Source organism: Jatropha curcas, chromosome 10, assembly GCF_041381405.1.
Source record: "Jatropha curcas cultivar XTBG-Jc1 chromosome 10, XTBG_Jcur_1.0, whole genome shotgun sequence".
NCBI classification, from domain to species: domain Eukaryota; kingdom Viridiplantae; phylum Streptophyta; class Magnoliopsida; order Malpighiales; family Euphorbiaceae; genus Jatropha; species Jatropha curcas.
In genome coordinates, this window is record NC_143160.1 from 11,286,029 (window position 1) to 11,350,983 (window position 64,955).

The 64,955-nt window shown below is 33.3% G+C and overlaps 3 protein-coding genes across 18 annotated transcripts; 1 reads left to right on the forward strand and 2 right to left on the reverse strand.

Annotated features, from left to right (window-relative positions):
- Positions 1-31,735: 31,735 nt before the first annotated feature.
- Positions 31,736-39,176, reverse strand: LOC149493083 (Tetratricopeptide repeat (TPR)-like superfamily protein). Of its 8 annotated transcripts, XM_089715499.1 has the most exons (6): positions 38,910-39,175; positions 35,364-38,386; positions 34,804-35,014; positions 33,473-33,673; positions 32,381-32,488; positions 31,736-31,988 (listed from the first exon to the last, which is right to left on the reverse strand). In XM_089715499.1, exon 2 carries the CDS (start codon positions 38,371-38,373, stop codon positions 35,443-35,445), a length of 2,931 nt encoding a protein of 976 aa, XP_089571625.1. In that variant the 5' UTR covers positions 38,374-38,386; positions 38,910-39,175; the 3' UTR covers positions 31,736-31,988; positions 32,381-32,488; positions 33,473-33,673; positions 34,804-35,014; positions 35,364-35,442. The 8 variants fall into 8 exon arrangements, with proteins under 8 accessions (XP_089571625.1, XP_089571623.1, XP_089571628.1 ...); XM_089715497.1 differs by lacking the exon at positions 31,736-31,988 and having other exon boundaries at positions 32,105-32,488; positions 34,804-35,017; positions 38,910-39,176; XM_089715502.1 differs by lacking the exon at positions 31,736-31,988 and having other exon boundaries at positions 32,105-32,488; positions 34,855-35,014.
- A 371-nt stretch (positions 39,177-39,547) lies between these two features.
- On the forward strand, positions 39,548-44,194 carry LOC149493084 (uncharacterized). Its single transcript, XM_089726865.1, has 11 exons — positions 39,548-39,551; positions 40,095-40,261; positions 40,358-40,653; positions 41,044-41,158; positions 41,288-41,548; positions 41,636-41,776; positions 41,867-41,927; positions 42,458-42,684; positions 43,085-43,525; positions 43,592-43,805; positions 43,911-44,194. The coding sequence occupies exons 1-11, from the start codon at positions 39,548-39,550 to the stop codon at positions 44,192-44,194; spliced, it is 2,211 nt and encodes a 736-aa protein (XP_089582991.1).
- Positions 44,195-46,587: 2,393 nt separating this feature from the next.
- On the reverse strand, positions 46,588-60,181 carry LOC105636790 (Pentatricopeptide repeat (PPR) superfamily protein). Of its 9 annotated transcripts, XM_089726951.1 has the most exons (9): positions 59,911-60,181; positions 59,667-59,736; positions 57,054-57,213; positions 56,317-56,519; positions 49,475-52,137; positions 48,740-48,846; positions 47,790-47,857; positions 47,570-47,690; positions 46,588-47,343 (listed from the first exon to the last, which is right to left on the reverse strand). In XM_089726951.1, the coding sequence occupies exon 5, from the start codon at positions 52,110-52,112 to the stop codon at positions 49,965-49,967; it is 2,148 nt and encodes a 715-aa protein (XP_089583077.1). In that variant the 5' UTR covers positions 52,113-52,137; positions 56,317-56,519; positions 57,054-57,213; positions 59,667-59,736; positions 59,911-60,181; the 3' UTR covers positions 46,588-47,343; positions 47,570-47,690; positions 47,790-47,857; positions 48,740-48,846; positions 49,475-49,964. The 9 variants fall into 9 exon arrangements, with proteins under 9 accessions (XP_089583077.1, XP_089583078.1, XP_089583076.1 ...); XM_089726952.1 differs by lacking the exon at positions 47,570-47,690; XM_089726950.1 differs by lacking the exons at positions 47,570-47,690; positions 47,790-47,857 and having other exon boundaries at positions 56,317-56,451.
- Between the last annotated feature and the right edge of the window lie 4,774 nt (positions 60,182-64,955).

Genomic DNA, 64,955 nt, shown 5'->3' on the forward strand with positions numbered 1-64,955 from the left:
ATTAATTTCGGTTAGAAAATATAAATATTCAATTTTGAGTAATGTTTTATATCAATGAAATTGACAGTGCAGCATATTCCTGTTAACATTTGGCATTCTTTACACTCTTTCGTGAATTTCCCGTGTTGTCAATCTCCGAAAGTACAAAGCTGGAAACAATATTATAAAGATTTCTTTTGTCAAAGTTATTATTGAAAAACGACAATTAATATTTTCTGTTAATATATTTCTAAACAAATAATTTCAATTTTCTATATATCAATTTCTTATTCCAATGGGAATTATATTATTATATTCTTTGTTAATGAATTTAAAAAAAAAAAAAAAGAAGGAAGCGTGGAGCTCGTGAATTTAACTTCCTTTTCTGTCCTAATTTTGTAGAGAGAGGGACGAAAAGGAAAGTAAACACCCTAGACAATGAAAAATTAGAAATTTTGTTTTTTTTTTTTTTAAATTCATCAGAGGTTATTATGCACCAAAATAAGCTACACAATCAAATCGGTAAAAACAATTGTGGTTGAAAGAACTTGAGACCTCTCAATCCTCATATAATGAGAAGACTAAATAGACCACCGCCTGATTAACAAAATTAGAAAAATTGTTAAGAATCCATTTTTCTCTTTTCTTATTTTCTTTTTAAATTGTCTTATTTTTTATCATTTTCATTTTTTATTTTTATGTTAACTCCGTGGACTGCCCTTTCAGGTCAGCAGTGGTTTTTTCTAATTATCTTTTAAGGTTTTTTTTAATAAGTTTATATTTCGCTGAATCTATAATTCAAATTCTTTCTAATTTAATTTTCTCAGATTATTTTACGTTAATTTGTAACTTTTTTTTTTTGGTGGTTTGAGCATGTTTTTGTATTTGGGTATAAAATTCTTTATTGTAGTCCATTTCTACCTAAGCTTTCTATTGAGTTGTAATTTAGTGACAGGATTAAATTGAAAGAATAATCCTAAATTTCTTTCTTTTTATTAATTTACGATTGTTAGAACCCGTGTGATGCGCAGAACAATATTAAAAGATATACTTAAATATCCATTTAATTACATTTATCTGAATTCGTTTAAAATTTTATTACTCGTATCCATCTCAAACTCATTTAAAGTACCCCTAAAACGAGTAGGGTATCCGCACATTTTAAACTATTTAAACTCGAACTTATTTAAAATGAATTTTTTACTAATAAATGAGTAGAGTACCTGCGGGTACCCACAACTAAAACCGTGTATTATAGCGGGTACCCAGAGTCTAATATCCATACCCTACCTGTATCCGTTGTAGGTACTAATTTCACTATCTATATCCATTTAAAATGCATTTATAACTATCTGTACCTTTATTAAACAGATCGGAGCGGAATGGGTACTCTAAAATACCCGTCTTATTTCCATCCCCAGATGAAATAATCTTGTAACAAAATTATAAAATAAAATAAAATGATTGTGAAATGTATCACAAAATTGTATCTCATTGAGATATACTGAAAAAGTTGCAATGCTGAGATGTGCCTTTTTAAAAATCCTGCAAACCAAAGTATGCAATAACAAAAATCATGTATGGTATGATCTCCATAAAAAAAAATGTACAAACACTGTTCTTGCAAATGACAGTAAGACTTATAACAGTGTCATCTCTCAATCTCATTTTTATCTCATCTTAATAGAAAATTTTCGTAACAATTTGAGAATATACTTTTATAAAAAGAAAAGTCCTATTTTTAATAATATATAATCCCTCCAATCTCTTTATTTAGACAAAACAGAAAAATTTCTTGGATTAAGAAAGTTAGTTAAATGAATTTTTCTCCTTAAAATATCCTTAAGAAGAGTTCATTTCTTCGTTAATTATGGAAATAATAGCTAACATAAAAGGTCGTCCTAAGAAGTACATTTATTGTCTACTTGCATCCTTTGGAGCGTCACTTCAAACCTTCTTATTAACTCTATCACACTTTATTACAACGGGGACATTTTACATAATATGTGCCCATAAACGAAAAAATGCCTTACTTAATTTGGCCTCTTAACAAGTTTTAATTTGAAAGTGAGGAAACTTTTGTGACTTAACTAAATTGTACCTAAATTCGAGTTTTAGTACGAGTTTGAAACCATAATTTTTTCAAAAAAGTGCACAATCTAGCAAAATGTGTAATAGCTTCACATTTTGAAATGTACATGAGTAATAATAATAAGTTGACAAAGTGGCTTACGAAACAGTACAACCATTATAAGGATTTGAAAATGTGCATAATTAATAATAACAAAGCCACAAAATGACTTACAGAAGTTCACAACTATTATCTAATACAAAAAACAATAACTATTGAAAAAGTGCATAACTAATAGTAACAACGCGACAAAATGACTTAAAAAGTTCACAATTACTATTAACAAAACACAACAAATGGCTTACAAAAGAGTACAACCATTATAAAGATTCGAAAAAAAAAAAAGTATTCTATTTTAAAAGTGCACAATTAATAATAACAAAAGGCCACGAAGTGACTTGCCAAAGTTCACAACTATCAAAAAAGTGCACAATTAATAATAACAAGGCCATAAAATGACTTATAAAAAGTTCACAACTACTATTAACAAAAGGTAACAAAGTAGCTTACCAAAGTTCACAATTCTTACCTAACACAAAAAACAAAAACTATTGAAAAAGTACACAATTAGTAATAACAATGCCACAAAATGACTTGTAAAAGTTCATAACTGCTATTAACAAAAGGTCACAAAGTGGCTTATAAAAGAGTATAACTATTACAAGGATTTCAAAAGAAGAAAATATAATACTGTATTTTTAAAAGTTCACGATTAATAATAACAAAAAGCTATGAAAGTGGCTTACAGAAGTTCACTATTGTTACCTAACACAGAAAATAATAACTATTAAAAAAAGTGCACAACTAATAATAATAAAGTTATAAAATAGCTTACAGAAATGCACGACTAATAATAAAAAGCCCACAAAGTGGCTTATAGAAGTTCACAGCTGTTAATTAACACACTAGCACTTTCAAAAACAAAACGTGGCCGTTTTCAAAACTTAACTAAGTCTAACATATATTCATGCCTGACGTCAACAGTTATGGCCAAATTTACAATGATAAAAGTAAACATATATATTCATCAAACATACAAATAGGGGCTAATTCTATATTTATATGGCAATTATTTTGACTTTTAATATAAGAACTTTAATTTTGTGGCTAGGTTTATATAAACGGCCACTGTTACTATAAGAAGAAATGAAAAATGAGCTGATAAACTTATCTGTTGAAACACCCGTAAATTAAATGCTAAGAATATTTGTACTGTCACTTTTCTTGATTGTTAAGCTTCAATCTTAAAACAAACACATACACTCTAAGGGCATTCTGGTCTTTTTAACTTCATCCCAACTTTGCTATTTAAAGTAAAATATTTTTCCTTTTTTGGGTGTATTTTTTATATAGAGAATATATATATATATATATATATAATTTTTTTTAATATCTAACTTTTAATATCCATATTGAGGAATAAAAAGCCACATTAATATGTAATTAATATATATTTCACTCTCCTTTTATATATTATATAAATATAAAAATTATTAAGTAAAATATTATGCAATTGATATGAAGTATTTTATTTTATTTTTTTATATCATGAAAAAATCACGTCTTCCATGTCAACAAATTTCCGTTTACTTTCTCCTTATCAAACATCTATATATATATATATATATATGATTATCATTATATATAATAAAGGAGAAGGAGAATCATGGGTTTTTGTTGGATATTGACATGACACTTCCTTTGGAGAGAGAGAGAATCTCTAATATTTTAGTATTTGTATTTAACTAATTGGAGGAAAAAATTGTAAATTTTTGAAGAAAAAATATGTTTTTCCGTTAAAAATTCTCTCTCTAATTTATGAGAGAATTTTAAATACAGTGACTTCTAATATCCTTTGTTATTAATTCGTTATGAGTTTGTTAAGCAATATCTCCTTTCAAGTATTTTATGATCTATGTTTTGAATTTGACAAGATGGTCTTTTAATAACATATATAGATTAGCTGAAAAAGTGTTAAATATCATTGATCAGTTCATTGGAGTCTCTAAATTAGAAATCTAGGTACTTTAAATATAGCAAATGAGTTTTTGATATTTTCTTTAACTATTTGATTGTTCTCTACTTCTCACACATTGATCAATCCTATAAATAGAAACACTCATTATATATTTTTATACTTATTACATTAATTTTTTTATTTAAAATAATCACATTGGTCATAAAATAAAAAATGTGACTTCAGAAAAATTAAAACCGGTTCCACTTCTGAATGATGATTTGTTCATAAATTAGTCTAAAATAATATTTTATAAAACAAAAAAATCAAAATAAATAAATAAATATAAATATGGCCAAAAAATTTATTGGAAAAAAATATATATCAAATATGAATTGCAATATTTTTTTCTAAATTTATTTACTCATGTTTCTTACTTATTATTCATTATTTTTCAAATTTATTTATATATGCATTTCTATGTTTCAAGTTATTACTCCAAGGGGATATAAGTTCTCAATAATTTTCCATAAGTATTTCATGTTTATATAGTACTATGTTTTCTTTATTTCAATTGGGCCACATATAATTATTAAACTAGCATTCTTTTTTCTTTGCATGAATAACCCATTCATTAGTTAGAATAAAATTTTTTTATTTTGCATAATACATTTGAATCATACTCCCTGTGCATCGTATGCATTCTAATTTAACAATTTATTCAATATGCATATTTTATAACTCAAAATTAAATATATTATACAGTCGCGCAAAACATAGAAAACCGCCTAGTATATATATAATTTTAAACCAAATAATATTTCAAAAATGTTGATGTGACACTCTATTCTTTGAGCATTCCTATTTTCTTTTTTAAAAAATTTTTGAGTTGTTTTCTTTTTTATTATCATTTTTACAATTTGATTGACCATTCAAATGGTTTTAAAATTGAAAAATTAATATTTTATGATATTAGTTAATAGTTTTGAAATTTAATCTTATCTATTTAAAACTATTTTTCTTTTTTTTATATTACTTTTATAATTTGATTGACCACTAAAATATTTTTTAAGTCTAAAATTAAAATATTTTTAAAATTTTAAAAGTTAATATTTTTTTGATATTAATCAATACATTTCAAATTTAATCTTATTTATCTAAAACTATATAGCTATATATGTTCTCCTTGGTTGAGTCTCAATTTTCTGTATGTTTTTTTTTTCTTTCACAATAGTTTCTTTTTATTGTTTTGTTATTTCTTTCAATTCACCGGATCATTATACGTATTCAATAGTTCATTGACTTTTTTTTTTTTTTTTTCATATTTGCAGATAGTAGCTATAACATCTAAATGCTCCAAGGCTAGGTATGATGAAATCGTGAAGAATGGTGATATTGGATTCATGAAAATGATTCCAACCAAGTCCATGTAGATGGTTTTATTCGATTACATAATTTTGAATTGTCATTAATTGGAATACTCATTTATCAATGTGATCAATTCATTTTAGTTTTGAGTAGTCATAACTTAGTTTGTACGTTTTTATTTTAACTTTGAATTGGATTGTCAAACAATGCCCGTGCAATGCGCGAGCCTTTATCTAGTATATATATAATCCTGAATCAAAAATATATGAACTGGCACTCTATTCTTTGAGTATTCTATTTTGTCTTTCTCTTTTTGGATTTTTTTTCTTTATTTTTCTATATTTTGATTGGATGGTTATATTTTTTTTAATTTTAAAATTAATATTTAGATAATAGCAATAGATTTTGAAATTTAATCTAATTTAACAACTATTCTATTTTATTATTTAGTATTTGATATTCATTTTCTCGAAATTTAAAATTTAAATTTTTTAAAGATAATTTGACTTTTGAAAATTTTTAATTTTATGCATATATTTATATCTATATGTAATCATAATCACTATCTTAAATAAACAAAATGATTGTGCGTAAAATACATAGTTATTGGCTTTGCTTTCTTTCTTTTGTTAGTTTGTTACATATTGAATTTTTTTTTTTTTCCCTTTCTTTTGCATAGGGTGTCATTTAGTGTATTACACACATTTTTGCTCACATTCACACTTTAATCCAATTATCATTCTCGAATGTAAGAATCAATCATCACACTCCAAAGTATATCATCACACTCAATATCCTTGCAATCATGCATTTTTAGGAAGATCTTTTTGCTTCCATCATCATTTCTATCTGGTAATAATATTCAATCAAGATTGTGTAAGTCATATAATTTAGAGTTATATGCATAAAATTGTTTCATCTGACCTTGAAGCTGCAATTTTTCTCTTTTTAAAATTTCAATTTGCATCGTTGTTTCAGCATCAATTTGTTTAGAATCACATGCACCTCTCATTTTTTTTTTTTTTTTTTTTTTTTTTGTGTTCTTTGTTGCCTTTATTAATTATTAGTACTCAAAAATTTATGTTGGTATGAACTCGTTTTATTTTTTAGTATAGCTTCAAACACGAAATAAAGGTTCTATATTAGTATAACTTCAAACACGAAAGAAAGGTTCCAGATGTACTAGGTTGATATTAATATAAACTTTCGCCTTTACAACACTATTTCTTTTGATTGTGGTGATATTAAACACTATTTCTTTCAAAAAAAATAATAAAGCAATCAGCGCAATGTGCCGGTGTTGATCTAGTTATTAAAGGTATTGCACGAAATTATCAAAACTAAAAGTTCGTAATCAAGGAGCCAGTGAGATTAAAAAAAGAAAGTAAAAAATATGTTAAGTAAGAAACTCTGTTGTTGATTAAAAAGAAAAATACATTATGGGTATTGCTTGAATTAGAAAGTAAGTTTAGTTATAATATAAATAAAAATTAATTATCAAAAAGATTTATTAATGACTATTTTACAAATATAAATTATATTAATATCTTTTTAGTCAATTCATATGTATTCGTTATTTATATATATATATTATTAGATAATAATTAATATGCATTATTTTTTAAAAATATTCAAACTTTGATATAAAATGTGTCTATTTGCAAGTATGATAAACAATTTTTACCTCTATCATTATATATAATCAATATATATATATATAATTTCGGAATAAAATAATTAATTTATAATTTTTTTCTAATTTCTCTCTTTTTGGCTTGGCGACATCACCACCTTCCGGTTAGGCACCAATCAATAAACTGAGTTGTGCGCTTGGTTTTGATGTTGATAGTGGCAACTCCAACAGACGTAACATAACAGAGGATAATTTTTGTTATTAGAGCTGTGTTGGGAAATAATTTTTTAAGTAATTTTTAAAAATAATAATTATTATTTTTTATAGTGTTTAGTAATATATTATTTGAATTAGTTTTTAAAAATTAAGGTAGCGTTTTATGAAAAATTAATTGCGTTTTATAAAACATTAACTCATGTAATATTTAGCTTTAAGCTTTATAAGAAACTACTCAAACAATTAACAATTAAACGCTACTAAAACAGCTAACAGCTATCAAAACAAATAGATCCAAAGTCTTTATATCCTCAAAATTAAAACTTTGACACTTAAATAATTTTAAATCTTTTCATAATACTTATTTGGATGTCACTTAAAAATATCAATTAAGCTAAAATTTACTTGAAATGATAAGTAACAAAATTTAGAATAAAATTTACACTGACTACAACAAATCAATATACTTTTAAATAATTTTTAGATTTTTGATTTTCATCATTTAAATTATTCAAAGATATCTCAAAATTTCAGAAATTAATTTTCAATTTTACCAAACATCACCATCTAAGATTTAATGTTGACCAAGTTCCATTTTGTTGGCAAGGCAGTGGTGGATGAGAAAAGGGTCTTTGCCTTATTTCTCACAATTTTACCTTTAATTCAATCTAAGCTTTCATCATTACTTATTAGTGGTTTATATATATATATATATATATATATATATATATATATATATATATATATAGAAAGTAATAATGGGAATTGGAATTGAAAACTTGAAATGGAAATGATTTGGAATTAAATATATATAATTCATACCTAAATGTATATTATTTTAATCACCAAACCCCACCATTTCTACTCAATCCCCACTATTGCAATCCTCATATCCGTTAATGGCAGCTCAAGGTTCGAGGGACATAATTTTTTTTTTAGGAAGAAGAAGGTCTAAAGGTAGAGAGGTATTAGGGATATTTCTACCTTTTAGAGGCACTTAATAGCAAAATATAAATTTTTTTTTGACAGAAAGGCCATAATATATAACAGAGAGAAAAAAAATAGGATAAAGTAGTCTATTTTTCAAATGACAAACTAACAGAAACAAGTTTTTATATATTTTTTAAATTATATGATTAGTGGCCTAATATATTAGGATAAAGTAGTCTATTTTTCAAATGACAAACTAAAATTTTTTTTCTAAATTTTGTAGGTTTTTTCATTTTCATTTTTTTTATTTCTTTGTCAATTTATCCAAATTTTAACCTTTTTGTAGCAATAATATTCTCAATTGTAATTAAGCATAAAGTTATAAATAGTATTTCCATCTTTTTTGGTAAATATATTTCTATCATTTTTAAAACATCTTGTCACACTTATAAAAATATTAAAAAAAAAATTATTATCCTATCCAATTAATGTTGCATAGATGGAATTTTAATTTTTGACATAAATATGCTAATTAATCATTTAATAACATAAATTTTTGTATTTACCAAAAAGTCTCGAAACATGGCATAATTACATATTTTGTTTTCAAATTATCTATATTTAAGGATGAAAAAAAATCCTAATTATTATAATTTTTTTGATTGATAATATAGTCCATATTTTTTTTGGTAAACATAATTTAGTCAATATTTAATATAAAAAAATAACTTCTTAATTATTTTAATTACACGTCTCAAATATCATTTTTTTTTTAAACATAGCAGCCACTAGATGAGAATACAATTTGATATTAAAAAGGCATTTAAAATTTTATTTTTAACATTAATTTTTTTTAAAAAAATGATAGAAATATTTTTTTTTTATTTACAAATTTATCCTTAGCTGCTCTTGAGGATGTTGCTATAAAAAGTCAAAGTTAGGATAAAAAAAATAAAAAAAGGGAGAAACTATAAAAGCCCACAAACTTCAATTTTGATATTTTCTGAAATGTCTATTTTCGGTGTACTTGAAATTCTTGAAGGAGAAAGTGTGTTAGGTTTTCAATTATGATATTTATGCATTATAAGACCTACATTTGATCATTGTATTAATAATTACAAATTATTTTATAGAAATAAATGAAGCCTGAGAGCATTGTAATTTTTTTTGGTACAATAAAAGGGAAAAAGAGATATTAAACAGCAGCAAGACGGGAAGACCCGCCTCTTACGATATCATGAGAAAACTAATTAGTGATTCCTGACGGAGGATCATGGAGAACGTACAAACCAGGAGAGATAGCCAAAGCAGCCTTATAGAGTCAATCCGCAGGACGGTTTGCCTCCTTAGGAACATGGGAGATTTGACTCTGAGGAGGGAAACTCACAAGTAAGCGGATACGATTGACAAGAGTACTGAGCACAGCCAGAGGGTCTACAACACCCTGAACCATTTGAACATTTGCGAGATTATCACATTCAACCTAAAGATTATGAAAGGATTGAGAAATTATCAGGAAAATACCATGCAGGGGCGCCTAGAACTCAATACCTAAGACCGACGTTTTGCTAATGTTAGCTATAAAACCTACTGCTAGTTACCAGCTGAATCTTGAACAAGGCCTTCCCTGTTGGATATCAGTGCAGTGATAAACTCCAAGATTGATTAATTATTTATAACACCAAAAATAATAACGGGAAAGGCAACCAAAATAATACTAACACAAAACACCAAATAAAATTGTATTAATAAGAAGCAAACTTTCACAAAGCTTAAGGAAAGAATTACTTACTTGCTTCTTTTGGACTTGGTTTTAGCTTGGTTCTTACAAATGAGGTGAGGGGTGGTATTTATAAGCATTTCCACCTCCTCAATGTACAACTATGATTTCCTTATAAAATGTACGGTGGAGATTACATGGAGCATTCTAGAGTATGTGAGATATTTTATTAAAATATCTTGTGGGTGGGAGTATTCTATAATGTCCTAGTATTTACACACCATGTGGGCTTGGGGCATCCATCTTTGGGCTTGGGGTTTCCACCTTTGGGCTTGAAGCTTGCCAAGTATTTAACTTATTGTGTTAGCACATTTTGATGGTTGTCTTTTCTAAATTAATCGGTGATATTTTAATACTCTCCCTCAATGATTAATTTATCTTTCTTCATCATTCCCAACTGTTGGCGAAAATCTTCATATTTATTTGCGTTTAAACTCTTTGTAAAGATATCGGCTGGTTGATCCTCCGTCTTGATATATTTCATTTTAATCTCTCCTTGTAGAACCTTCTCTTTGATAAAATGATAGTGAACCTCCAAGTATTTTGTTCTCGCATGAAACAACGGATTCTCAACCATTTGTATAGCCGAATGACTACCACAATTCAACGGAATCGGATAGTCGAAAGGTTGATGCAGATCATTTATAAGCTGTGACAACCAAGCACTTTCCTGAGCTGCTGTTGCTGCAGCCCGATACTTAGCTTCTATTGTGGAAAGTGACACTGTAGGTTGTCTCTTGCTGCACCAAGAGATTACTCCTGAACCAAGACTAAATGTATAGCCTGTTGTCGAGCGCCGAGTGTCATGATCTCCTGCATAATTAGCAACGCAATATCCTTCCAACTTGATACTTTCACTTCTCTTGTATAAGATCCCATAATCGATTGTACTTTTAACATATCTCAATATTCTTCGAACTGCTTCCAAGTGAAGTTTCTTAGGCTCCTGCATAAATCGGCTGACTACTCCAACTGCAAAGGAAATGTCCAGCTGTGTCATAGTGAGATAGATTAGGCTTCCCACTAGTTGTCTATACATAGTAGCATATCTGAGATCATTCCCTTCATGAGCACACAGCTTGACATTAGCATCCATTGGAGTAGGTATCGGCTTGCATTCCATCATTCCAAACCTCTTCAACAGATCTTTTGCATACTTCTGTTGTCCGAGGTACAAACCTTCCTTGGCTTCTTCTATCTCCAATCCAAGGAAATGCCTGAGCTTTCCTAGCTCTTTCATCTTGAAACGAGTAGCCAAATTCTCTCGGATGAGTTGAATCTCTTCGAGGTTGTCACTAGTGATTATTAAATCATCAACGTATACCAGCACTATAGCTAGTCTTCCTTCCTGATCTTTAACAAACAAATTGGAGTCTGCTAATGCCATAACATATCCATTCTTGACAAGGAATTCTGCAATCTTGCCATACCAAGCCCTCGATGCTTGTTTTAGACCACAGAGAGCTGTCCTTAGCTTGCACACATAGTTAGGATTCTCACGACTTCTGAACCCTGGTGGTTGCTCCATGTAGATTTCACGATCAACTTCACCATGTAAGAATGCGTTCTTCACATCCATCTACCACAAAGGCCATCACTTACTAGTTGCTAAAGCTAGTAATACATGCACAGTAATGATCTTGGCAACTGGACTAAATGTCTCATCATAGTCCAAGCCATATTGCTAAGAAAATCCACGAGCAACCAGTCTTGCTTTGTATCGCTCAACTGATACATCCGAGCGAGTTTTGATTTTGTAGACCCATTTGCAAGAGATGGGTTTCATATCTCTTGGTTTTGGCATTAATTCCCATGTTTGATTTTGCTCCAAAGCAGTAATTTCTTCTTCCATCGTAGTAGTCCACTCCATTTTCTTTGATGCTTCTTCATAAGTTGTTGGCTCCTTTATCTCTGTTATAGCATCATTTGCATATTTTGGATTAGGCCTTATTTCTCGACCCGATCGCCGAAGTAGAGGATAATCTGGATCTTATTCTTCTTGACTTGGCTGCTGTTGTTCGTATGCACCTATCTTCCATGGGCTCTTCGATTTCTCTTGAACTCTGGATGGCTCTGCTTGACCTTTCTCTGGGATAAACTCTCCCTCTCCTATCTTCTTTTCTACTTTTCCTTGAATTTCTTTTGAGTCTAGTAGCAAGGTTGCTTGAGATGACCACCAAGATGATGCCTCATCAAAGACCATGTTTCGTGAAATGTGGCACTTGTTAGTTATAGGATCACAACATCTCCAGCCTTTTCTTTGCTCATCATAACCAATGAATATGCAACGAAGTGCCTTTTTGTCAAACTTGCTTTGAAGTTCATACGGAACGAAGACATAACACACGCATCTAAAAATGCGAAAATGACTTAGAGTTGGTTTAATGTTCCACAGTTTCTGGAATGGGAATGTAAACTCCAGTCTTGCTTGAGGTAGTCTGTTGGTGACATATACAACTTTCTTCATGCACTCTGCCCAAAATCTAGCTGGCACATTCTTTGCATGGAGCAAACTCCTGCAAATCTCCACCAAGTGTCAATTCTTTGTCTCAACAACTCCATTCTAATGCGGTGTTCTTGGACATGTGAATTGCCTTCGAATTCCTTGCTCTTAGAAATATTTAGTGAATTCGTCAGACGTGTACTCTCCACCATTGTCGGTGCGTAGGCATCTAATTTTATTTCTGACTTCTTTTTCAACTTTCTTCTTGAAAGCTTTGAATTTTTCAAAAACTTTCGACTTCTCTACCATGAAATCTACCCAAACATATCTTGAGTAGTCAACGATGAAAGTAATCATGTACCTCATATTACTGTTTGTAGGTTGCTTAATCCGTCCAAGAACATCTGAATGTATTAACTCCAATGGCACATTGGCTCTATGTTTTGACTCTTCAAATGGAAGTTGGTGAGCCTTTCCATACTGGCATCTAGCACATATAGTGTCTTCTCGGCATTCCAACTGAGGAAGACCTTTAAGCATGGACTTCGTCATCATCACCTTAAGCTTGTGATAACTGACATGTCCCAGACGAGTGTGGCACAAGTCAGTTGTCTCACTCTTCCTTGTTCTGTCGATATAGGCTTGTTGTGCTTACATGACATAGGTTGATTCTACTCGCCATCCTTCCATGACTGGATGTCCGATTAATCTAAGGTTAAGATAAACCTTCACATTATCAGGACCGAACACCACATAATTACCTGCACTTACTATTTGTGATACAGAGAGCAAGTTTTTCTTCATCCTTGGCACATGGTAAACCATATGTAACTCCATTTTCTCCTTACTGGAGGGAGAAACAATGGTTGTCTTTCCAATATGAGCTATTGGCAATCTCATTTCATTTGATGTGACTACAACACGACCTTCATCATAATCGGATACATCCGATAATTTCTCCTTGTTTCCTGTCATGTGATTAGAACTTCCAGAATCAACTATCCAATCATCATCATAGTTGATTCTATCACTTACAGATATTAATGATGACTCCTGCTCGAGTCCTTTCATCATCATCTCTACTGGCTTCTGTAGCGAATATTCTTCCCCCTGAACAAAGAAACTGTGAATATCCCATTTCTCTTCACTTTGTTGCTCGTTCTGGGTTGATGTTGTATTTCCTTCTACTCGTCTGCTTCGACTTTCTCAGGCGAAATGTCCTCTTTTGTTGCACTTATAGCAACGATCACTTTCTCACCAGTCATCTTTCCTTTGTGTGGCCTTGCTCCCCCTTGCTGTGATGGTCTCCACGTTTGCTTTCTCCATCCTTGTTGTTTGCTCCTTTCTTTTCCACCATCTACTCTTGCAACATTTCAAAATCCCCTCCTTTTAGCAAAGAAAGCTTTCTCATCATCCTTCAAAGCTACTTTAGACATTTTTTCGTCTAAAGCCTCTTCATTGGACAAGATATTCTTTAACTCGTCTAAGGTTGGTTGCGTAGCCCAACCACGAGTACCAGTCTCAAGACCCTTAAATTCAGGTCATAGACCATGGATGATGATCCTCCTTATCCTTGTCTCGTTGATCTCGTTGTCTGGCTCTAATTTTGAAATCTCCTCACATAAAGATTTTACTTTAGAAAAGTATTAACTTACAATGAGGTTCTGTTGCGAGATTGAGAACAACTCATTTTGGAGTCGTTGCAATTTTTCTTCGTTCTTCTTGGCGAAAGCAGACTTGAGGATGTCCCACGCTTCCTTTGGTGTTTTAGCCGACTTGATCCGTTGCATATGCTCATCTTCTACTGCAACCGTCAGCACATACATTGTCTTCCCGCATTTTGTCTCCCACTCTTTCAAAGCTTTTGCATCCTTAACTAGTGGTGTAGTATTATCTCCTCCGACGATATCCCATAAGTTTTGACCTATGAGATAATATCTCATATGGGTACTCCAGTTCCCGTAACTGTTGCTATTTAGCTTTTCGATGCTATTAGCAACTCCAGAAAAATTCGCCATAAGGTACTGGTGTTCCTGACACTAACCAATGCATGACGGTCCCTGACCAATTACGATCACAATCCTTGTTTGTGAATCATGCTTTAACAACAGTCCCTGATTGTTAATTCCAGCAGAGTAATGATACCCTACACTTGTAAATGAATACCACAAAATACTACGACTACAACAACTACCACCACAACCATGCTCTGATACCACTTGTTGGATATCAGTGTAGTGATAAATTCCAAGATTGATTAATAATTTATAACACCAAAAATAATAACAGGAAAGGCAACCAAAATAATACTAACATAAAACACCAAATAAAATTGTATTAATAAGAAGCAAACTTTCACAAAGCTTAAGGAAAGAATTACTTACTTGCTTCTTTTGGACTTGGTTTTTGCTTGGTTCTTACAAATGAGGTGAGGGGTGGTATTTATAGGCATTTCCACCTCCTCAATGTACGACTATGATTTACTTACAAAAATGTATGATGGAGATTACATGAAGCATTCTAGAGTAGGTGAGATATTTTATTAAAATATCTTGTGGGTGGAAGTATTCTAGAATGTCCTAGGTATTTACACACCATGTGGGCTTGGGATATCCATCTTTGGGCTTGGGGTTTCCACCTTTAGGCTTGAAGCTTGCCATGTATTTAACTTATTGTGATAGCCAATTTTGATGGTTGTCTTTTCTAAATTAATCAGTGATATTTTACTATCCCCCAAACCCAGAACCATCAAAAGTTGGCACCGATCCATTTGTATTGAGTTTTTAAGTCCCAGGATCAGGAGGTTGCCAAGCCACCCACTGATCAACTCTCACACTAGGCAAATGATTTTGAATATTAATTCTATTGGATGTTGCAATATATTGCTTAGCAAAGGAGTAATCTTATTGGCAAAACACCTAAGTTGAAAAATCTTGATTGTTAAAAACGTAGTTGTTGCAGCTTGTAACGCCCCTTCCCGGTCCACCCGTTAACCCGAATGAACCGAGCCGAGACGCTACAATCTGATTGCACTTATATCTTGTCATGCTAATAGCATACTGTATGCAAAATATGAATATAAACACTCCCAATTACACTCTAAACTTCCAACATCTCCAAGAATCATCATAACACAATAACCCTTTATCTATATATCTTTACATAATTATATAAATCCTCAAAAGCATTTAATATCTAGCAATTAATTTCATTCAGAATCTATATCAAGTTTTCATGACCTAATCATATCAACTATAGTAAACTATTTCATCTTCAATCATTTCATAAATATTATTCTTATCATCAACTACTTACACCAAAATAATTACATGTTTCACTTATTTTTACAATCACATAAGCTCTAACAATAAAAGAATTATACATGCCATAACTCTTAATACATGCCATAAATCTTAATTCTACATCTCTCAATCTATTATGACCAAATTAAGCACTTCTGCTTTGATAGGACTCCTCAAGTCTTCAAGTAGCAACCAAGATCTTCAACCTGCGCGTGATGAAAATCGAGGCGCTGAGTATAAAACTCAGTGGTTCTTATACGTCACATACTAAACAAAGTGCGATGGCAACTAACTTCAAATACCAATTTCATAAAGCATTGATACTCATAGAATCAGTAAATTTTAACACGAATGTCTCTTTGTAGCAACGAATAAACTTCTAACTCATAAACATAATTAATCTACTTCTCTCATAACTCCTTTACATGAACCGTATATTACACATTATGATGCTATCATGGTCTTACCTGCTGTTCATTGTGTTGTCTGCATGAAATCAATAAATATGTAAGAATACATAACATTATATTTCCATTTTCTTACTTGCTGTTCATTCTGTTGTATGACTGATGCACTTTAGTCACAGCATATAAGGTATGATTAACAACATTGCATAACTGTATGGCTCATTAAGAATTAAATAAATAAATTTGTAAGCATATATAACATGATACTTTCATAATCTTACCTGATGTTCTTTATGTTGTATGAACTCTGCAACTTTGATTAAACTCAGTGAATATCACAATGAATGAAGAAACATATAAGCACATACATATGTAGAACTAAACATTTACTTACATATGGAATGTAAGCACACATATCATGATACTTTCATTTTCCCTTAATGATCTTTCTTGCTGTTTAGTATACTGTATGATTATGCAATTTGCAGTCGATATAACTGTATAGCTCCATAAGGTTATAGTGAAACCTACGTGATAAGATAAACTGTATGAATACTGTAGGCTATAGGCCCCGAACCGGATTCGCCTATGCCACTGTATGATCTAGTGAGATACTGTCCGCTTTGGTGCCCCTAACCGGATTTGCACCGCACGGTTTAATCATATTCACTCAGCGGCCTGTAGCCGGAGTTCCAAACTGTATGGGGCGCAGATCTGCTATTCCATGTCGCGACATAGCCTTATCTACATGGTTTCTCCCTAACCTCAATGGAGCTTATTATGTACATGTCAATAATATAACACCATAATACATAAATGGTTGCATAACTTCATAGTTCATCATATTGATTTGATTTCATATCATATGAATGCTTGTATGTTGTTTTAATCCATGTTCTTATGTTGTATTTTTGTTGTAAAATGATTGGATGCATGCATGTTGAGCAAAGGAATATAATTACATAGCAAATGAAAGGCAAAAGAGTGTCACAGCATCAGTCGCGAGCGCGACATTCCAAGTCGCGAGCGCGAGATGCTTCCCAGAGAGAAGTCGCGAGCGCGTCTTCAAACCTCGCGAGCGCCAGAAATGCATTTGAGAGTCAGAGGGTTTTCTGGCTCAAGTCGCGACCGCGTATGTGGAAGTCGCGAGCGCGACTTGTGCATCCTGAGAGTCAGTGTGTTTCTGGCTGAAGTCGCGACCGCGCAGCACAAGTCGCGAGCGCGCTTGTGTGATTCGCGAGCGCGAGATGCGCACTTTGAGAGTCAGAGAGCTTCTGGCCAAAGTCGCGACCGCGCATATGAAAGTCGCGAGCGCGACTTGCTTTCCAGACCGCGCGAGCGCGCGACGTGATTCTGTGCAATCTGTATTCTTTTGGCCATAACTCTCAATATACAACTCCAAATTGAATGATTCAAAAGCCCACGTAAAGATAACACATAGAGGAACAAATAACTCTTCTATGACAATTCCTAGTTCCATCATTAAATGAGGTCAAAATCAAGATAAAGTTGCTGGTAAAATTTCCAGCAAACTCTGTTTCCACTTCATATATTTATCCCCTGTTTTCACCTCCTTCCCACTTCTTTCATTCAACAATACTCAACAAGAATTCTCATGAACAACACTCCATACAAGTTTTCATGCAAAGAACATGGGAAATAACAAGAGATATCAAACCTTGGTTTCAAAAAGCTGGGACTCTGTTTTAGCTTCTCTTTTCTGCAACTTTTGAACTTTCTTCTCCTATACACAAGAATTCTCATAACTCATCTCCAATATAACTCAATGAAATAGGAAATAACATCACACTTCAAGGAATTTTACTTACTTGCAGTTGACTTGATGCTTAACTATGTTGACAATGGAAAGAAAATGGGCGGGACAAGTAAGAAGAGAATGATAAGCATGAAAATAGGAAAGTGAACTGATAAGAACGGGTAGTCTCTAGAAGAAGTGAGTTGGCTGTGTAACATATCTAATTGGTACCTCAAGTGTACAAAGGCTACAACTCAATACCTCAACTTTACACTTTAGTGAAATCAAGTCCTAATCCTTATACTTTGATCTTTTTGTTTCCTTCAAGTAGGTCCACTTCTTTTCCTTATTTCAATTTCATCCCATTCTAGCCCACTCTAGAATCTAATGGATCGAACCGGATTTTGGATCAGCCCGACTCGACTCTAAACAATGACCCGATTCAATAGAAAAATGGGACGTTACAGTTCTATCCCCCTTAAAGAATTTCGTCCTCGAAGTTCACTTACATTAAACACTTATAACTCTCCTAATAGTTTCCAACTCAATTTGATTCTTCATTCATCGGCTGGCACTCACTAGCCTTATGTTCTCCACATGATTCTCTCAAATGAACATCCAGACTAGCTAATCTATCCATTCCATATTAGTACTCAATCCAAAGACCTATATCTCGCCCATACCAAACATATCAGCATATCATAAACATATCATATCATATATATATATCATATCATCATCTCATATACATATCAAGGCATTTCATTGCAGTAGCCTATTCAAAGATTTGCATGAAGTACATTCTCAGAAGCATGATGAGATTATAGAAACATATCCTGATATCAGATAATTTATGTTCATAACTGTATGAATAACTTCATGTCGTCATGGTACTTAATTTCATCATGGTACTTCTTCTCATCCACTGTCATGTATATATATACATATAGTCATACATGCATCCTTGCTAAGTCCCACTCAAGAACAAAACAAAAATGAAACCAAAGTTCCAAATGTCAATACATGAGAGTAATTGTACACAATTACAAAGTTATGCAAATCATGCAATGTGCCATATAGATCATCTCAACTTGATCATTTATCCACAATGATTTGGTAGCTGCATCCAATTAGCAATTCCACCTTTCTCTCTCTCTTTTTTTTTTTTTGACTCATAGATAGCTCACATAAATCCATAAATCATCCATGACTTATAAATACTTCTGTAAATAATTAACCAATCATTTCTGTCTGAGGAATGATCACTTATAAAATCTTGATCATTTTGGCTTGGAATTTATTCTCATATGCACATAGGGAGATCAACACGAACCACAATTTGTACATATTCATGAACTCTCAAAGGATAGTAAGTCTGATCTTCTATATACTCTGATGCATCTTTACTTCTATTTCCATCAAATCTTAATAACCATGATTCCTAACTTATCACAAAAACTCTGAATGATTATCATCTCATTTGAATCATCCTACTCTATATTCCTTTATCTTTGTAAGTGATACTCTTCTAAATCTTAACTTACTCACATGACTAGATCCATTCTTATTTACCTAATTTCTTAGTATAACATCAATTCAATGGTTGGCCAACTATCTCTCCATGGCCAATATCATTCATCATTTCACTTAATCCTCATGGTCCAATATTTATATAACATCATTATCTTCATTTGGGGTTTAGGAGTCGTTTACCTTTTTCCTCGGATCAGAGACTCTCTCAATAAACACAAATCCTTATGTATAGCTTACATAACATCTAGCAGTCAACAGATATTTTAAACCTCAAAATTTAAATCTTGTTCAATATAATTCACACTTATACCATATTAACCCTCAAGGTGCTACAATTCATATAATTTCACTACTAGGCTCATCAAGAGTTAAATAATTGATTTCATCCTAGAAATCACCATACTTTTCTTATCACCATAGTACGTTATATGATTCCTGATAGTCATACATTTGCAAAATAGCTGATGAACACCACAATATACTTAATTCCACCAAATCGTAAGTAGTTCTCATAAATATAAATCACTTCTTATAAATGACTTGAAATAATGACAGTAGTTCCTATGAAAAATACTCATCACCCATTCTTAGAACGATTCACATCAAATCATTCATCATTAAGATCATTTATGTAAATACACCAATGACTATATGTCTATATGTATTCTATCCAGCAAAATACTTATCTCAATAATCATAATAAGTTCCATTAACCACAATCATGTAAACATCAATACTCTTCGTAAATAGATTTTCATGTCCTTAAATCTGAATCAATTTGTTTGCTTATTAGCTAATACTAGCAACTCATCCTCAACATATTCCGTCCAAAGGCACATGTACACACATTCATGCATTTTTTGCAAGCAGTTCACATTCACATCATTTCACCTTTATACTCGTAATCATGCATAACTTAATATAGCTTTGTGCATACACAACCATACAAGTGTACACTTCATCTAACATACTTAAATATATACATATATGTTACTTCCATGTTCACGTCATAAACTATTATACTTTCATAGCTCATGAATTTATACAAGTAACTTTATTGTCATGTATAAAACAATCCTTCATTTATCAAAACTTTAGAAAACCACACTTGAAAATATATATATATTTATTTATTTATGTTCCTTTTTTTTTTTTTTTTGTTTTTCAAAGTATTCTGAGAAGAAGAATTTTCATAGCAAAATCATTTGTTCAGAAGCAACATAAACTGTGCTTCTTCTGGAGGCAACATGAACAAACATGTTTACAAGTCATTCATGCCATCACCATCATAGATAAAAATCAGTTTCAAAATATAATCTCATAATACTGACAACATGTTGAACTCATATCAACTCACGAAAGTACACAAATCCTTAATACCTCAATAATCTTTCATCTCCAATAACCATTACATCGACTTCCCTATCCACTATTCTCTAAGCATATCCTCCATGAACAATGATCTCAATGATCTAAAGGATATAACAAGTAATCATCAATAGGAACCTCAATTTATACTCCGCTTACCACGACACTATTCTCCAATGGCTGGTTGTTTCCAATCAAACCAATATGGCATGTCTTTAACTTAAATTACTCATACTCTCATGTAAAACAAATAACTTCCTACATATATGCACATATAGTCCGAGAACCGCCTAAACCTAGGCTCTGATACCAAAAATTGTAACGCCCCTTCCCGGTCCACCCGTTAACCCGAATGAACCGAGCCGAGACGCTACAATCTGGTTGCACTTATATCTTGTCATGCTAATAGCATACTGTATGCAAAATATGAATATAAACACTCCCAATTACACTCTAAACTTCCAACATCTCCAAGAATCATCATAACACAATAACCCTTTATCTATATATCTTTACATAATTATATAAATCCTCAAAAGCATTTAATATCTAGCAATTAATTTCATTCAGAATCTATATCAAGTTTTCATGACCTAATCATATCAACTATAGTAAACTATTTCATCTTCAATCATTTCATAAATATTATTCTTATCATCAACTACTTACACCAAAATAATTACATGTTTCACTTATTTTTACAATCACATAAGCTCTAACAATAAAAGAATTATACATGCCATAACTCTTAATACATGCCATAAATCTTAATTCTACATCTCTCAATCTATTATGACCAAATTAAGCACTTCTGCTTTGATAGGACTCCTTAAGTCTTCAAGTAGCAACCACGATCTTCAACCTGCGCGTGATGAAAATCGACGCGCTGAGTATAAAACTCAGTGGTTCTTATACGTCACATACTAAACAAAGTGCGATGGCAACTAACTTCAAATACCAATTTCATAAAGCATTGATACTCATAGAATCAGTAAATTTTAACACGAATGTCTCTTTGTAGCAACGAATAAACTTCTAACTCATAAACATAATTAATCTACTTCTCTCATAACTCCTTTACATGAACCGTATATTACACATTATGATGCTATCATGGTCTTACCTGCTGTTCATGTGTTGTCTGCATGAAATCAATAAATATGTAAGAATACATAACATTATATTTCCATTTTCTTACTTGCTGTTCATTCTGTTGTATGACTGATGCACTTTAGTCACAGCATATAAGGTATGATTAACAACATTGCATAACTGTATGGCTCATTAAGAATTAAATAAATAAATTTGTAAGCATATATAACATGATACTTTCATAATCTTACCTGATGTTCTTTATGTTGTATGAACTCTGCAACTTTGATTAAACTCAGTGAATATCACAATGAATGAAGAAACATATAAGCACATACATATGTAGAACTAAACATTTACTTACATATGGAATGTAAGCACACATATCATGATACTTTCATTTTCCCTTAATGATCTTTCTTGCTGTTTAGTATACTGTATGATTATGCAATTTGCAGTCGATATAACTGTATAGCTCCATAAGGTTATAGTGAAACCTACGTGATAAGATAAACTGTATGAATACTGTAGGCTATAGGCCCCGAACCGGATTCGCCTATGCCACTGTATGATCTAGTGAGATACTGTCCGCTTTGGTGCCCCTAACCGGATTTGCACCGCACGGTTTAATCATATTCACTCAACGGCCTGTAGCCGGAGTTCCAAACTGTATGGGGCGCAGATCTGCTATTCCATGTCGCGACATAGCCTTATCTACATGGTTTCTCCCTAACCTCAATGGAGCTTATTATGTACATGTCAATAATATAACACCATAATACATAAATGGTTGCATAACTTCATAGTTCATCATATTGATTTGATTTCATATCATATGAATGCTTGTATGTTGTTTTAATCCATGTTCTTATGTTGTATTTTTGTTGTAAAATGATTGGATGCATGCATGTTGAGCAAAGGAATATAATTACATAGCAAATGAAAGGCAAAAGAGTGTCACAGCATCAGTCGCGAGCGCGACATTCCAAGTCGCGAGCGCGAGATGCTTCCCAGAGAGAAGTCGCGAGCGCGTCTTCAAACCTCGCGAGCGCCAGAAATGCATTTGAGAGTCAGAGGGTTTTCTGGCTCAAGTCGCGACCGCGTATGTGGAAGTCGCGAGCGCGACTTGTGCATCCTGAGAGTCAGTGTGTTTCTGGCTGAAGTCGCGACCGCGCAGCACAAGTCGCGAGCGCGCTTGTGTGATTCGCGAGCGCGAGATGCGCACTTTGAGAGTCAGAGAGCTTCTGGCCAAAGTCGCGACCGCGCATATGAAAGTCGCGAGCGCGACTTGCTTTCCAGACCGCGCGAGCGCGCGACGTGATTCTGTGCAATCTGTATTCTTTTGGCCATAACTCTCAATATACAACTCCAAATTGAATGATTCAAAAGCCCACGTAAAGATAACACATAGAGGAACAAATAACTCTTCTATGACGATTCCTAGTTCCATCATTAAATGAGGTCAAAATCAAGATAAACTTGCTGGTAAAATTTCCAGCAAACTCTGTTTCCACTTCATATATTTATCCCCTGTTTTCTCCTCCTTCCCACTTCTTTCATTCAACAATACTCAACAAGAATTCTCATGAACAACACTCCATACAAGTTTTCATGCAAAGAACATGGGAAATAACAAGAGATATCAAACCTTGGTTTCAAAAAGCTGGGACTCTGTTTTAGCTTCTCTTTTCTGCAACTTTTGAACTTTCTTCTCCTATACACAAGAATTCTCATAACTCATCTCCAATATAACTCAATGAAATAGGAAATAACATCACACTTCAAGGAATTTTACTTACTTGCAGTTGACTTGATGCTTAACTATGTTGACAATGGAAAGAAAATGGGCGGGACAAGTAAGAAGAGAATGATAAGCATGAAAATAGGAAAGTGAACTGATAAGAACGGGTAGTCTCTAGAAGAAGTGAGTTGGCTGTGTAACATATCTAATTGGTACCTCAAGTGTACAAAGGCTACAACGCAATACCTCAACTTTACACTTTAGTGAAATCAAGTCCTAATCCTTATACTTTGATCTTTTTGTTTCCTTCAAGTAGGTCCACTTCTTTTCCTTATTTCAATTTCATCCCATTCTAGCCCACTCTAGAATCTAATGGATCGAACCGGGTTTTGGATCAGCCCGACTCGACTCTAAACAACGACCCGATTCAATAGAAAATGGGACGTTACACAGCTGCTTCCAAATCATCTAGCAAATAATTCCAAAATACAACGTCCACAGAATATCTTTAAATTGGAATTTTTTAGGAGACAAGATCAAAGAAACCTAATCAGTCATAGACATTGTGGGATAAAAGAAGGAACCTCACATATCTTTTTGAAACACCTGAAGCCAAATTCCAATCATGAGATGGCAATCTCGTATAGTATGCAGAATAGTTTATGCGGCAGTGTTACATAACGGACAACTAATCCACTAAGATAAGTGGCGACACCATCGTTCAACATTGGTCAGCAACTTATTGTGATGTAGCAACCATAGAAAACTTCAAATGGGCTGACACCCGTGCCATTTCCAAATATTCCCCCTTGGAGGATTCTCAACATACACATCCTACTTATCAAAAAAACTATATGTTGAACTGATAGAAAATTTTTCGGACACAAAATGCCCCCAATACACTGTAGCTTTCCCAAGCTCAAGTGAGGGAGCTAGAATGGCTAAGATCATCTGCAATATATCCAGCGGTAGATAGTTTCGAAGAAGCTCACTATCCTATTGACCCGCTAAGTTCACATAAACGGAAACCATGTGATTTTCCATATAGTTTGGAATATCAATCATAGTAACATCTATCGACTTTAACCCGACTTTGATCCATGGATCGATCTAAAAACGATCCGAGAGGCCATCGCCAATAGACCAAGTCAATTGCGAACACATCTGATCATAAGTTTGCTTCATTCCCTTAACTACAACCGATAGATTATGACCATGAAAAGAAGTAGGGATAAGAGAGGTACCAAGGTTATACTTCAAGCACATTACCTGGACCTAGAGAGCCTGACTATCATGCATTAAACCCCACCATAGTTTCATAAGTCAGCCATTCTTTGGAATCCAAGCCCACCCATTAACTTAGGCACTTGAACTTGTTCCCAAGGAACTAAAGCCACCTTATGCTACATATTTAAAAACCCCAGACAAAATTGTCTACAAGCCTTTTCGACCTCAGAGAAAATTTTAAAAGGAAGTTTAGTGGTTTGCATGGAATATATTGGCATTGCTACTAAAACAAATTGAGATAAGGTAGTTCGACCAGCTAGAGAGAGTTGAGTCGAATTCCAATTCACAAGTCAATTCACCACAACATCAAGAATATGCTGATATGTGTGCTTCGTGACTCTTCCATACACCATCGACATGCCCAAGTATTTTCCGATATTCTTAATCTCCTTAAAACCCAATGTAGCTGTTAAAGTTCTTTGCATAGTCGTAGCCACATTCATGGAGTAAAACACTGAAGTCTTCGAGGCATTAATTCTTTGACTTGAACAAGCGTAAAAATCCACTAGAATACCTTTGACTACGTTTGCCTAGCTAATGAGGCTTCTGCAAAAAGAAACAAATCATCCGCAAAAAATAAATGAATTAAAGGGGGACCTCTTCTTTTTAAAAATAATGGTTTCCAGACGCCTTAAGCTAAAGCCAAATTGATAGCATGAGCAAGCCTCTCCATGTAAATCACAAATAAATACAGATATAAAGGATCGCATTGCCAAACCCCACGAGAAGGGATAAATTGATCTGTTAATTCCCCATTCCATAAAATTTTCATAAAAGCCGAAGAAACACAGGACATAATAAGCTGAATCAAATCATTAGGGAAACCAATCTTCATAAGGGAATTTGCCAGAAACTCCTAACGGATTCTATCATAATCTTTTCCAAGTCCACCTTTATTTCCATAAATCCCTTCCTACCCTTTTTTTGTCTCATGGAATGAATAATTTCCTGAGCAATAATAATACTATCAGTGATTTTTCGCCCTGGAACAAAGCTTGATCCTATTAATGTTATCCGTGATTATAATATTTGGTAATAAGGGTTTGATCCTATTCACAATAATTTTAGTAATTAATTTATACATCACTAAACACAAACTTATAGACTAAAACTGTGATATGGAAATAGGATTACTAATATTTGGAATAAGGACTAAAATTGTGGCATTAAGATTCGAATCAATGGACTTGAGGGCAAAAATACCACGAATCTCAGAACAAAATGTAAGGGGCTATTACTGTCTAGTTTTTTTTGGAAAAGCCTACATGAAGGAAACCAATAGCTAGAGCTTTCCAAGGTTTCATATCAAACAAAGTTGTGTGCACCTCCTCATTAGAGACCGTGTTCATCAAGGGCTGCAGTAAACAAGTATCAGTTAAAAGAAACATAAGAGTTATGGGAAAAATGGAAGCAATCGGCTGTTCTTCGAAGTAAAGAGTAGTAAAAAAATCAACTGCCATCGCTTTAAGTTGTGTGCCATCATATATCCAGTCACCATTATTATCCCAAAGCATTTTAATACAATTTTGTTTCCTATGTTTGATTGTTTTCAAGTGGAAATAAGAAAAGTGTTCCTATCTCCCCATTGCATCCATTCAACACATGACTTTTGAAACCATATTAAGTCTTCTGATAGAGTACTTGATCAAGTTCAGTTCGAAGGAAAGCCTCAACATCACATAAACTTTGAGAGGGTTGGGGTTTCATAACACGTTGAACACCAGCTATACTAGCTAATAACTTCTTTTTAAACATTGCCAAAAACAGAGGCATTCTGATTCCTCAATTTATTGGTGAACGATTCCAGAGTAGAGCTAATAGAATGTTGTGGGATCCAAGATTCTTTGACAAAATTAGGGAAGCCACTGTGCATCAACCACGCTACTTGAAAATGGAAAGGGCGGCTCGTCATCGGCGAAGCCAACATGCTATAAAACTTCAGTAATAAAGACCGATGGTCCGAACTAATCTTAAGCAAGTGGAACACAGCAGCTTCAGGATATTTCATTTGCCAAGCAGCATGGCAGAGCGTACGATCAAGATGTTCAAATAAAATACCTCTCTTCCATATAAACTTGGGCCCTTTCAATCCTAGGTTGATCAAATTAGAATCTAGGAACCAGGACACAAATCCTCTATAGATACCAATATGATTGCGTGATCCACCCTGTCTTTCCTCCAAAGAGAGAATAGAATTGAAGTCGCTTGCTAAAACCCATGGCTTAGTAACCATTTCATTAATTCTTTGCAGCTATAACCATAAATTCCTGTGAGTACTTTCCATAGAGCGCCCATAAACTGCTAAAAAATGTGTGCGAAAGATCCCTTTTTCATAACCTGGCAATGGATAAATTGACGATGGCTCTCTGAAACCTGCACAGTCCAACATCCCTCCATAGAATCTGAATCCCCCCTACAAAACTAACTGCTTCTGTGACATCTCGACCCGGCAAAGCGATCCTATGAGGGCGGGTAGAGCGAAGCTCCTGGCTAGCTTCTAAGATGGCAGGCTAGCTAGGGTAGTGGAACGCGAGACACAGGAATGAATCGACTCATATATCGAAAAGGGGGAAACTAATCATTAGAGGCGCCTTTTGGTGGAATGGCTTGAGAGTTGGAAGAACTCCAGGATTAAGCGTGCTCGCTTAACAGAAATCTCAAGATGGGTGACCTCCTGGGAAGTTTCCCATTTCACCTGCGGGATAAAATCGTGTGGGTCTTGCCAATCTTGTATGGGGGATTTGGCTTGATCCAAAGCGGACAATTCCTCTAGTGATTAGAGTCGGGGCATGACAGCTTCCACCTGATGTGAAAAAGAAAAATTGAGACTTTTAATAACTTTATCCGCTTTAGACTCACTTATCTGAATTTCCAGTAAGACCAAAATAAAAGGATAGTAAACCTGCAGCTTCAACTTCAAGTGACGCAAAAAAATTGGTGCTAGCAGGACCTTGGGCATTCCATATGAAAATCAACATAATAAAAAAATATGAAGATTAATCAATCAAATAGGGATCCCTATTTTCCTCAGAGTCAGACACCTCATCTAAAATTTCATTAACCAATTGGTTCAAAATATCCAGCCTTTCAGATGACTTCTCTAAATTGGTAATGTTAATAATGTCCATGTGCTGTAAGTTGGGTGGCCTATGATGACTACTCAATTTTCCATGCACAAGATGGGCATCATAATCTAGCTCCCCAATGTCCATGTCAATGCCATTATGAATAACAACATGATCCATTGGAGGATTAACTATCGAGTGAGCTAAGGGATCTAGAATATGAGTGAGCATAGTATCATGTGTCCTTTTAAAAGCAACGAAGTCTCCAAAAGTTCCCCATTTATTATGAGTCCTGCCCATTGGGATAGATGGAGTTGTCTCACTACTAATGATTTCATGTCCAATCTTGCAAGAATCAACGATTGGTGATTTGTTAGTGCTCTTTTGTAATGCCTTTTGCTTACGAGTAATAAATTCATGCACAGGAACATTAACTGTCGCTACACTTTATTTTAGACCTTGATTTATGCGAGGTTCTATTTCCTCATCATGCAACACTTCAAATCGGTTTTCCGTACCACCTATTACTAGATCTCGTCTTGAAGCAGGCCTTCTCCCTTTCCGCATAACAACCATCCATGGTCCAAACTTAGCACCTATGTTATCTGTCACTACAGTATAATACAGTTGACAAAGGGTTTTCCTTGTTTCCTATTATTGTATCCTGCTTCAAAGGATAATAAGAAACCCAATGTCCAACTCTACGACAATCATAACACAAATCTGGTAAACTTTCATACTCCACTTTTTGCACCTTCCCATTAAGCAAGAACTTCCCTATAAGAGGCTGCTGTGGTTAATCGATACTGCGATCCGAGCAAATTTTCCTCGCACTAGGTCACTAATCTTGTAATCAATCTTTACTACTCTTCCTATTGTTGCCCCTATCGCCCGAAGAACTGCCTTGTGTTAAAAGTGAAGAGAAAGGCCCGGTATTATTTCCTATATAGTTAAAGATTGTAGTGATGTATCTGTGATATCAAAACCAGAGTCTCATGGTTCCACCATGAGCTAACTGCCAATGCTGTCCAAGGTCCATCAAGCAATGTATGTTGATAATCGATTTCGTTAGAAAAATGAACCATGAAATATTCATTCCCAAGCTCCCATACTTGAGGGTTGTCAGGATTCCATAGCACTTGGATTTAAGTGCAAAAGGCTTTGTAATCAATATATAGCCCCATCACCCTACACACCACTCTGCACTTCCAACATTTAGACAATTGGTCCATAAACCTCTTGGAGATCATAACCTGCGGCATGCTTGCAGTTTGCAACTCTTGAATATAATCCTCCAATATCTCAACCTCATCTTCCTCCTTCTCCATGTCAAAATCCTTTAAGTTATCTTCCTTGACCTTCTCATAAAAACTAACCTTCGATTTCACAAGGGATTCCTCTAAGTTATCTCAGTGACATACCTTTTTTGTAGCACAATCGGACTCCAAAGGCGGAGGAGGGGCCTTTCCGGCCAACGCCGACTCGTTCATGAAAACGCTAGCTGATTACGAGAGAAAACCATAAAAATTTGAGAGCATTGTAGTTTTAATTACCCTAATTGCAAATTTTTTTTATAAGTTCAAAATTAAGATTTTTTTAATAAAAAATCGCAATTATTAATACAATAATCAAATTATTGAAATTCCATAAGGAAAAGCGATGTATTCAAGGCTTCATTTGTTTTTATAAAATAACTTGCAGAAAAATATTTTTAATAATTTTCTTTTATTTGGGGCGTTCAAAAAAATAAATCAACGGAAATATTTTTCTGATCAAAGGAAAACTAAGTCGTTTTCAAGGAAAATGACTTTACATTTTCAAGAGAGAAAAATATTTTCTTGATATTGACAAATTTATTATAACCTTATAAATGCTTATATTTTGATTTTTTAATCACTTGTAGTTACTACCACCAATCACCGTTTATCATCACCTAACACCATTGGCCATCGATCACTGTCGACCACCACCAATGATCTTTGGTGACTTTCATAATTTCTCTTTTTTTTTTCATTTTTTTCTCATATTCTACAATAAATTTTTTAAAATATAAAATTTCTATTATTATAAATACTTTTATGGTCTTATAAGTTAAAATTTTTAATATGTTTTAAGTATTTTCTATATTGCAACAAACAATGAAGAATATAGTATTTGAAAAAGATTTTTCAAGGAAAGAAAAATATTTTCTAAGAATCATTTTTCAGAAAGAAACAAAGCGAACATTTCTACTTGATATAGTAAGATTTTATTCGAAAAACGAAAGTCGAGGATCTCGAAAGAATAATATTAAAGTTTGCATGATTACTATAAAATTTAAAAGGTAGGTATGATAAATTTGCTTTTTTTTTTTTTTAACCATTCATCACTGTACATAACGACTACTGTACATTCTGCACTATTAATGCATGCAATTATAACAATTTCAAAGCCTAATAAAGGGCAGTGGATAAAAATTCATATTACAATAAAACCTTAAGGTATCAGGGCATCACCCCTTCTAATAGGCTAGGGAATCATTCGAGATAAATTTGCATATTTGAACATATGGTGGATTGATTTAATGAATTAATTAACATTAATTTATGTGTCTTATACAATTACAGCTGTTTAATTAAAATATATTCCCAATCAAAATCGGATTAAGACAGAGAAATTTATATATTCTGGTAAGATATGGAGATTATGTCTGCCAAATTCAAATATTTGAAAATTGAAAAATGGCTATTGGCCCTCCTTCTTAAGCCAATGACAATGATGGGTTCTGGTCCTCACTTTAACCAGCAATACATGGTGGGTTTACTATACCAGTAATTTATTAATATTTGCTCTTCATTGCAATGCCTCTTCATGAATTTTTCTTTATTTATTTTTTGCACCACTCTTTTTCTATTCTCTATATGTTTATTGGTGTATATTTGGCTAACAGAATGTCCTTAGGTCCTATCAATGGAGGACAAGACAATATATAAAATTTATAACTTTATAGCATTTATGGTTCACAGTTCAGTTCGGTTCGATTTAAAATTTTTATTCCCTTGTTCGCAACTCAGAGGGAGGTGAATTGGGTTAATCCAGAATTTGACACAGTTTTTTATTTTGCTCAAAAAAAGACAAAATAAACATGTAAAAGGGAGAGAAAAAGAGCACATGATGAAATATTGGGGCTAACAAATCTGTGCAAACTAATGACATGTTCGGCAAATTAACTATTTTGAAAGCATTTAACTATTTAAATAGCCATTAATACTTATTTGAGTAGCCGAACGCTATAAAAAATATATTTTAATATTTTAACAGTCAAACCGCTAAAATGGAAATTAATAATGAGTTATAAAAAATTTAAATCGAATTAAACCATAAAGGATACTCAAACTAATCAACCTTATACATATAGTTTTATTCAATTTGAGTTTGGAATAGTTTAAAAAATACACATTGTCATGAAAATAAAATAATAAAAAATAGCTTCTTCAATAAATTCTTTATGAATATAAAAACACATACTGACTTAACATATATATATATATATATATATATATATATATATATGAAAAGATGACACATTATACTAAATACATTAAACTGAATTTTACCCCTAATAGATTGAACTGAACACCGAATTGAATAAACCGAATTTCATCCACAATCAACCAAACTGAACTGTAAATTAAAGGGAACCAAATTGATCGAAATAACCCAAGAAAATTGAGGGGGAAAAAAAAAAGAAATAATCTGGCAGTGCACTTTCTGTTTAGCTATAATTAGAAGTTGTTCAGAATTTTTCTATGCCATTCACTATATGCATCACAAGAGCATGAAGAATTTAAGCAAACCAGCTTAGAAAGGAAAATTTACATGTCGGGGGTATTGTTTTGGTCCAGACATCAGCAAATAAGATAATAAACTACACACATTTGCTGTTGTTAGACCATGAGCCAAGGGTGAACCACCACCACATGGAAGTCTTTCAAGATGTTTTCTAGCCACTGCAATTTATCTGTAATAATAGCAACCTACTTCACATAACCAGACAAAAGTTCGGTAATATATACCATGGAAATATGAATATCAGAAACTTATTATCTTGGTTCATACATTTCTACTGCAAGCAAAGAAAAAAAGAAGAAACCAATTCTATTTGGAAGTCTAAAGTTTCAAAAATGAAGTTGCTGGGATTTCCTCTTCAAACAACTTTCATGTTCTATCCTAACATGTTCTGTAAAAAAGTTAAAGCATAAAACTGCACATCTTAAAGAACCACGCTTTCCTTTCAATTAATCCTCTTTTACCATATAAACGTCCTTTACAAAGATAATTGACTCGACCTTTACCATAAAAATTACAGTAAACCATTAGTTCTGTGACGATTTGGCAAAATACACAAGTTACCTGATCCCTGCGTGTAGAACTCTTGGCTAGTAACTTAAGTGCAGCACCTTTCGCCTTTCGCATTCAATTCAATGCCATCTTCTACTTGTATCAAACTATAAATATTACCTGCCATGCAATTTATATATGAGAATCTAAATACATCAAAAGTTATCAGTGCATTCAATGTCTCTCTTACACGCACGCATACATGCACACACTGTAGATGAGGTCCAACAGTTTAATTAAAGTCTCCAAGATTCCAATCACATGCTATGACAGATACCAAACTTAAGTAGCACTGACGAAGTTGAATCAAATACACTGAGAAGACATTCTGCATGTTAATTATTTTTCCTCAAAAAATTCCAACTATAAGAGTATATCTCTTTACCAGCGCTCCAGCTTTTATTGCCATTCTTTTCCCTCTCATGTCAGTTTAAGTTATAACTGATTAGACCATGACTTTTTATTTCACCATTCTCTTGTTATTGCAAGCTGTTATTGAGAAGTAAGAAATGTCATTCTATCAATGAAAGGATTGGAAAATAGATTGTGTTTGCAACAATTAAAATCAAGTTAATCAATTAAAAATTTTACCATAGAGCTTCCTAAGGAAGCATTCAATTGAAACCCATATCAAGAGTCTAATGCAGAGTTGGAAAATCTCAAAGTTTAAAAGAGTTCTGAAATCCATCTTCAAGACACAACTCTAGGACTCGAACTGAAAAAGACATCTGAAAGTGGTTGAAGAAATATATAATCTGAATCTAACCTTGTGCAAACTTTACTTCCACAGAAATAATGCACTCAATTTGAAATAATATATTAGAAATTTGTTGATTTTAACATAACGTTGAATTCTGGCCTGACCTCTAACAATCTAAGGGAAACACAAAATCAACAATCAATCTGGAAAACTGAATCCTACCTCATTCAGTAAATTATAGTGACTGAGCAAAATACAGAGACTTCTGCAATATGCCACGTCAAACAGATAAAAGAAAAGTAAAGTCTTCTCTTTCTCCCTTCGGTCAGCATTCTCACCAATTCAAATGGAAAATAGAGAGAACAGCAGCAAAGAGATGAGATAATGAAAGAGAAAGAGCGAACCTCAGAGAGGACCGAGCCATAGAGAAATCTTTGTATTTAGGGTTCACATGGGAAATGCACAAATCTGGATGTCAAATGAAAGTCCCTCGGCTAAATGGGAGTCAATGATGGTAATAGAAGAACCACTGGGTGAAGAACTGAAGATGCTGGAGGTGTGGAGCGGGCAGCAGGTTGGAACTTGTCACTGGCTATCCTGTGAGCCTGTGAGACAGAGAAAGAAAACTGAGGATCCCACTAAACTGCTAAATTTTCACAATTTTCAATGCTGCCTCTGCTTAAAACTGGCAAATTAGAACAGCCACCATGATCCAACAGCAACAGCCTTCCAATAATTGCATTCTGCCACTAATTCACAGAATTCTACAGACACTAACACCTTAAGAAGTAAGCCAAAGCTTACTCCAGAAAGATGATTCAGCTGCCCCCAGTATTGAGACAGTTACAATTTATGTGTGTTGCTGAGACATGCGCCTAAGGTGAAAGTCTTTATATGATGCAATTGGCTAAACTTCCTACAGCGACCTGTGATTATTAGCTCTTAACCTGCATTATCCCACAACCCATGTCATCTAATCAGGCCCAACAACTAAGCAGCAGTCCAAATTAGAAGTAAAAGTCTCGAACAGAGCTGAAATTCTCTCTCTCTATCTCTTTATATCAATTTCTCAGTTTCCCAAGGCAATTGAGACTTATTTCACAGAAACAAACTTAAACATGGATTTCCATATTCACATTTACAAAATATATTCCTAAGCTATGACTTCACAAGTCACTAGCATGGAAGTAATTATGCTTATAGAGGTATAAACTATAAATTATTAATCAAGAAAGAATAAATAACTCTAGACATGCATGGAGTTCAAAAGTAAATATATTCACTATAAACCATTAAAAAGCTTAAGCATATATACTACTTCACAATATGAAGGCATAATTGGTTACCTCGAGAAATTAACTGCTATTTACCAGTCATATGGTTGCATAAACGAACATTAAAGGAGGAAATGTTCTTGCAAGAGAAGGAAAAGAAAATAAAGGAAACATTTGAACATTTTTGCAATGAAAACCAATTCAAATATTTTGGATTGCCAGTGAGAAGAAAACTGCACAAGCTAACTAAGTTTTATAGTGGATAATTCCTGTTAAAAAAAAAATGATTAATCGATGACCAAAGAATAATTCTTTCATCAATTGGAAAAGGGTTCACCTCAGCTAATACCAACATTGCCATGCTGTTTCCAGGAAAACAATAAACATTCCTGTTTTGCGAGTTAACTAACTATGCAAAAAGAGAAAGAAAATAAAAAGTGTGTTAACTTCCTCTCACCTACCGCTTAAATTAGGAATTTACTTTGCACAGCACCTCTTTTCATTCCTCTCACCTTGTTCTTAAATATTGGAATCTGCACTACTTTCTTTGCCAACCATTTCACTAGATTCTCTAATTTCTTTCTTTTTGAGCAAGTTCACCGAGGACTTCTCTACCTCCTTGGAAGGCTCCATGCTTGCACAAAAAATCTTATGACTTTGCAATCAATTAACCTGCTGACAGTACAAATTCACTTAATAATCAAAAGTTGGAAGTACATAAATGAGAAAATAACAGCAGAACTAATATCACTGCAAAAATTTATTCAATATTTCAGAAAAATTGACTGTGTTGATACATAAATATCCAAACAATGAGTTGTTTGTACCCTAGTCTTTGTCTCACTAAAACCAAAAATTCCCCTCTTTGAAATAATTTGTTGTCTCCGTTGAGAAATGGAGTGGGAAACATGAATAAAGCCTCAAACTTTATGTTAGAGGTCCCTTCCATAGTGTAAGAGGACCAGAAACTTTGCTACCATTTGAAAAACTATACTAAAATTATAGAAAATCATACACCTACCATCATTCATAATTCATATGCTAAATCGTCCCTCTTCCTGGCTTCCAAGATTGCAAAACACAACAAAATTTTCCAATGATCACATCCGATAAGTTTGTGGGTGCATTGGAAGGTAAGATTGAGGAACATAACCCTCTTTCTTCAAATCAGAAAGAAGATTGTCCAGCAGTGAATAGATTTGAGCAGATTGCGGGTGGCTTCCATCTGCAGCGACGAACATATGCGTGGAGTTGTTGACGTCAATCCAGCTGTACCCAGGCACTTTCTGAACACCTCGTTCTTTCATTAAACTTCGAATTTTACGTGCACTACCCCATTGTCCAGCATCAGCATGTATATTAGAAAGTAGTATATAGAAACCAGAATTTTCTGGGTCCAAGTCAAGTAGATATTGTGAAGCCACTTCAGCAAGATCAATATTTCCATGGACTCGACAGGCTCCCAACAAGGTTAACCAGACACCTGCATCGGGTGAGAATGGCATGCTCTTTATGGTTTCAAATGCTTCAAACAATCGGCCTGCACGACCAAACAAATCTACCATGCAAGCATAATGCTCCTTCTGAGCTGGGATCCCATACTCCTCAGTCATGCACCTAAAATACTGAATTCCCTTATCAACCTGGCCAGCATGTCCACAACCAGACAGTATACTGAGAAAGGTCACATGATCAGGCTGAATCCCATCATTTAACATTTTATTAAACAGGGATAGAGAGTCCTCAAGGTGACCATGGCTCCCATAAGCATCAATGATACTGTTCCATGAAACTTTATTCTTCTCTTGCATCATATCAAACACACAACGAGCAAAAGTTAAGTTTCCACATTTCCCATACATGTCTATTAGTGCACTTTCAGCAAAAAGATCAGAGTCGAATGCACTTTTAATCATGAAACTATGAATCTCTTTCCCATAACGGAGTGCTGGTAAGTTTGCACAAGCAGAAAGGGCAGCTGATATACTTACACAATTATAATCCATTCCTTCCATCCCCATTTGACGAAAAAAATGAATGGCCTCCTGTGGTTTGCCATTCTGGGAATGGCTCGTGATTATTGTGTTCCAACAAATAGCATCCTTTTCAGAAATTCCTTTAAAAATTTGATGTGCAAGCTCCAACCTTCCACATTTTGCATACATGTCGACAATTGCACTTCCCACATGACACTTCCTGTCAAACCCATTCTTAAGGATGTAAGCATGCAATTCTTTCCCCAACTTTAGATTAGCCAAACCAGCACATGCAGGTAAAACACTTGCCAGAGTCACAGCATTTGGACTCATTTTCTCTTCAAGTAACAACCTAAAAACTCCTAAAGCATCATTATTCAACCCATTAAGCACATAACCTGAAATCATTGCTGTGCAGACTACAATATCAATTATGGTACTTTGGTTAAAGATATTGCGAGCCATCTTCACATCCCTACACTTAAAGTATATGTCCATAAGTGCACTCTCCAAGAACAAATCTAAGTTAACACAGTGTCTCAATATATAACCATGGATTTCCTTACCTTGCTTAAGACTTGCTGATTCAATAATTGATGGAAGGAAACTAGCAAAGGTGATTGAGTCCGGTTGAACACCAGCACATATCATCTCAGAAAACAAACTTGAAGCCTCTTTCATAAACCCATTTTGTACATACCCAGCAATCATCCCATTCCAAGTGACAACACTAGTCTCGGGCATTGTTTTAAACAGTTTACAGGCATCAGGAAATTGCCCGCATTTAGAATACATAGCCACTAGTGTGTTCGCTACCATAGGATCAAACTGAAACCCACAACTAACAACAAGCCCATGAAGCTGAGTACCAAATTCAAGCATTGCCTCTGAAGCACAAACAGAAAGAACACAAGCAAACGTTGCTGAATCAGGCTTAGTTTCATAACTCCTCATTTCCTCAAACACTTTTATAGCAGTAATTGATTCCCCACATTTTAAAAAACCATTAAGCATCACATTCCACAAAACACAATCTTTATGAGGCATTTTGTCAAACAAAAAACGTGCATCTTCTATACGACCATTCTCTGCATACAACTTAATCAATGAACTGCCAACAAACTCATCAACACTAAAACCCATCAACAACATTGTATCACAAATAATCTTACCTAATCTCACATTATTTAAACCACTGCAAGCCTTAATCACTGGAGGGAAAGTATACTTATCAGGAAAAACTCCACAACCTAACATCTTAAAGTAAAACAACAAGGCAAAATCAAAACGACCCATTTTATTAAACCCTCTTATCATCCAATTCCAAGGCATGGCAAAGTATAATTCAAGCTGATAAAATAGTTTCTTAGCGTCTATGATATTATCGCAAAGAACATAATTACCCAAAATTTTTGCTCCCAGTAAGCCATTGTTAGTGAGGCTATTAACAATGGATTGGGCATGAATTTGCTTAGCTTGTAGGATATCAGAATGGGTTGAACAATTTTGCAAGAGAAATTCAAGTTGAGCTGCTATAGAATCTCCAAAGCTAAAGCCTCTTATGGAATTTATATGCACTGAGGAAGGAATAGGCATTTGTGCTCTTGCTAAGCAGAGTGAAAGTGTTGTTAAGGTTTTAGTCTGAAAAAATTTTGATTTCTCCTTCGAAATTTCAGAGACTAAATTATATGCTTTTTGTAGCCAGTAAGGGTCAGACGAGTAGCATAATTCAATGATCAACTTACTCACCATAGAACCTGTAGGAAAACCATACAAGCTTTTGAAGTCATTAAAAGTTACCCATGCTTCATCTACTTGGTGACGTTCCAAAGAAACTTCAAGCTTTTTCAAAAGAAGAGCAGGCGAGGAACCTCCCCAAGATATCCTTTCAGACTGAGTGCCAGTAGAAAAAGGTTGAAAATTCACAAACTGATGTCCTCTACAGAATACATCTAAGGCAGTCTTCCGAATACCATAAACCATTACAAATCCATGCAAATAGCTCCTGATGATGTGCTTATGCAACAAAACTTTTCTTGTTGAAATTAGTGCCATTCAAATATTTATTCTGCCAAATAGTGTCATTGAAAAAAAAAAAACAAAAAGTTTTAGCTTGGGCAAATGAACTAAACACTTACTCATTTATATCATTAATCACCACATCTGCTATCAGGCAAACAAAATTCAAACAACATATCCAACAGCTAAATTCCCCAATGCTTAAATTTTTTAAAAATCGATATCTTTCAAGCAATCTGATAACAAAATATTATGCACAGATTAAGCATAAAAGAAAAATTTTCATCTCAAATTGCAATATAAACTTCATAATGTATAAAACAGAAAAGTGGTATCAAAGAAGAGATTGACCTTAAGCATGTGTGATGAAACTCTTATTAATGGTAGGGGAAAATTCAGTGAGACCAATCAACAAACAGGTAGTGTTCAGCAGCAATAACATATGGAATATCATACATACCAATCTTTCTCAAGGATGATTATATTCAAACACCAAACTTATTTCAATTAATTAACATAAAATAAAATCTCTTGCACTTATATAAAGAGTCAATCCACCTATTCAAACTTACTCAACCGAGACTCTTCATTCCTTGATGAGAAATTTAATATGATATACTTTGTTCAAGAAAGCGTTTGAGAAGAATAGGAATTTGCCTCACTCTTCTGCAATGGACAAAGCTAGAGGAAGAACTTCTGGTAGATAGAGAAAGCCAGTGAGAAGCTTAGCCTCTTTGAAACAGGGAGCCAAAAGAAAAGTTTTACCTGAAAACTTCCAAAAATATTCACTGAATTAATTTCTAAAATGATCTTTATTTAATAAATTATTAGATTATTTTCATTTTTCGGGAGTTGCATTGGGAGTTAATAAAATAAATAATTATTAGTTAAATTTTTCCTTTTTTTAAAAAAAAAAAAATGAAATTACACTTGCCATCTACTTATCCATTTTAAAAAGCTTCAGCTGAAAAACTTAAAAAAAGAATTGATATTTAAGCCAAATTCAAGTTCAGCAATCAAAGCTACTTAGGAAAAGTGTTATTGTAACAATTTCCTAAAATGAAACATATTGTCCTTGAATTATATTATTTCTTTTATTCATTGATATTTCAATTTTATTTTTCAATTTAATCAAATAAGAATCTTAAATTCATTTTATTTATACCATATTTCTTGTCAAATCACACATCGGTACGATGGACACGTATCAATGGGTTAGTATGATTACTTATAAGTCAAATGTAAATTCAACCCTATAATTTACTCGCAAAACCTTTTAACATTTTCAATTTTTATTTTGACTTATTAAACATTTCAACTTATAATATTAATCAACTAAATACTATTTTTTCTATTAAATACTTCAAATTTTAAATTTAGATTAATTACATACTTATTAAATAGTTGAAAAATGTGAAAATTATTCTTCTAGAAGCTGTGGTAACCACATATTAAATTAATATTTTGCATGTAAGGCAAAATATACCAAAAACTTATTATTGTTAGTATGGAGAGGTGCGTAATGTTACGATAGGTTCCTCATAAAGTTAAAGATACCACAAAGTTTTTTTTATATAAACTACATGAGTGAATTTACACATTTGGCCATTACTTATCAATAGAAGAGCTTAATGGAGAACCATACAATTTGATTTAGTTATGGGCGTAATTTTTATAAAATCCAAATAAATCAATTAATTGAATAATAAATCAGTTAAGCGGTTATTCTAATAATTTCATTGACTGTCTTGTTGTAGAAGGTATGATCCAATGGCAATATTCTGGTTTTTATGGTTTTCCGGAACGACATCGTCATAGAAGCTCTCGGAACTTGTTGAGGGCTTTAGCTAGAAGAGATAATAAACCTTGGCTTTGTTCTGAGGATTTCAATGATATTGTTTCTGTGGAAGAAAAAGAGGGAGGGGTGTCACAACCGAGTTATTTGAATGATGGTTTAAGGGAAGCCTTGAAAGATTGCAGCTTAAGTCAGATTCCTACTATAGGTCCATTTTTTACCTAGGATAATGGTCGTGATGGAGATGATAGAATTAGGTTGAAGCTTGATAGAGCTGTTTCAATGAGGGAGTGGGCACAGAATTTTAGTTCGGCAGTCTGTAATGTGGTTTCTGCTCCAATCTCGGATCACTATCCGTTGGTAATTCATACTGCGCCAAAGGAGCATAGGAGGGTGAGTAGAAGATTCTGTTTCGATAATGCGTGGTTTTTAGAAGAAGACCTAGCTGAGGTGGTTCACGATTCTTGGACTCTTAATAATTCAAGTAACGTGATTGATAAGAAAGATGAATTGGTGGAGGAGTTATCGGCCTAGGGTAAAAGGCAGAATAAAGACAACTGGCAATGTAGAAAAATTATCAAAACGATATTGGAGAATTGCAATATTCAAGATAATTCAGCCTCTATTCGTGCATTGAAGGAGGAGTGGAACATGTTGCTGACTCAGGAAAATATTTGGTGTAATCAACAAGCTAAATTGTTTTGGTTTAAGCATGGTGATCGCAACACCAAATTTTTTCACGCCCATATTAAAACCAGGCAAGAAGGCACTTGATTCAGAAGCTTAAAGAGTCTGATGGGATATGGATTGAGGATGAGCAGCACCTGAAATCGCATTATTGATTATTTCAATAGTATTTTTGATGGGGGTGTTTCAAATTGTGATAAAGTGTTGAGTTTGGATCCTAATAGGGTTGGTGCGGCAGATAATGATTGGTTATGCGTAGATTTCACTAATGAGGAGTTTAGAGAGGCCTTATTCCAGATGCACCTAGATAAGGCTCCTGGACCGGATGGACTAAATCCGGCATTTTACCAAATATTTTGGCACTTGATTGGTGATGATATTTCAGATGACTATCGGCGGTGGTTATAGGAAGATACTTTTCTGACTAAGTTTACTGAAACTTTAATTGTTCTTATTCCAAAAATAAAGAACCTTAAATTTGTCAAAGATTTTCGTCCCATAGCGCTATGCAATGTATTATACAAAATTGTGTCTAAAGCTATAGCAAATAGATTCAAAAAAATTTTGCCTGCTATTATTTCTGAGAACCAATCTGCATTTGTTCCTGGTCGACTTATTACTAATAATGTGATGGTTGCGTTTGAGCTTATTCATAATTTGAGGAAAAACAATGGGAGAAGTAATGGTTCTTGTGCTTTGAAAATCGATATTAGTAAAGCTTATGATAGGGTGCATTAGGTTTTTCTGAAGGATTTGTTGTCTAGATTTGGTTTTGCTGATAAGTGGGTTAACTGGTTGTCTATGTGCTTCATGGAGGTGTCTTATTTTATTAGCTTAAATGGGGAAGCTATTGGTCCTGTTAATCCTTGGCGTGGATTAAGACAAGGGGACCCTCTTTCTCCGTACCTGTATTTGGTGTGTGCGGAAGGTCTCTCTTTGCTTTTCAGAGAGGTAGAAGTACGTGGGAGCATTCATGGTTGTAGGGCGAGTGTGAGATGTCATAGAGTTTCCCATCTTTTATTTGCAGATGACTCGTTGTTTTTTCAGGCTAGTGTGGAGGAGGCAATGCTGGTGAAGAATATTTTAGCTACTTGCGAAGCTGCTTCAGGTTAGGCAGTTAACTTTAATAAGTCAGGTAGCATATTTATTCCAAATGTGTCGAATAGTGTTGAGTCGTCTATTTGTAATCTGCTTGATGTGCATTTACCCTTGGGGCATGGTTCTTATTTGGGACTACCTTCTCTTATTGGTAGAAGCAAGAGGCAGATTTTCAATTTTTTAAAAGAAAGGATGTGGAAATGCATTAATGAGTGGAATAACAAATTTTTGTCTCGAGCTGGTAGGGAGGTGTTAATTAAGTCAGTGTGCCAGGCTATTCCATCATATTGTATGAGTGTGTTTTTGTTACCTGTGACCCTGCTAGATGAGCTTCATAAGATAATGAATAGATATTGGTGGGGAGGTAAGAAGGAGGAGAGGAAGGGTATTAATTGGCTGGCGTGGGAAAGGATGTGTGGGAGTAAAAAAGAGGGAGGAATGGGTTTCCGTGATTTTAGATGTTTTAATATGGCATTATTAGGGAAATAGGCGTGGAGATTTTTGTCCAATACTGACACTCTTGATATAGAGTTTTCAAAGCCAAATATTTCCTGGAGGGGAATTTTTTGAATGCCGCTGAGGGTCGTTACCCAAGCTGGATTTGGAAGAGTGTGGTTTCCTCTAATGCTATTCTTAAGAAGGGTGTGAGGTGGAGGATTGGTGATGGGAAGAAGATTAGAGCAACTAGTGATCCATGGATTCCGAAAGATAATTCTTTTCTTGCCAATGATGGGGTGGAGTTCTGTTATAGGGCTGCTGAACTTAGGGTAGTTTTACTGCTATTTACGGTGTTTTTATTTAGTTATTCAGTGTGTATCATGTTATTATCAGTTTCTTTGTTAATGGATATTAGTGGGGTGGTTAAGCAAGTTATTTATCGTCATGGGTAGTTATTAGTGGGTAGTGGGTAGTTTTAGCTTTGCATTTAGTTGTTTAAAAGGTTGTGATATCAGGAAAAATGTAAGCAAAATTTTATGAAAATGTTTTGAGTTCCTAAAACTCAGAGATTGTAGAGTTCTCTCTTAATGAGCTCTAGGAGATTGCAGATTCTCTCTAAGTCTGTCACCACTGATAGAAGGAAGAAAACTCCTTCTAAGATACTCATCTCAAACCTGATCCCCTAATTCAAAGACCCATAACTAGATCCAAATTTGAGACCATAACAAGTTCATTGATCCGGATGTTAGAGTTTCTAACCTATTTGATGGGAGCCGAAAGAAGTGGGATATCGCAAAGCTCTTAGAATTGTTTTCGGTGAGAGATATTAGAGCGATTGTGGGTATCCCTATTAGTTGTTTTGATAGAGAGGATGTGTTTATGTGGCATTTTGATAAGAAGGGAGTGTATACGGTCAAATCGGGTTACTATGTGAGTTTTGGGGTTTTGGGGAGAGAGCCAACTAAACAAAATGGTGAAATTTGGCAAAAATTATGGAAGTTGGATGTAGCTCCAAAGGTGAAGGATTTTTGTTGGAGGGCAAGTAGGAATATATTGCTTACTCATGATAATCTTAAACGTCGGGGGGTTGAGGTTGAGGCCAGATACTTATGGTGTATTGGTGATGAGAGTAGGGATCATGTGCTTATTCATTGTCCTAAGGCGAAGGAGGTATGGAGGAATGTGGGGTTGGAAGGCTTGCAGACTAACATTATTTTTTTTGAATTTTTAATGCAGGTTTTGTCCTTAAAAGGAATTGGAAAAGCATCGAAATGTGCAATTATTGCATGGAAAATATGGGCTGCTCGTAATAATGAGCTATGGCAGCACCATAGTCTATCTCCTACTCAAATACATGTTGAAGCAGTTAAGTGGTATGAAGATTCGAAAAGTGCTCAATTTGAAGAGACTCTAAATGCAAGTTCGCTGTGCTCTCGTCAACATCCAAGTGGTACAATTTTAGGCCTACAGGGTCATTGTCACCAACATGCAGCTAATGTTAGTGGTTCATTCGATTAGTTGTGCTGAGTCGATGGTGCGATTTTCTCTACCCTAGACTATGTGGGCTTCGGGTTTGTTATTGAAAATGCTGAAGGTATATTTCAAAGAGCTGTATCTAAATTCTCGGAAGGTAAAGGTTCGCCGGCGATCATTGAAGCCCTTGCTTTGCGTCAATGTCTTTTGTTTGTAACTGAGTTTCTACCTCCTAATGTATGTGTTATTTCGGACTGTCAACAAATTGTCCAGGCTTTGCTCAATCCTACTCTTGATTATTCTGAGTTAGGAGTTTTGATTTCTGACTGTAGACATATTTTATATTCTCGTGTTGATATTCTGTGAAATGGGTTCGTAGGCAAGCAACTTTAGCCGCTCATACTCTAGCTAGAGCTTCCATTTCTCATTCTTGCTTTCAGGTTTGGGATGATATTCCCGTATATTTGCTGGACTATTATTAAGTTTAATGAAGCTTTTGGTTTCTTCTTCAAAAAAAAAAAAAAAAAAAAAAAAACTACAGCAAACAAAATGACCTTATGTGCACTTTATAGCAAATTAAATATCATCAAGGGATAAGGATATTAAAGGAAAAAACAAAACAAAATTAAATATTTAAGTAATATGCAAAGCATAAAACTGATAAATAAATGTATTCAAAGCTTGCAAATAGAGATTGCAATTCATTTTGGGAATTGACTAATTACAGTCTTCAAAAAAACAATATTAAAATGGAATTTATAAATTAATTCAATTACAAACCAAAAGGCTACAATGCAAAATCTCCTACAAAATTTGAAACATCAATATTTCCTTCCTACTTCCAATCCTTTCAATGAAATTACTAATGCTAGCATAGTGTCTATATTGAATTTCATACATGTCTCTCCAATCAAATCTGCCAGTATACAGCAATAAAAACAAAACAGTAAACATATATATATATATATTACTCAAACACTGATTTTCCTTCAATCCAAATGCACTCATCACAACACCAGAATTCCCAAAAAAAAAAAAACAAGCATCGTCATCTATAATCGAAATCTTAACGTGCGCACGCACGCATGCACAAACATAAACACAAAAGAAAAAAGTTCTAGCAAAATTCTCTTAACATAATAAGAAACTGAGAATGAAAATATTTACTGTTATGACTCTTATGAGAAAAGGAAGGGAAAAAAATTTACAAATGCAAGTGTATTTATAGAAGCAGTATAACGTTGTGCACAAAACTAACTATAACCAACAGACCTTGCTGTTCCAGTGAAGGAAAAATCCAGAAGCTTAAAGTTTGGTAGAATTCAAGAAAAAGAATCAAGAAATTTATATTGTTTAGGCAGCATATAATCAAAATAACTCATCTTTGAATTTGATACCGACAACTGTAATTTTTAGTTCTTTTGCTCTCTCCTTTTTTTCTTAAACAAAAGACTAAACAGAAACACTATAAATTTACTTCCAACTGAAGAGATTCAACACAACCAAAATCTACGCTAAATCCAATAAATACAGAAAACGAAACCAAAACAATAAGCCATATAAAAGAAAATGAAGCCCATTAGCATTTTCAATCAAAAAGCAGCAAACCAGTTCAAACAAAAATACAATTTGCTTATATCCCAACACATTGTCTACACCAACTAACCAAATTTGCAACAACAGATCTGTATTCCAGAAAGAAAACCGATTTTTGACATCGAACAGACTTTGAGCTCCAAAGCATACATTCAGCCCATATAATCAACACTGTACAGAAATAGCACTAGCTTTAAATTCAAATTCCAACTTCTTACTCCGATAAAAGCAATTATAACCAGGCAACGAATTGCATTTTTTTAAAAGCAGAATTGAACAGAATAAGACTTCATAACCAATAGTAGGTAGAACTTATTAGATATCAGAATCCAAATACATATTCATTTTCTACCATTTAGGACTCAAGTGAAACCTTATATGAACATTAGCTAAAAAACAATATAGACAATAACAGCAACACACGAAACTGAACGCATAAAAGAAAAAATTCAGTGAAATTTCAGCTTATACATATAAAAACAAATTAAAGATAACAATAAGAATAACAGAAGCTTTTCAAATACTTTTTCAAAGTTTAAATTTTTTTTTAATTCCATGTTAAGACCAAACTAAATTAGATTACAGTCTTTCTCCATTAAACCCATAAACTCGCATAAATTTAAGAAAATCAATTAGAGCTCTGATTTAGAACTGGGAAGGGTAAAATAAAATCAAAAGCCAATAAATGGAAACAGAGAGTTCCGAATAGACCCTTACACTTATTAATTATTATTTGTTCTGAATCAACAGAACTCGCGTTTTACTTGCTAAGCGACAAAATTTCTCCACATATCAAGAGCAACCCAACACTCGAAGCGGCGGCGAGCGCGCGAACAAAGGTAAAAGCAAGATACTTTAATATGTTCCGAAGCAGAGGGAGTCTTACTGTTTTTTTTTTTTATTATTTTTTATTATTTTTTTATCGAAGAAGAAGCATATACAAGGGAGAAAGAGAAGAAAAAGCAGCTGCATATTTTTATATATGTAACTTTTAGTACTTTTCTAATGTTTCTCCTCCTCACAAGTGTGAAACTTTTCATATTTTTTTTTTAATTTTTAAATTTCTAATATTTTTATATATTTATTTATTACTTGCAACAGAAATTATTTTCCCAATAGTCAACATATATAATATATCATTCTCATCAAATATCCATCCAATATAATAAAATAACATAAAATTTTAACTAATAATACCACAGGTCAAATCGAATAATGATCCAACACTCATAAATTCAAATCACATTATTCAATCCACGGTGACAGCTCAAATAAGTTCTTCTAAACACACAAATTAATTTCCTCAAACACACAAACCATACCAAATACATATAAAAATAATAAAACTTTTTCTTTGAATCAGCAACATATTGTTGTCAAAAAAAAAAAAATCCGATTTTTTCAAAAAAATCCATTCTCTTCTTTCAAAAACCGAGCCAACTTCATTATTGAACCAGGCAGCCAGCCGATTCTTGGTTTAGCCAGTCCCGCCCCTTCCAACAACTCCGAAGTGATCTTAGAGAAGTGATCTGAGAGACAGACTATCCAAACTTGAGGAAGACCGCTCAGAGGATCATACAAATTGAAGTAGATAAAGAACTATTGGAGAAGAAGCTGATAAGTATGGCGAAGAAATAATCGATTTGAAGTCCAAGCTGATAAGACCATAGCAAATGCTACTCAGGTTTCACTTACGAAGGGTCACCTATTTGCCTTTTAGCATGACCATTGCAGGCTTGGTTATTCCAGTTGTTTTAAGGCTTTTCTTCACTTCTTTTAGAACTGATCTAACTGGGGTGACCCTAATCTTTCTTTAACAGAAGAAGGCAACATTAATAAGAAGCATACTTGGTAATGATGAAACTTCCCTTGAACTCTCTTCAGTATGGCATAAAGGCTACATGGATGGAACGACCGACCTGAATGAAAATAATAAGAGCAAGGGAAGTAAGCACATTATCATTTTGGTATGCACATTAATTAGTACAATCTCTACAAATCAAGGAAGAGCAAGCATATATACTACTTATACAGTAAGCCAGTTTATTGGTCGAACAGTGAAAATTAGCAAGTAAACCACTAAAAAATCCAATTTGTTAATGATTTTAACTAAAGTGAAAGTCTAAAAATGTCTATTAATCTTACAATTAATGAAAAATTAACGCCCAACTCCTCATAATAAAAGTTTAAATTTCTTGTCATAAAAACTAAAATAGTTGGCAGCTGTCCTTCCTGCTGCCCATTTAATTCAAAGGAATTTGGATTGCTGCAGAAAAAAGAAAATGTGTTGTCTCACCAAGTGCTATTTCATTCAAGCAAAATGAGCAACAGAAAGCTAACAAAAAAAATTGCAATCTTTTTCTACCTCCAGATTTAAGAAAATGAGCTCAACAAAGCCAATAAACTCCGTTGCAATTACCATCTTTAGTTCTCCTGTTAATTAACCTCATACAATCATAATTAATAATAAAAACACTGAATTAATCCATAATTTTCACAAACTACTAAAATCTTCAAGAAAGTAAATACAAAAACAAAAAGTACATGGCGTGATTCTAATTTTTCTTTTTTTTTTTTAATATATATATTTCATATTTTGAAAGTTCAAAATGTAAAATAAGAAGTTACTCAGAGGACAGAAAGTAACATCAGTCCACTATCAATATCAATAAGAAATTTTCTTATAGTCAAGAGAACAGCCACAGATGACAGAACTATCAAATTAAGATTACATTAATATCAGTTTCAGAAGGTGATATATACCAGCGAGTTCGGAAGAATAGTTTGAGCTGTGCCTCTGGGATGATTCCCATCAAATCAATTCCTTTCTCGATTATTAGTAATGAATAATTGTTGTTAAACTCAAATTGCTAGCGATAATTAAGGTTTTACCGGGAATGTAGGACTTGAAAATGAAACCCATAGATGCTACAGAGCATCTTTCTTAGGTGCTCTGTGTCTTTTACTTTGGCGCATTGTGTTAAAATATAACTAGAAACTTGTAATATCTCATTTTTCTACTTTGATTCAAAACTGAAAGTTAAATTAAGTGTGCTACCATACCACCAAATCAGGAAAAAAAAAAAAATCAATTACCAAGTCACAAAAAATTATCTAATTTGACAGAAAAACAAACCAATAACAGCATAAGCAATATTGCTAAACAAAAATTATCAATTTTGTCCAACATCCCATCACCAAGACAACAAAGACAAAGAAGAGGACCAACCAAGATAGAGACAAAAAAAAGACAGCATTAGGCACCCACATTGAATAAAAAGAACAAAACAAGACAAAGGAAACTAGATAATGAACCTGTTTTATCTGAATGCAGGAGCTAAAGTTGGAGCTGATACTGACACTGAAACAAGCAGAGCTTAATGGAGCTGTGGAAGTTCATTGCTATGTGATGTGCTCAACCTCTAGTAAAAAATGCAAGTACGAACTATATATAAGTGTAATTGCCCTAATAAATAATATTAATTGGCAGTTTTGTTGAAAATTTCATTAACCGATGGAATCCTTGATCTATATACTATATATGTCCAGAAAAATAATAAAAAGCTACAAAATGAAAAGAAATTTTCCATACACAATGAAGTTTACTTTTGTGCATAACTTGTAAAGCCATAGATGACACAGAATAAGAGAACCCTAAATATTTTGTACTTACGCTATGCACAATCAAGGGTGGCAACAAAGAAAAACAAAACGCTAATGGGTACTATAATACTGCATGTTCATGTTATTGGGATTACTGGGTGTATATTAAATTGATTAAAACAGGGGAAAATTAGAGTGTGGTTCTAAATCCATTGTAGTCACCACAAGGCACAGCTGTGACTCCATAGAAACCAAACCCTAATAATTAAAACAAACAGATACCAAAATATATAAACCCTCAGAGACTATAGACCCTAATAATAAATCAGATCGAGCACAAGCTTTACATAGTTCCTACCATCAAAACAACAAAATTAGTTGGACCCAATCAATCAACAAACATGCATGCATATATGCATTTTGCACTAAAGGAAGAGGAGATCGAACCTTAAAAATAATAACAGAGGAAATCGCTTGGATTGTTGATTTTTGAAGCTAGAGAGCAATCTTCGCTTTGGATTCTTGATTTTTGCTTTTGATCTTGAAGCACCCCTGATTTCACACGCCAATTTATGAGCAATTCTTTCTATCAACAGAGATGATAGCAAGAGATTGCAAGAGAGTGGAGCTAGGGTAGTGAGGAGAGATGACAGACAGACTTTAGGCTTTAGAAGCAAAATCGGTTTAGAATAGTGGTATCATTAATGAATATTCATTTAACCTGAAAAGTTGGCTCTTTATATTGAATTCAGCCCAAATACAATTAATTAGTCCAAACCCACAAGTCTAAGCTTCGATTTTGCATTCAACATGGGTCAGTCAGGCATTTAAACATATGAACACCGTTAGTGATGCCAAATCTTCCAACTGGGAATTGACAAGTCAAAGAACCTTGCTTTTCAAATGAATCATGTATTTACAAACTTCTGATTGAACTTCAATCAATGCCAACCCATTTCCTAAATGTCTGAACAAACTCAAGCCTCTTTCTTTGAACCTCATTTCTCACTGTTGATGCCTTTACACCCTTGTATAGATTCTTATGAAGCTTCAAGAACTCACTCTTATACATTTCTTTGTCCATGTGCATATTATGCTCTTTCATATAACTAATAACTTCCATCACTCTCTCAAAGTAACCACCTTGAAGGAAGTTCATCAGCAAGGTTTCATATAGGTCCCTGCTCACAGCCATACTTTTGTTCTTCATGTTCCTCTTGATATCTCCCCATAAGACTGTGATATCTCGATACCTTCCAAGAGAAGAATATCCATATGCCAGATAGGCAAAAGTTTGCTCTGTGGGTTGGATACCCACCACTTGCATTCTTCGATATGTCTTCAAAGCATCCACCATCATTTTGGCTTTGCAAAAGAAGTAAATAGAAGAATTCAACTCATAAACTACAGGAGGAATCACCACATCCTCCTTTCTCATTTCTTGAACCAAGAAGTCAGCCAGATCTGATTTACTAACAGAAGATGATGTGTTATCTGCTGTTTTTGAAAGATCATTGGAAGCAACAATTTCACCAGGAATATTTGTGACTATACCAGCCTTCCTCATTTGCCTTTGTAGACCCTCTGCTTCTCTGGACATATCCCTACTATAATAAGCTCTTAAGAGTACCATATATGCATTCAAGCCCACAGGAACTCCAGATGTTTCCATGTCATCCACAATGTCATGAGCAGTTTCCAGCCAACCTAAACGAATGCATGCATCAATCACATCAAAACATAAATTGGATCCTCCCAGTTTCTGAAAGTCCTTTTGCATGCTCACTAACACCTTTGGAAGCTCAGCCATTCTCCCATGTCTCTTGTAACCAAGGATAAGCTTTGTTAAGGCCCTATTGCTGAGGAGAAGCTTCCCATTCTCAAAAATTACAAGTTCTTTTTTATCTTCCAGTTTTATAACAGAATCCTTCTGCAGCAGCTCTGGCATAATTTGTATCTTTAACCCAGCCCTCAGATTCTGAGATCCAATAGAAACTAGGTAAGGCTTTTGAATGTCCTTCGTAGAATTTTTATTAGGAGTAGACACCCTGAATTTATTCATATCTAACAGAAGTTCAGCGGCAGAATCAAGGTCATCAAACTTGAAGTGTAAGTTCAACAAGCAGTCATAGAACTGCCGGTAGTAACAAGCAAAAGGTGACGATACTCGATCAATATGATCTTTAAATTTCTTTATCTCATCCCGTAGACCATTTGTTTCATAGATCTGGGCAATAATGATGATTGATTGTGCATCAGCAACAACACCAGTTTGTGCCATCCACTCCAGTATCTCTTGGCCTTTTAGAGATGACCTAAATCTAAAACAAGCATCCAGTACTAGGTTGAAGATCATGGTATTAGGTCTTATCACCTTTGCATGATCAATTTTATTTTTCCTTAAACACAATAAGCAATCACAAACTTGAATCAAGATATTGGATGCAAGATATGTCCCAATCTTTGACTTCACCATGTGCAAAAGAATAATCTGAAATACACTTAAAGAGGGCATATTCTCTTTCTCTAGCATCAGTCTTAGGATCATAGAGGCAGGAATAGGCATCTGTGCTCTTGCTAAGCACAGTGAAAGAGTTGTTAAGATTTCAGTCTGAAATAATTCAGATTTCTCTTTCAAAATTCCAAAGACTAAATTATATGCTTTTTGTAGCCAGTGAGGGTCAGACGAGTAGCACAGTTCAGTGATCAACCTATTCACCAAAGAACTTGTAGGAAAACCATACAAGCTTTTGAAGTCATTAAAAGTCAACCACGCTTCGTCTACTTGGTGATGTTCCAAAGAAACTTCAAGCTTTCTCAAAAGAAGAGCACGTGAGGAAACTCCCCAAGATATCCTTTCAGACTGAGTGCCAGTAGAAAAAGGATGAAAATTCACAAACTGACGTTGACTACAGAATACATCTACGACTGGAAACATTCTCAAACTCTCCTCAACTAAAAATTTGCTTGCACAATATGAAATTAAGGCAGTCTTCTGAATACCATAAGCCATCACAAATCCATGCAAATAGCTCCTGATAATGTGCTTATGCAACAATGCTTTTGTTGTCAAAAGTAGTGCCATTCAAATATTATGCCAAATAGTGCCCCTGAAAAAATAATTGACAGAGTTTAGCTCAGGCAACGAACAAACGACTTCTATTCACCTGGTTAGTTTTATTCTAATTATATCTGACTTGATGGAATATGAAAAATAGAATTCAAAAAGGTAAAAAAATAAAAATAAAAAGTTAAATACACATCCTTTAGAAAGTCATAGAACAGAATTCATGCAGGCAAGCCCAGACAGCCAGTATAAGGTAGTTTTGGGATGATTCATAACTACCGTACATGCACAGCATATGCAATAACATATTAATGATTCAAGATACAAACTCTAGCATGAGAAAACAAAAAACTCAATCCTGGTCATAAATAACTATAAGCAACCATATACTTATACCGAGGCCAACGATGTTATGTTTAACACCCATTCATTTCAAAGATGAGATGAATTTTATAATAGGAAGCTCAACCACTGAAATTAATTCAAAATACAATAATTAATTAATCATAGATTAATTTCTATGCTTTAAAGAGTAATCTGCTACTCTACACCTTAAAACCACAGTCAAGTAGCGAAAACAGAATACAATGTCCTTGTCCCTTCAATTTCTTAAAAAACAAAGCGGTATAGACTGAAAAATACTTGAAGTTCAAGGTACAACAGCCTAGTGCAAATTACTTAGGGCTGAAAATGCAATGCAAATTAAACATAATTTATCACCCAGTTCAGCAAAACAATGGTTTTTGTCCACTAAGGACATATACTAACTAGCAACAATCCAGGCGATGAAAAAGAATCCATCAAATACAGTTTAAGCCTGTCGGGATTTTTTACATAGATAAATTCAATCTGGAATTCTTTTAGGCTCAGAAGCTTGAAAAAAAAGGGAAAAAAACCCTATAAAATAGAATCGAAATAATTAGGTACATATATTACCCTTGATATCATCTACAGTGAACAACACAGCAGCTTGGATATTCCCATAGCCATCAAGAATTATGAGCTTAATTGCAAGGATTTAAAAAATTAAAGCTAAAGAATCAATATCCATCTGAAATTGCAATATAAATAGATAAAGAGTAAAAATGAATAGTGAAAAATCAAAGAGAAATTAATCCTAAGCATATATGATCAGAATCATATTGAATGTTAGGGGAAATTCAGTGAGACAAATCAACAAACAGGTAGTAGTCAGCAATAATTACATGTAGATATATACCATTATTTCTCAATGTTCATTACATTCAAACACCAGGCTATTTCAATTAATTAACATCAAATCAAAAGCTCTTGCACTTATAATCTCACACAGAGAGTCAACCTACCTATCCACTATCCAGCCTAATCAACCAAGGCTCTTTCTTAATCAATGACAACTTTAATATGATATACTTGATCAGTAGAAGAGAAATTTGCCTCACTCTTCTGAAATGGAAAAGGCTGGATGAAGACCTTCTCGAAAAGAGAGAGAGAGCATTAAGAAGCTGAGGTTCCAATCTCTTTGGAATAGCGAGCTAAAGAAATTTCACCCAGAAACCTCTAACTATAGTCACTGAATTAACTAGTAAAAATATTATTTATAGAGTACTAGACTATTTCCATTTTTAGGAGTTGCATTGGAAATTAATAAAATAAACAAATAATATTTTTAATAAGAAATTTATTCTTAATATTATTGTTACTATCTGAACCTGAGAGCACATCACACCAGCACCGCATAGGTAAGCATAGAGCTACCAAAGCCAGTAGTAAGAAAAACTAGTAATTCATCTACCGAAATAACTTTTAAGATTCAGAAGATAACAAAAATAAATTAATCCTTAAACTCAATTTCTATAAAGTCTAGAAAATTTGGTAAAATTTCATCAGAAACTAAGACTATACAGCCAAAATCTACACAGATTTTAAATCAATAACACAAGATTTAACCCATACCTAGGCTCTCAACAAGGAAAATTCATTTTAATACATATCAATACAAACTAATTACAGAGATTTTACAATTATAATTTAAATGTGATTCAATTTTCTAAATCTACTAGGTCATATTCAGACTCATTCTAATTACTTATATTCTGCTAAAATTTCTGCAGAATCGCTCCTAAGAACATGGACATTAACCCCCTGTAAACAAGCAAAGAAAACAATATGCAATAAAGCCCTCAGTGGTAACCACAATTAATCAGCAATTAAAACCAAAATAGCCAAGCCAGCCTCCAAATTACATGTTTCTGTCTGCCTTTCATTACATCTCAATCAAACATGGAAATGACAATTTTTAATATCAGTCATAACCTATACTAAATATAATAGCTTTTATATTATCCTTGTCAAGCTAGCAAAGGAAAGCTTACTAGTCATCCATAATTCAACTACATCTGAATTAGCATTTGTACATAGACAGTAAAAAATAAATAATAATAATAATCATAATAATGATTAAATGAGCAAACCTCAATAAAAATGGCAACCTTGACTCTGAAATTTTCATTTCGAGTGAATTTAAAGCCAATCTCAAAGATAATAATTACATAAAATAGTCAACTTTCTTATTTTTCATTTTCCTTTTAATTTAACTGTTGTTAACACCCAAAAATTCATCCCAAATTAATCTGAGATGATTAATACTATAATTAAGGGTGAATAACTCATTGAGAATAATTTATGAAAAGTCCCTCTTGTAAACATAGATAACATCCACATGAAACCTTCCATTGGGACAGTTGACTTGGGATAAAATGATTCATATATCCATCAATGCATAAAAATATCATCATTAGCATTATTGATGCGTCCCACATCGCCCGTGGAGTACATCCTGGGCTAGTACATAAGGCTGGGCTCAGTTCTTCCTCTACAAGCTAGCTTTTGGAGCGAAGTTAGGGGTCTAGTCTCTTGTAAGAGTACTTGCAAGAGCCCCTTATCATTTGGTATCAGAGCTCTGACTCCGTAGGGTCAGTGTCTCATGGGATTCGTTAGAACGCCGACTGAGGCAGTCGGGTCTTATGGAGGTGGGGATGATGCGTCCCACATCGCCCGCGGAGTACATCCTGGGCTAGTATATAAGGCTGGGTTCAGTCCTTCCTCTACGAGCTAGCTTTTAGAGCGAAGTTAGGGGTCCAGTCTCTTGCAAGAGTACTTGCAAGAGTCCCTTATCAATTATGTTAATTAAAGATACGATAATGCACTAGTGAAAATGCTGTAAATGAAGCAAGTAGAGTAATATTTAAAGCCGAAGATTTGTTTTTGCACTTTTACGTGTTTCTTATTTATTTGAAGGTTAATAATTATTGATTCGAATAATATGTTCTTTTTCCTTAAATTTATATAAGCTTGCCCTTAACATAGCAACTACAAAGAAAATATTCACAGTAAATGCAAAAGGCTCGTCGCTCTAGAAAATGGGAAACAACGATTTCTGGCAAAAATATGTAGAAGAAGCCAATACATTGTTAAATAATTTGAGTGATATTTCATAATACATGCTTAGGATATCTGAAATTTTCAATCTTATAAAAATTGTCATTCAAGAGGATGCTGTAAAAACATGTAAAACACAATGCAAAACTAATGTTATGGTCCCGTAGTATCCAGAGAAAGAAATCTAGCTTCATTGCCAGAGAACTTTCAGATTGAAAAAAAAAAAAAAAAAAAATCAAGCTCTAAGCTTAAGCATATAGAAAAATGTTAACAATGCGAAGTTTCTTTGCATTAATGGAAGCTTGTGCATCAATGGAATGTTGAGAATTTTGCACATACAAAAGTTTACTTTGACAACATAGCACTTTAATTGTTATTGTAGATCATCTAACCACATATACATTTATCACATAAGGGTGACCAAAACCAATGCAAATGCCCATCATTAAGGTACGTTATTGAAGAATTCAAATTGCTTCCAAACTAAGGGTAGCTGCGTCTTACATAATCAAATAATCAACAAGCGTACTGCATCACTGTTAATAGCTTCACAAAGAGATTTCCTTTCACCTAAGCAATTCTTGCGGATTTGCAGAGAATTAGCTTTTGAATGTAGAATTAAAAGCACTCTGTCTGTCAACAAAATTACATTTCTTGATTGAATTTCCAAATACTTGCGCGTAAAGAGCACAAATTACATGGATTTTAGCTCTCAAAAACAAGTTATATCTCCAATGCATCAGTTTTTCCTAAAACCTCAAAGAAACTCATGCAAACCATGGTGACAATAGCAGTAAAGTACCTGATTGAGCACTTGAGGAGGCAATCAATGAGGTTGGTTTGAGGCAGAGACTAGAGGTCAGCCGGTAAGGAGCCGCGATTTGAGTCAATCTAAACCTCGACCTTGATGATACTGACAGCTTTAGCTTCCAGGAATCTGTTGAGCCAAGCTCTAGCCATTATCTCCCTACTTCTCCAAACACATCTCAATCGAACTAGAAAATTCTGGGTAGGGCAGGATAGGAATAAGAAGCTAACAAAATGATGTTGTTCTTGGGAAGAAGACGATTTTTTTAACATAACAGTCTATTAAAACATATATTCACCATTTGGCATGTAATAACCTTAGCCGCTTAGCCCTCAGCATTCTCATCCACTAGTACTGGAGAAGCTCCTCCTAATTCAATCATTATTTCAAACTATCTACCCACACGTACATTTATCCCATAGGGGAGACCAAAACCAAGCCAAATGCCCATCACTAAGATAAGTTATTAAACACCCAACAAGTGCATTAATAGCACTGCAAAGTGAGTGTCTTGTTCCTAAGCAATGAATTAGCTCTAGAATATAGAATTAAAAGCACTCTGTCAACAAAGTACAGCTTTTGGTCGTATTTCAAAACATTTGCACATAAAGAGCATAAATTACATGGATTTTAGCTCCCAAAAACAAGTTATATCTCCAATCGCATCGGTTTTTTCTGAGACCTCAAAAAAACTCATGCAAACCATAGTTACAATAGCAGTAGTAAAGTACCTGATTGAGCAACCTAAAAAGACGATCAATGAGGTCGGTTCGAAGCAGAGACTGGAGGCCAGCCAGTAAGGAGCCGCAATTCGAGTCAATCCAAGGCTTGACCTTGGTGATACATTATCTCCCTTCTTCTCCAAGCACATCTTGATCGGACCAGAAAATTCTGAGCAAGGTGGGACATGATAGAAGGAAGAAGTTAACGATGCCGTTCTTAGGAAGGAGAGGATTTTTTAATATACAGTCTATTAAAATAAGAAAAATTGTTATATACCAATAATTTCTATAAAATTATATGATACATGAAAATTTTCTTTTTTTTTTTATTTATTTAAAGGAGGATTGTAAATTCTATCAACACTCAAACCGTTTGAGATAAAAAAAAATCCCTACACAATAAAATAATTTTATTTACTGGATGGAAAAGTTGAAGAAAAATATATGTTAATTGATTGGGAAAATTGAGTAAAAAATAATATATCAATCTTAAACTTTCATTTACTCTTTACATATCCCTTTAACAAGAATTCTGCAGTATTCCTTAATAATTTATGTTTCTTCTCTTCTTTAGGAAGCTTTAATTTATGGCTTATGTCTAATATATGCAATAGTCTAAGGATCTATGCTCGATATTTCCTCCTACTCTCTGACTCATTCCCAAGGCAGAAAGAATATTCTTTTCAACCTTATTATGATATAGTTTAAACCTTTCTCTTCTTATAGGTAATATTCTCACCTTACCGAAAAGTTAGCCCTTTCGTGACCCCATCACACCTCACCTTACTTCTTACTGACCTTCATTAGTCTCGAAACATAAGTTTACCACTTCTGTGGTACTATGACTTCAATTTCCTAGCTAAAGATTTTCTTAATACCCTACCGATTCTAACTTATTCCATACTGTTTCTAATAATTAGGCTCCTTTCTACTTTAGGAAACATTTAACTTACCATATGTTCCCCCTTATGTGAAATATTCAAAGGAATTATCACTCACCATTCTTTTCTGAATTCTGATTTGTTTCTAATACAAATGGAATATCCCTTTATCTTTACTACATAATAATCTTGTTCTCTCGATAATCCAACAATTTCGTGCACCTGCCTTAACATCATTTCTAAATCCAACATCATCACCTAATCACAAAACTTAGTGTTGCTTAAAATCTTCCACCATCATGCTCAACACTTCATTACCATTTTTCTATTTTACCAAGGCATCCACAGTCTATGCTCACAAATAGGTCTTCCTATAAGATTATAGGCTTAATTACCTACATAAGGACACTACTCACTAGGAAGGAATCCTATGTTCCGCAATTACTTGATTAAGGCCCTAACTTATGCTCTCATACTGTCTTTGTCACAACCTGTCTCCTTGGCCGGACAAGCAATAGGGCTTGGGTAAGTGTAAGACCCCCGAAACCCGTAGTAAGTCTTTCTTGACCATAACTACTTCTAAGCCCAATATTATTTGGCCCCAATAATTGATCCATAAACTTTAAAAAGTCTTGTTTATAAAATATATGTATGAATATAAATATTGACAAACATAACCAAAGACATGGAACATCTCTAATATTAGAAATTTAAATTTTATGTTTACTTTGTAATTCTAGAACTTTACAGTAATTGAGAAACTCTAACTATGCATAGACAAGCAGAGTCCTCCATAAGAACAAGGCTAGCTGCTTCAGAGAAGACAATAGTAGTTGAAAGGGGGACCTAACAACCTGGAAAAACTAAATGAGCCGGCATGAGTGCCACAGCTCACTGAATAGTAGTAAGTATTATAAACACCACACATGGTCATGCAAATGAATTGTCTAGTCTCTCGAATGTCATATGCTTCAGTCACACAATGCTATATATTAGTCCATTACAAATTTATACAAAAGACAAAAATGATCATGTTGGTGTGGTCCTTGGAGTAGATTCACATCTAATAGATATACCCACATAGTTACATCATCAAAATCATAACATTCCACATGACAATAAATGGATTACACATCACATCTATGTCAATTCACAAATCCGTTATTCACGTTTTCACGATAGAGGAGCCCATCCCTCTACTTGGCAAGAGGAGTCCATCCCCCATATATAGACCAAGGAGCTCATCCCCAAAATACGAGCCGAGGAGCCGATCCCCCATATGGCCAAGATACCATAACCCACATGGCTTTTATTTTTATATTTCCATTTTTCTACATCTCATATCCACAGCACACAACATTCATCCATATACACATCCATAAGTCAAAACAAACATTGCAATAAACCACAACAGTTACATGATCAAACATTGACAATCACATCACAAGTTTGCAAGTAACCACAAGTGACAACAATCTAGGTATCAAAACATTTACACATTTAGTAAATGCAAGTTTCATTTCACGTTCAATTCAATCAGAATAAGCAATTGCAGATAATAACCAATACAATGAATCATATAAAAGCATAAAATATAAAAGAGCACTTTGCTTAAATCAACAAACACATCATTCACACTAAAAGAATAATATGTTTAATGCCATTACGATGTTAAGATCAATTATGGGAATGCAAGTGGATTTGCATGATTTAGGAGTAAATAATACTTAGTACTACTCACAGTGGCTGAAGAAAGAAGCAAGTTACTAACTCTGACTTTGATTTCCGGTAGTAGACAATACCCAAACAATCTATAGGAAGAGAACGGAGGAACTTAAATCAATGCAAAATATTTACTCATATATATATATATATATATATATATATATATATATATATATATATATATATGAGTAAATATGTAAAATTGCTACATCCCATTAAAGAACAAAATTAGAGGTGGTAAAGATGAGATTTGAACTCACCAGGCCGAGGAAGTCGCCGAAGGCGGTGAGTTTTTAGCCAGAAACGAAACAGCCCCTATCCCTTGCTCTTTCTCGTTTCGCGATCTCAACCAACAAAAAGAAGTCGAAGGTCAAGGAAAGGAAGGGCAGGTGGTGAGAGTTATTTCTGTAGCTTCAAGTGCCAGTTTATGGCCTTTGTTCCGCCGGAAATGGAGAAGGAAAGAGACTGATGGAGGTTGAGAGAGCGAACTCAGATCGCGCAAAGAGGAAGAGGTGTCTTCTTGGTTCGATTTAAGGATTTCCTTCTTAAAATTTTGTTATGCTGGTTTGATTCGGATGACTCGGTTCGGTTTGGTGGTTTGTTCGAGGTGCTGGCTTGATTTGATCTTTTTTGGTTTTCAAGTGGTTTAATCATGGTTTCCTTTCCGATCGTTGTTGTTCTAGGTCTAGAGGTTCTGTATCTTATTTCATTAAAAATTTATTTTATCCAATAAAAACATTCTTTACAAAACTTTTATTCACAAATTAAATTAAAATTCTTTTGAAAAAAATAAATGGGGTTATTTCATTTTATAGATCAGATATTTTAATCTCACACTTTCCTTTGTTGAAATTTTTGTAAGAAGATCAATCAAATCAAATAATTATTAATATAGTGAATAAAAAAATTGACATTAGTAAATTAATAAAGTTGATCTTTAACCATCTTCAATATATATATATAGTATATGTCAGATTTTGAAACTTTATTTAAAAAAATATTAGTTTGACCTAAACTATTAAATTAATGTCAATTTTATTATTCATTTATCTAATTACCCTTTTAACCTATTGCACATTATGTTCTTTTTCGTTTTTTCTTCTTCTTTTTGTTTATGACAGGCGTGAACTCTGTCATTGCAGGTGATCGCTTCTCTGGGTTTGATTCCATTTCTATTTCTGTGTTTCATTTATGTTCTTCTTCTTCTTCTTTTCTTTTTATCAATATTTGATTTCGTTTTCGTTTTCATTATGCTTTCATTTATGTGGTTTCATTTATGCTCTTCTTCTTTATTTATTTATTTGATTACCTTTTTTTATTTCATTTTTATATAAGCTTATCAATGACTTAATGCTTGCCGGAAAACTATCACTATTATAAATATTGTCTATGTTTTAAAGAGATAAGGTAGGATTTTCGATTCTGCTTACATTAATATTGATGTAGTAAATATACATATATACACGTTTACTTAGTTGATTTAACGTGCTAATTGGTTCTACATATATACACACTGTGTATACCTTGTATATACTATATATGTATGTGTATGATATTATATTTATTATTGCTACTATGGGTCGGCAATTATTATCGTTGGTCAGCCAATTGTCACCGTGGATTGTCATCGCGGTGGTTAAATCATATAAACTATATAAGGTTACTTTTGGTATATATTAATTTATAAACCTTTTTAACATTTTCTTTAATTTTGAGATCTAATTTCTGATATTTGTTAAGTGGAAAAAAAAAAAAAAAGAAAAAAATTTGAAATGGGCAATAGGTGGAAGCCTTTTCAACTTTCAAGGCCCAGTGGGAGTCAAAAGTGTAAGATGTGGAAGGCTTTATAACAGTTTGGGTCAAATACTAATGGATTTGTGGAAGGCCTTCTCAACTTATAGGCTCGCAAGTATAAATTCTACATTTGTGAATCCATGTATTCATATAGACTTCCCTTTTTTCGTCTTAAGAAATACACATGGGGTAACAAGTATAACCGCTCCGTTGTCATGGATGAACTCAAAATGTGGAATTTATTTATAAAGTGAATTTTAAATAGAGTTCATTTGTAAGTAAATTTTTTATATTTAAAATAAATTTAAAATTAAAAATCGATTTGCTTTTATTCCTAAAATAATTTAGCATAATAATTTTAGAAGACTTGATGAAGAGTTTTATCATAAAATTATTTAAAATTGAAAAATTCATTTAGAAATTCCATTATAAAATTTTCTATTTAAATCCATAAAATTTTCTATTTAAATATTTAATTTTCTTATTGATTGTAGAATCCATTTATTCCAAACGAGGGTAAATCTTGTGTAGAAATTGCCATTTTATTACTTTTTAAGCCAAAGCAAAGTATATGTGAATATTACAAGCAAATGAATGATGAATGAATTTTAGTACCCTATTGAATAGTGGAATCCATACATCTAACAGTGCACGTTCATTCATCCACTATTATGTGTTTGTGCGTTTGTGCTATATAGGAGAATCTCACACCATATATATATATATATATCATAATTATTAAAAAGGCCAAAATTCAGAGTTCATTCATCCACGAATTCTTTTAATTGCTACAATTGATACCTCAAAGTAATTTTTTCTTAACAATTGTGGCTTCCATCCACTAACCGTTATTACTATACTGATTTGGTTGTTAGTGAGACCCTCGTCATAATATGTCACTTGCTGACGGTAAATTTGTAAGGTATAATTATTAAAAGAATTAGCTAAAATTGTTAAAATGATCAAAGTTTAGATTTTTTTAGTCATTAGACATATATATATATTAAGATGTGTATTAAGAGAGGAGATTCGAATCTATATCTATTATTAGATTATATATGCATTTACCGCTGATCTATACACCAATATATGATTCTTTTGGTACTAAAAAAATATGATTCTTTTGTGGGTTATTTTTATTTTATTCTCTCAACGAAAAATATTTACAATTAAATATTTGGATTATCAAAAACAATGCAATCTTCATGTTAAATTTTGCAAGTAAAACTGAATTTATTCATAATAGTAAAAATGTAAAAAAATGAAAAATTTTTTTCCATACAAAACATGAAATTTCAAATTCCTTGATATATCATATTTGAAAACAATTTGCTTGACAAAAGCCATAAATAATGCTCAATTTTGCATGAAAAAACTGACCTTAAGCCATAACATGGATCTTAATTAGTTTTTGTTATCTTTATAATCCCAAAGGCCTCAACTAATGATTAAAAAGAAGCTTCTTTAAACAATTTATTTCAAAGTGACATAAGAAAATAAAATTTAAATAATAATAATAATAATAATAATAAAAGGTGTGAATGGATGACTATGGTTTTTTGAACTTGAATTGCACTTAAAGTGGGATTTATTGGGATCTCTAAATAATCCCCCAATGAAAGGCCAAAAAAGATTTTTAAGGACTTCCCAATTGGAAGTAAAGCAATTTATATCACATGGGTATGGACCATGTGCCACACAATCCAAGGGCTTAATTATCCAAATTACCTTATTTTAATTACATGTAAAATGAATAAAAAAAATTACATGTTGTTAATGATGATATGTATTAAATTTGGTAGTTCCCAATGTGTCTATAATATTATAATATAGTAGTATTATTTATATTATTATATTTCAAATTGATATATTTTCAACCAACTCTTATGCATATATATATATATATATATATATATATATATTCATTGAAATTAAAATACCTTCATATTCTATTTATAACAGTTTTTGAGTATTTTAACTAAGTCAAAACTCCATACCGTAATTTTTATATTAGCTTTTAGAGATTGAAAGAGATTTTTATCATACGAAAAAACACTCTAACCTTTAGTGTTTAATGTTTAGTGTTTAATTTTTAATTAATTTTTTTAAAATTATTTTTTCCTTCGAATTTAACTAATTAAACAATTAATGTCATTTTTTATTATTTAAAGTTAAATAGCTAATTAAACAAGCATTTTTATCGAACATTTTTAATTTAAACCGCTATATATACATATATCAACAAAAAGCTAATAATTATCAATTATCAGCGAATAGAATAACTATTAAAACAACTAGTAATTCCGAATATATATATATATATATATGAAACTTGTTTGTAAGTGTTGAGTTTAAATGATTTGACCCTAATTAATAAGATGAAAAATAAAATTATGCACCAAGTCAATTTATTATTATTATTATTATTATTATTATTTGGTGTCAATCATGTTGTGGAGGTGTGGATCACCATCTTGTGAAAGTGGTTTTGCACTACTCTGGGCAGCAACTTCCTTAGTTGATAACATTATACAAAAATTGTATCACTTTTGTATGGTCCAAGCTTTCCAATTGCTAAGCCTATGCAATATAGGCACTGTGGTTGGTAATCACTAACAAGAGCCCCACAACCCAACCCGTCAACCCCCAATCTTTTAGGAGTCTTGCAAAACTCAATCTAATTCATTTTTTACCAATGTCAAAATTATCTTCCATATATTTAGCCAATAGTTTTTTTTTTTTTAAACGGGAATGCTTATATATTATTAATATTGGAGTGCAAAACATCATAAATATGGTGGGACAATTCAATCTCATCTAATCAGACATAGAAACAACTGTCGTTGCAAACATATGAGCACACTGATCTAACGAGACAACCACGTTTCATCAATAGTTTTCTATTACAAGCGGCAATAGAATTCACTTTTTTTAATATAATTTACATTTTTCTTCTTCTTAAAAAAAATCAAGATCAGATCAAAATCAAACATCCACGCACCCAAATTTCCAAAAGTCAAAATAGAAAAAAAGTCAATATGTAGCTTATTGAAAGGATGTATGGACCTCTACTTTGATCATGCTCAAAGGGGATTAGAATAAGGTAACTAATGACAGAATATAGTTGTTACAGTAATCCAAGCCGTCCATGTAGACAATCTCGACGGAAAAAACAAAATGAATGTCATTATCTCGAGTATTTAGCTTTTATACATGCCACGTATATAATATTTATTTTAAATTTATTCGATTATCGAAATTTTTTTAGTTGAAATTGAATTTCAAATCGAACTCGAGCTAAATTTAAGCTTTCATTAAGCGTAAAATTTTAAAATTTGTCGAATTTTAAACCGACTTAAATTATATCAACTCTAACCTCGAGTTTGGCAGGTTTGAGTTTGGTTTGTTTATACACCTACTAATGACAACATACAGTTGTTAGAGTAATCAAGCCGTCCACGTAAACAATCTTGACGGACAAGATGAATATGACCGGTGAGGTTGCCGGTGG

Bases quoted from the DNA above. Each gene is read 5' to 3' on its own strand.
- LOC105636790 (XM_089726958.1), bottom strand. From the start codon at position 52,112: ATGGCACTACTTTTGACAACAAAAGCATTGTTGCATAAGCACATTATC.
- LOC149493084 (XM_089726865.1), top strand. The intron at 40,262-40,357 runs GTGTCACAACCG...TTTTTTACCTAG, and splicing joins TGGAAGAAAAAGAGGGAGGG to GATAATGGTCGTGATGGAGA. The intron at 43,526-43,591 runs GTATGGAGGAAT...TTTTTAATGCAG, and splicing joins ATTGTCCTAAGGCGAAGGAG to GTTTTGTCCTTAAAAGGAAT.
- LOC149493083 (XM_089715499.1), bottom strand. From the start codon at position 38,373: ATGGCACTAATTTCAACAAGAAAAGTTTTGTTGCATAAGCACATCATC.